Source organism: Poromitra crassiceps (genome assembly GCF_964638095.1).
Source record: "Poromitra crassiceps genome assembly, chromosome: 9".
NCBI classification, from domain to species: domain Eukaryota; kingdom Metazoa; phylum Chordata; class Actinopteri; order Beryciformes; family Melamphaidae; genus Poromitra; species Poromitra crassiceps.
The window spans coordinates 38,676,777-38,748,865 of NC_139630.1; the positions used below are offsets into that span (position 1 = coordinate 38,676,777).

Here is a 72,089-nt window from a genome sequence, read left to right on the forward strand (position 1 = left end):
GCTAGGTGTCTGTGCTTCTTCAGTGTGCAGAATACAGCTAATGACTGTAGGTGTCTGTGCTTCTTCAGTCTGTAGAATACAGGGGGAGAGAGAGTGGGGAAGGGAGGCTTTTAAAGAAGAAGATCAAATACAATCATGAAGAAAGAAGGAAGTTGTTGTGTTTCCCCCAGGTGAGGCCCAGGCAGTCATTATACACAAAGGAATAATACAGAGAGCTCTCCAAAAGTAAGATGTGTGTGTATGTTAAAGTGCGAGTTTGAATGTTGATGTGTATTTGTGTGTGTGTGTGTGTGTGTGTGTGTGTGTGTGTGTGTGTGTTACATGTATGAACCCTCCATAAAACTCCCTCTTCTGTACTGCAGTGCAGCGCTGCTTGTTACACCATAGCTTCATTTGAGAGAGAATTGGTCTGTTAATTCCCTTTTAAAATATGAGCAAATGTAAGCCAGGAGAAGGCGCAAGAAATGGAATGGCGGTGACAATATAGGAAAAAGAGGACATTTTGGCCGGTCCTCACTTTCTCTCACACCTTCAACGGGCTGTTTGAAGGTTAGACTTGGTTTTAATGGTTAGGTTAGAACTGGGTTTAGCTTTGGGGCTAGGCATTTGTGATGGTTTGGTTAGGGCAGGGGTACCCAACCTTTTTTTAGATTGAGAGCTACTTACAAAAAATAAAAGTAGCCATGAGCTACTTCTTGTCCCCTTTGCCCCCCTCCATACTGTACATATTTAGCACATTTTAACACGATTTATTTTACATGATTTACCGTAATCATGTTATAATGTGAGTTAGCTATATGAGTTATGTGTTATGCATTAAAATAAATAAATGCATTTTGGATTTCTTTGGCGAGCTACTTATTGATACCCCAGTAGATCACGATCTACCCATTGGGCCCTGGGTTAAGCTAGGGAATTATATGTCAATGAATGTCCTCACTAAGATAGTTGTACCAATGTGTGTGTGTGTGTGTGTGTGTGTGTGTGTGTGTGTGTGTGTGTGTGTGTGTGTGTGTGTGTGTGTGTGTGTGTGTTGTGTGTGTGTGTGTGCGCTCTGTGCATGTGTGTAGTGACACGGAGCCTTGTTTGTTGGTGTAGTTGCATTAGCAGGTTAGGGAAGTAGAGTAGACCTGATGAGGTGAGCTGAGCCAGGAACAACATCAATATGGGGAAGCAGCTTCTAGCACTTTCTAACACACACACACACACACACACACACACACATGCACACTCGTACAACATTATGTGAGGTTTAATACATGCAGGATGTACACACCTACCCTCTGATAGACATACTCTCATTGACCTATACAAGCACATACACACACACACACACACACACACACACACACACGCACACACACAACATATCTGCCTGGTCAATCCAATCCTTCTCTGATATGTGATTGGTCCTGGTCTCTCTGCCTGGTCAATCCAATCCTTCTCTGATATGTGATTGGTCCCGGTCTCTCTGCCCGGTCAATCCTTCTCTGATATGTGATTGGTCCCGGTCTCTCTGCCCGGTCAATCCTTCTCTGATATGTGATTGGTCCTGGTCTCTCTGCCTGGTCAATCCAATCCTTCTCTGATATGTGATAGGTCCCGGTCTCTCTGCCCGGTCAATCCTTCTCGCCTTACTGCCTCCGCAGTGTGCTGCTTCATTTACACTTGAAATATTGATGTGCTTAATTTAACCCCCAGGGTGCTCAGGTGTCCCCTTCCTATGCCCAGAGGAGGGGAGGCCTTTCACAGGGAACCCACAAGCCAGCCACAGACTGCACCCTAACCTCGCCCCTGCAACTACCCCCGTCTCCCTCTCTCTGTCCAGGGATTGGCCGACAGTCTTTAGTTTCGCCTCATTGGCTGGTTGACGTGTTGGGCGGCGGCACGGACGGACCTACCAGCGAAGTTGGGTCCCAGTCGGCTTGTCCTCCGCTCAGTCGCCCACCTGTCCACCATGTGTGCATGTGTCGTGTGTGTGTTTGTATGGGATAATGTGTGTATGTCAGAGTGCACCTTGCATGTGTTCAACCTTGCATAATGTGTATGTGTCTGTGTGTGTGTGTGTGTGTGTGTGTGTGTGTGTGTGTGTGTGTGTGTGTGTGTGTCTGTGTGTCTGTGTGTGTGTGTGTGTGTGTGTGTGTGTGTGTGTGTGTGTGTGTGTGTGTGTGTGTGTGTGTGTGTGTCTGTATGTGTTGATGCTGCAGTCGTGGGGTACAGTGCCACAGTCAGTGTTGTAGTCACATCTCGAGTCCGCAGTGTCCAGGTCCAAGTCACCAAAGAAGAGAGAGTCCAAGTCAAGTCCCCATTACCTGAGTCCGAGTCCAGAGTTACTGAACATGAACATGTAGGTGGAACACAAGTGCCTGCCCTTGTACGAAATTGAATGTCACTGTATCAATATAGGTATAAATAACTTACGCCAAATTATTAATTATATGAATTATATTTATTAGGGCCTATTATATAAAAATAAATCAATTAACGCCAAATGATTAATTATATGAATTATATTTATTAGGGCCTATTATATAAAAAAAAACAATTAACAAGCCGAAGTCCTCATCTCCAACCTCTGCGTCCAAATGCATGAATGCTCGAGTCCAAGTTATCAGTGCTCAAGTCCAAGTCGAGTGATAAGTCCTGAAAATGTGTCCAGGACACGGACTCAAGGACAACACTGGTCACAGTGATCTGATCTGGTGAGATCTGATCTGGTGAGAAGAGCTCAGACAGCATCCATTGGGGAGGGATTCGGGGGAAACTAACTTTTAAGGCCCATTCACACTTAGAATAACTATAAAGATAACTATAAGTTATAGTTATCTTTATAGTTCTAGTCTATTACTATTAATCATTATAAGTAAATAGAATGCCTCTCACAGTACAACTATTAACTTCAATCATGAGAGACCAGTGGGTAAGATTTTACAAGCAAGCTTTGTTCAGCAAATCGCATGGCAATTAGGTTTGGCGTATGACTCCATAATAAGATGACGCTCCTCTTGTGGTGAGAGAGGAGGGCATCGAAGCAGACTAGGAATTTTTCAGGAGTCAAGACGTTGGTGGTGGACTGGGGAGGTGGGTGAGGCGAAACAACGCTCCAGTGAAGACAAACAGCCCGAGATGCGACCAGCCACTGAGATGATCAATCCAGAAGAGGATGTGTGGTGACGTGTGGTAACCTCGGCTATATACAATATACTACTCCCGTCCTCTTCGGTGATTGGCTCGCAGACGGGGATGGACAGATGTCGTATCTGACAGATGTCATGGGCTGATTGGATATTGAGAATATGGAGGAGGGGGGGGGGCCGAGGACGTATGGGGGTGATATATCGTAGGGTGACATATCTGAATCTTCATGCTTGAACCCAGGGCCGGCCTGCCCTATATGCGAACCAAGCGGCTGCCTAGAGCCCCGGGAGTTGGGGGGGCCCCCAATTTTTTTTTTTTTTTTTTTTTTTTTAAATAAACATAGGCTATAATATTATAGGCTGTGTGTGGTAGTTAAAACATAGGTTGACGTTTATTTATGCTTGTAGTTTAAACAAAAACATAAATACTGTAGGCTACATACAACACAAAAGTTATTACCTTTTGTCGCCACCTGGTGAGTAAATATATATGTACCTAAAACCATTAAAATTGACAACCGGTCCTGCATGTATCTACCGGTCCTTGGCACAAAAAAGGTTGGGAACCCCTGGTTTAACTGACCTGGCAACCCCTATGGCTGCTGGGTTCTACACGCTTGCTTGACACTGATAGGGCTACAAACGAGCGTCATTGTCATGTTTGTTTGTTTTAAATATTCTTCTAAATATGGCTAAAAGTCCAAAAACGTCAAATTTTCTTCAGCGCTGCCCTAGCGGGCAGCACCGAGAGTCCCCTCCTTACAGCACCCCCTACTTAAAAGTATTTCCAGCGCGGATGCCCCCAAACCCCCGCCCCTGGGAGGGGGCCCCTGATCTATATCCTGCTTAGGGCCCCCAGATGGCTAGGGCCGGCCCTGCTTGAACCTCGGTCAGAAGGACCCCACTATACTGAAGAAAAGTATAAACGCAGCTCCCATTTTTCATTCGTACAACCTTCTCCTATGCACACATCTCTCAGATTTTGTTCACAAATGTATTGAAATCTGGGTTAATGAGCACTTCTCCTTCGCCAAAATAATTCATCCACCTGACAGGTGTAGCATATTAAACAGGTGTGGCAGATTAAACAGCATGATTTTTGCACAGACAGGTGTGTCTTGGGCTGGTCACAATAAAAGGCCACTCTAAAATGTGCAGTTTGATCACACAACACTGTGACACAGATGTCAACATGTTGTGAGTTGGCATGCTGACTGCAGGAATGTCCACCAGAGCTGTTGCCTGTGAATTGAATGTTCATTTCACTTCCATAAGCCGTCTCCAATGTGTTATGCTGCCTTCAAACGGAACGTGTGAGTGAGCCCGTGGTGACAACATGCTTATTATGACGTGGTTATTATAACACGGGAAGATGTGTACAACAATAGGTTCATTTCTGCAGGTGGGTGGATTATTTTGGCTCACAAATGCGGATTTCAACAAATTGTCAACAACATCTGAGAGAAGTAAGCCCTTTGTGTGCATAGAAGTCGGCTTAGATTTTTGTTCAACGCCTGAAAAATGGGAGCAAAAATAAAAGTGCTACGTTTATATATTTCTATAAACATCCAAAACGACAACTATGACAATTCTTGGTTCCATCTCAGAGTGATTTTTTTAAACAGTTATAGTTATCTTTATAGTTATCGTTCTAAGTGGGAACGGGCCTTCATTATTTGACAAGACAAATTGATTTCTGTAATGCCAAAGTTTTGTGACGGTTGACCCCAAAAACTTGCCACTACTATGACAGTAGTCATTTCCCACTCTGGTTGATCAGTTTAAAACGTTGTCCAGGCTCCTTCGACCGCAGCTAAAGGACATCATTCAGAACAGATCTACACAAAGTGTATCAGGAATGCAGATCACTTTCATGTACTTTCTCCTGGACAAAAAGTAGAATCCCCCATCTAGATTATGATGCTTCTAAATGATGTCCCTGTGTATGTGTAGGGGTGTGTGTATATGTATGTGTGTGTGTGTATGTGTAGGGGTGTGTGTATATGTATGTGTGTGTGTGTATGTGTAGGGGTGTGTGTATATGTATGTGTGTGTGTGTATGTGTAGGGGTGTGTGTGTATGTGTATGTGTGTGTGCAGGGCCGTCTCAGCCTATCTTTACTCCTTCCCCAAACATGGTCAAATCCCAGCCCAAATATGGTCAAACAATGTTACTTGACTTTTTGGACATTTAGGCACTCATCATGTCAGAGGCATGGCTGTGACCTGCCCGTCTGTCCTGTGGAAAGCTAACACTCCAGTTGTGGCCTGAGTCCTAGGCACCAGCAGGAGGGCTTATTCTAACTCCCACTTGCCTTAAAAAACACACACACACACACACACACACCCCAGCTACAGCATGTTCCTGTTGCTTAGCAACCAGCTGGGTCTTGAGAGAGAGGAGAGGCGTCATAGATGTGTATGTATATCCACGGCTGAGCGAGAGCAAACACTGCCTGCTCGGCTGCCTCTCCCCAGCCTCCCTGCCATGCAATGGAACACACAGTATTATATATAGACCGTTTCAACTTGACATCAACATTCTAAATGGACCCTCGCCTACTTCCTGTTTAGTGTTTGCTAATCACAGGAAATAAACTAGAGTCCAAGCTGTTCCCCAACAACACAATTCCACATAATAAAGACAGTCTACAGGCCCTACCTGTCTCAGCGTTTGTTTGCTAAACAATTACGCCATTGGCCCCACATCTTACATGCTATCTTTGTGGATCATCTCTAGAGACAATCGGGCCGTCCGACTCGAGTGACTCGGAATGACGACACGACACGAGACGCGGTAAAGTTCATGGTCTTTTTTATTTGAAAAACAAAATAAAATAAAGACTAGCATGTACAACTTGGAATGAATGTAAACTGAACTCAGATGAACAGTCGCAAAGACTGGTGTGCCGACACTCTGAACAACAGCATGCGCTGCGGACACAGTACACCCCTCACTATGCTCGTGTCTGAGTCGAGAAACAACAGAAGAAGAAAACAAAGTGAAGGCCAGTGACTCTCTCTCGCAGGAGAGAGGACACTCCATCTCAGCGAAAACAAAGAGAAAAGAAAAAGCTCACCGTAAGACTCTTATGTCCCCCCCTCTTTGAAAGGGGCGGGGGCGCACGACTAGTAAGATGGCCGTCCAAATAACATAACAAAAACAAAAAGAACATGCCAAACATTTGAAAATGTATATATTTTTTTTTTGTACATTGTTTTGTTTTTTTCTCTTTTTATCTAGCATACAATTAAGTCCCATTCCACTTTACGCTTGAGTTAGAACCTGGTATATTCTCTCATCTTAACAGAACAGAGGTTCCTCTCCAAATACAAAAAAACTGTACCAAACCAACAAGAGGACAGCTTATAGTGGACTCAGCACGCTCTGGTAGCCCGGAGGGAGGATGGGGAGGATGGGGGTTAGTGCTCCGGTCTCAAGCTGCATGCATGAAGAACAGAAAACAGAGAGAAAGAAGAGAAGAGATGGCCAGCCCAGACATTTACCACGAGCAAATGGAACTGGGAGGAGTTCGCCAAATGCTTTTGCTTTAAGTTTGAAGGTAGTAGTTACAGGGATGTTGTTATTCTTTTTCTTGTTAAGTACTGATGCTAAACTGATCTCCGGGGGGGGAGGGGACAGGATCACTAACCGTCATTTTCATGCAGATATTTTTTGTACATTTTTTTTATATTTTCCTGTGTGGACAGAAGGATATTTTATTTCAACATTCAATTATTTTCTATACAGAAACAGTATGAATAAATGAACATTTTTTTTCCCAAGAGGTAAGTAAAACATTTTTGATTTTTTGTGTTTTGTTTTTTGTTTTTGTTTTTCTTCTAAGAGGGGGCAGGGCGGGGCGGGGCAAGCTTCACTTTGCAGTCATCATCTGTACAAACTCTGCAGAGAGGGAAAGGAGGAGAGATGGAGAGAGAGAGAGGCGGGACAAAAAAAAAGACAAACAGGACATCAGGTTTAGGGCAGAGACTTTGGCCCGTCGCCAGGAGGGGCAGTCACCTGCTAAATTGTTAAATGCTTTATTAATTTTTTAATCAACTTGAGCAGGTTCAGGACACACATCCTAATTAGTGTCCCGTTTCCAAACGGCTTTCCATGTCCATCTCATTAAGCCCATTTGATTAAAAAGCTGTTGCCTTGTGGTTACAGTTGTTGGAGCAATGATGATGATAAACACACACACACACACACACACACATACTAAATGAATAAATAACAGGGCAGGCATCCATAAGAGTACATATTATTTTTGGCCAAGACTTATGGACTGTTCATAATATATCAACAGCTTTCTAGAAATTGAGCGCAGTCTCTCATGTAATGCCGAGGGGCCAACAGTAGGGGGAAGGGAGAAAGAGAGAGAGAGAGGCAGCAAGAAAGAAAAGTGAAAAGTGAAAAGTGATGATAATTAGGATGGCTTTGTCCCATCTCTATTTTACTAGGCTCCATCTATAGCCTCTATCTAATCACTAATATTACATCTATAGCCTCTATCTAATCACTAATATTACATCTATAGCCTCTATCTAATCACTAATATTACATCTATAGCCTCTATCTAATCACTAATATTACATCTATAGCCTCTATCTAATCACTAATATTACATCTATAGCCTCTATCTAATCACTAATATTACATCTATAGCCTCTATCTAATCACTAATATTACATCTATAGCCTCTATCTAATCACTATTACTAATATTACATCTATAGCCTCTATTCACTAATATTACATATATAGCCTCTAATCACTAATATTACATCTATAGCCTCTATCTAATCACTATTACATCTATATCCTCTATCTAATCACTATTACATCTATAGCCTCTACCTAATCACTATTAGATATATAGCCTCTATCTAATCACTAATATTACATCTATAGCCTCTATCTAATCACTAATATTATCAGAGAAAGACACAGCTTGGAAAATGAAGTGTCCTGTCCTCTCTGCTCATCATGGACTAGACACTAAAACTCTATGTGCATCATCAAAATGCTATTAGTTTCCTTTCCATAACCTTGTATTCAACAAAATATCTCCTACAAACACCCATCTTTTAGCTCCTCCTGCTTGTTTTTTTCCGTGTTTTTGTTGCTGTCGTCGTTTGTTGTTTTTACCTTCGTAGTTGACCTGTCCATCTCCGTCAATGTCTGCTTCTCTGATCATCTCGTCCACTTCCTCATCTGTTAGCTTCTCCCCCAGGTTCGTCATGACGTGACGGAGCTCTGCGGCGCTGATGTAGCCATTTCCGTCCTGGAAACGCACACACACACACACACACACACACACACACACACACACACACACACAACACGGCGTCAAATGGGAGAAATGCAACAATCCCACAGGTTGATGTAGCGAGGCAAAAATAAAAAATAAACAAATAAAATAAATCCCCACTGGATCCATTAATGAGTCGACATAGCAACAGGCACCAAGTGAGGGGGAAGTCAGGATCACTGGGGTATATCTGATGACGATGTTTCTGACGTCAGGTGAGGGGGAAGTCAGGATCACTGGGGTATATCTGATGACGATGTTTCTGACGTCAGGTGAGGGGGAAGTCAGGATCACTGGGGTATATCTGATGACGATGTTTCTGACGTCAGGTGAGGGGGAAGTCAGGATCACTAGGGTATATCTGATGACGATGTTTCTGACGTCAGCGCCACTTTATTTAGTATTGAACCGGCCTCTCAAGTGTGACATTTCCTTAGGGTCACAATGTTTATTTAAAGCATCCGCCATTAGCTGATACCAACGCAGGAACATAGACTTTCTGAGGTCTTAAGAATGGATTATACAAAGTTAAGTTAGACCTGTGACATTGCATCGAGCTTGCCAAGCATGGCCGTGCTACTGTGCTAAACTTCCTGTTTAGTTTAGTTTATTAGGATCCCCGTTCGCTATTCGCTATTCTTATTCCTGTGATGAGCATTCAAAAGTGCTTACCTTGTCAAATACCCGGAAGGCCTCGCGGATCTCCTCCTCGCTGTCTGTGTCCTTCATTTTTCTGGCCATCATGGTGAGGAATTCAGGGAAGTCAATGGTTCCATTACCTGGAAGGGGAGATCACACGGGCACATTTCATCAGCTTCAATTGCAACGACTTAAAAGCTGAGATACGGATATTAATAACCAAGCAGTTGATGAGAAGCACCTGGCTGATATATTCACTCGGTCCACCGGTCCTTATGTTCAGGTGACCACCCCCCTCCTCCCCTCCCCCTCCTCCATGTGTGAAACCTAATTCTACCATTTACATTCTAGTATATGGGACATCGTTTTTCCAGCCTCTTAAGTCATTCCTGCCAATGACAGTGCAGCATGAGCCAGAGAGGGAAACACCCGTCCAATCATTTCTGTATGTATATACACCTTCCTTCCTGGCGTAAACAGCTGCCGCTGCCGCAGTAGAGGAAGTCCATGTATGTGCGCGAGGGTGGTGTTTCAGTAGAGGGAAGTCCATGTATGTGCGTGAGGGTGGTGTTTCAGTAGAGGGAAGTCCATGTATGTGCGTGAGGGTGGTGTTTCAGTAGAGGGAGGTCCATGTATGTGCGTGAGGGTGGTGTTTCAGTAGAGGGAAGTCCATGTATGTGCGCGAGGGCGTGTTTCAGTAGAGGGAAGTCCATGTATGTGCGCGAGGGCGTGTTTCCCCCTCTTCCTCGGGGGAAGCCCTGGCTGCCAGGAGGAGGTTGCGTATGTTCTACACAGCACAGCAGGATTGCAGGGAGGCCAGTCATCCATAATGCAGACACATACAGCCTGGCCTTCTGCGGGCCGCCCATAAATCAAAGGCTCCTCTCTCTCTGCTGCCGCTGTCAGAAAGCCTGCCTGGAGAGCCGGGGGGGGGGGGGGGGAGGAGGAGACGGAGGGAGGTTGCAAGAATCCAGATGCTCCCTCCTCCCCTCCTTTCATCTATCTCTGCTTCTTCTGTCCATCCTCAGAGTCCCTCACTTCATCCCTCTTTCATTGCCTTCACGTGTCTGTGTGTGGGCCCAAAGTGAGAGCAGTGGGATAGACACCATTCGGAGGTGGTGATGCTGGTGGTGGTGGTGGTGGTGGTGATACTGGTGGTGGTGGTGGTGATACTGGTGGTGGGGGTGACACTGGTGGTGGTGGTGGTGACACTGGTGGTGGTGGTGGTGGTGGTGACACTGGTGGTGGTGGTGGTGACACTGGTGGTGGTGGTGACACTGGTGGTGGTGGTGGTGGTGGTGACACTGGTGGTGGTGACACTGGTGGTGGTGGTGGTGGTGACACTGGTGGTGGTGGTGGTGGTGACACTGGTGGTGGTGGTGGTGGTGGTGGTGGTGGTGGTGACACTGGTGGTGGTGGTGGTGGTGGTGACACTGGTGGTGGTGGTGGTGGTGGTGGTGGTGACACTGGTGGTGGTGGTGGTGGTGGTGACACTGGTGGTGGTGGTGGTGGTGACACTGGTGGTAAATGCCAGCCGCTGTGTCAGTGGTGTGTGTATGAGTGTGGCAGGATCGATATCCATGTTGCTGTTGTCAAGGCAGGATTACCCGGGGATCAGGGCCTCTTGACGGGGGGGAAGGATCTGTGATCTCACCCGCAGGAGGGAGGGAGGGAGGGAGGGCGGGGGTGAGCTGGATGATGGTGGTGAGCTGGATGATGGTGGTGAGCCTTGCTGGAGACGTTGTGAGTGGGTGGGATTGTTTGATAAAGGAATTAATCGTTGTAAGAGGCAGGTAGGCGTGTGTGTGTGTGGGGGGGGTCTGTATTATAATTAACTAAGGCTGCAACTAACGATTATTTTCATTATCGATTAATCTGTCGATTATTTCCTCGACTAATCGATTAGTCGTTTGGTTTATAAGATGTCACGAAATGGTGAAAAATGCAGATCACTAAACAGTCCCCAAAGCCCACGAGGACATCCTCAAATGTCTTCTTTTGTCCTGACCAACAGTCCACAACCCAAAGGTCATCAGTTTACTGTCACAGACAGAAGACTAAAGAAACAGAAAATAGAAGCTGGAATGAAAGACTTTTACTGTTCCTTCCTTAAAAAATTTGACGAAACAATTGATTTAAAAAATAGTTGGCGATGAATTTTCTGTCGATCAATTAATTGATTAATTGACTAATTGTTGCAACTGTACAATTAACAGCTGGGGGGGATGTGCAGGTGTCAGGCTTGAGGGGAAGGGACATTGAGGGCAAAGCACCCAGCAGGATTAGGGAATAGAGGGGTGGTGGGATTGCTACACTCGGATTAACCAAAGGAAGAGCCTCGGTGGGATGAGAGAGAGAGGGGACAAGAGCATGGGAGAATGAAGAGAGTGTGTGTGTGTGTGTGTGTGAACGAGCAGACAAGCGGTAATGTGATGGGGCAGATGGTGATCTAATGGCCCAGGGTAACAATCTAAGGAGGAGTTGTTATCTAACACAGAGAGACGCCCAGCAGCGCCGAGGGAGCACATGCTGCCACTGGGGGCTGGGAGGAAGGGAAGTCCCCAGTCTTCAAGGAGGACAGTACTACCGCTGGGAACCCATCACCGGAGGAACCATGACTAAGGGAAGGGGAGGGGAGGGGGGCTAGAGTGATATCTGCTGTGCTCAACTGAACCTGAGGCCAGCTGCTGCTACTGTGGAGGAGGGAGGGAGGGGAGTGACAGAAGTAAGGAGGGATGAAGAGGGAACGAGAGAGAAAGGGAGGGAGGGAGGGAGAGAGAGAGGGAGTGGGCGGTAGACAGAGATGGAGATGAGAGATGTGGAGAGGAGAGGATATAAGGAGTGAACCGAGTGGGAGATGGAAGAGGTGCTGACGCAAACTATAGAAGACAGAGGCATCTCGGTGCACTTGTGTGTGTGTGTGTGTGTGTGTGTGTGTGTGTGTGTGTGTGTGTGTGTGTGTGTGTATGTGTGTGTGTGTGTGGTCACGCGTTCGCCTGTGTTATAAGCAACCTTGTGTGCCTGAGGTTAGAATGGCAGGCTTGTATAATGATGACGAATGCTGTGGTTAGGCTGAAGGTAGTATTTTGTTCTGGACATGGACCTGCTGTGGTTAGGTTAAAGGTAGTGTTTTGTTCTGGACCTGGACCTGGACCTGGACCTGCTGTGGTTAGGCTAAAGGTAGTGTTTTGTTCTGGACCTGGACCTGCTGTGGTTAGGCTAAATGTAGTGTTTTGTTCTGGACCTGGACCTGGACCTGGACCTGCTGTGGTTAGGCTAAAGGTAGTATTTTGTTCTCGACCTGGACCTGCTGTGGTTAGGCTAAAGGTACTATTTTGTTCTGGACCTGGACCTGCTGTGGTTAGGCTAAAGGTAGTATTTTGTTCTGGACCTGGACCTGCTGTGGTTAGGCTAAAGGTAGTATTTTGTTCTCGACCTGGACCTGCTGTGGTTAGGCTAAAGGTACTATTTTGTTCTGGACCTGGACCTGCTGTGGTTAGGCTAAAGGTAGTATTTTGTTCTCGACCTGGACCTGCTGTGGTTAGGCTAAAGGTACTATTTTGTTCTGGACCTGGACCTGCTGTGGTTAGGCTAAAAGTACTATTTTGTTCTGGACCTGGACCTGCTGTGGTTAGGCTAAAGGTAGTATTTTAGTCTGGACCTGCTGTGGTTAGGCTAAAGGTAGTATTTTGGTCTGGACCTGGACCTGCTGTGGTTAGACTAAAGGTAGTATTTTGGTCTGGACTAAATAAATATTGAATCCGTAACTAAATCATTTAACTTGTCTTGCAAGTTATTCCTATTATGTTCATGCCTCGGGTGTTTTAATTGAAGGACATATTAACTTGAAACCATACTCAAATATACAGATCCTTTCCAAAAAATTAGAATATCATTAATTCCTTTCAAAAAGTGAAACTTTCATAGATTACAGCTTCATTACACAAAGTGAAATATTTCTAGCCTTTATTTGTTTCATTTTTCATAATTTTGGTCTACGGCTCCAGAAAACCCCCAAAACAGTATTTTAAGAAATTAGAATAGTGTGAAGAAAATCAGCAGTTACTTCTCAGTTATAACTGACTCCAGCCTCAGTCCACTCCCTCTGAATCTCCGCCAAATTTTTGAATGGTCTTTGCTCGACAATCCGCTGAAGCCCACGGTCATCCATGGTGTTTCCATGATATTCTAATGTTTTGGAAAGGATCTGTACTTTTGCCTGGTCTGTATGCGTGCCAAGCGGAATAAGCATGGCAGTCTTTTATAATTTGAAGCAGCTGACGCTTGCTAGTATCCACGTCTGTGTAATTGTAAGATAAACAGCAGCAATTTTGCCGATGATTTGAATCGCCCAGTATTAGCTCATTTGATAGCATCATTGATGCTGTTGATAAAGTGGTGTCTTGGCTTTAATCCCATTCCTTTTTAACAGCTCTCTTTATCTGGCTAAAGCAAACCATCCCATCGTTCATTGCTTGTCATTCATTGCCACAGCATCCTTGTTTGCTAGATAAAGCTGATTTTCAATGGGCCAGCTGACAGGCTCATGGCTGCCTCCTCTGTGGGTACTGGATGTGCAGAGCGCAGCGAGGCCTTATGTAACCACTTTTATTTTCCATTACTAGCTTCATTGCTGTCTGACCTAGATTGCATCAGCCAAGGGAGGCAGAGGCAGAACAAGGGGATGTTGGTGATGGTGTGTGTGCGTGCGTGCTGCGTGTGTGTGTGTGTGTGTGTGTTTGTGTAGGTTTGAGCGTGCATGCTTGTACTTGGGCGTAACAGGGAAAGTGGGGGGAGGTGTTTGTGTACGGGTGTGTGTGTGTGTATGGGTGTGTGTGTGTGTGTGTGTGTGTGTATGGGTGTGTGTGTGTGTGTGTGTGTGTGTGTGTGTGTGTGTGTGTGTGTGTGTGTGTGTGCGGGGAAGGGTGGAAGTGGGAGGACGTTTCAATAAAGGGGCTGCCAAGTTGCGATGCGATTGATTTCTGCTGATCAATGTGGCCCCATTTAGGAAATCCTATAAGCTGACAGCGCAGCACCGCGGGGTAGCGGCCCGCTGGCAGCCAACCTCCCCGACCCCCAAAGCCCAAGGACGGCCAGGTAGTGAGCTATACTCCTCCTCCTCCTCCTCTATCTGTCTCTCTACTATCTGTCTCTCTACTATCTGTCTCTCTCTCGGTCGTAAGCAGCGCAGTGGAGGAGAGAGACTGCGTGAAGAGAGGAGGACAGGGTGGGATAGGAGGACAGGGCGAGGAGGAGAAGTAGAATCTGCCTGTCTGTCTGAATCATGTTGATCTCAGCACACTGGTGCCAACACCGTGACAGCCTTTTGAAACTTAGGCCGCTCTCCTCAGCAGCATTGGCAGCAGCACCTCCTGCTCATATCTCTTGACATTGTCAACTATGATGGAGTGAAACGCACAGTGACTCAAGTGCTGACAGCACAGGGACAAGTCATCTGAAAAAGTCGCCGGCTGGACAGTCGGCACAGAGTTGAGCGAGGGAGGCAACGACGTCGTTGAAATCAGCTTCGAGATGGGCCGGTGATGGACGCTCGGCGTAATTCCCGGCGCGTTTGGAACAGAGGCTTTTATGATTTGAAATCCTGCGGAAAAATGCGAATGTGAAAATATGGTTTGATTCCCCAATAGGTTGTTTTCAGGTGATGTCACGGCGTCAAGATGGCGACCGGGGCGAGACCATTGACTTGTTTGCAAACCACGTGATCATGCTGGGGGCCAACCAGCAGCATGCTACATAGAAAGCATGAGCAAAATCTGACAAGTTGCTGGAAAATTCACTTCTCTTCATTGTCTATGGATCATATCCTATCCACCTTATTTCTACCTGCCATGATGCCTGATGGGTGCTTCTTCCGCTTCCGGTGTAATAGACTGTTTTAACTTGACAAAAAAAAAACGTCTATGAGGATTTTACAGCAGAGCCATTCTGCTCTACAGCCGTGTTGTTCGGGTGTGCAATATTTTTTCCCCCATGATGGCGAAGGCATGACCCGCCCCTCTCTGCCTCTGATTGGCTGACTGTACTCGGCTGCTCCCACCTTCTTTCCAGGTGAGCCAGAAGTATCTCAAACGTGAGCAGCAGGTGCAAAACAATCATTAAATCAACAAGCATGAGATACTTCATTATATGGAACGTTACAATAGCAAACCCTATATCTGAGTTATTTAGGCCTACTTAGCCTATTGCACAGACATGTAATTTTTTCTTGTCATTCCAATTTTAATGACATTGCTGCTCTGATTAAGTAGAAGTACAGTTATTTGTGTAAAAATGAATTACTCAAGTAAAAGGAAAAAAGTACAGGCTCTGAAATGTACTCAAGTATAAAAGTAAAAGGTGTTCTGTGCAAGGCGAATAGAAACTCACGTCATATTAATATAATTCAAATACTATTCAACTTAAAAGGTCCCTTCAAAACATATTTTAAGATGCATAAAGACTATACTTTAATCTTAGTCTTAATCACTATGACCCACTAGCTCAGAGAGTTGGATTGCGATCTAGCAGTTTGGAGCTTGTGGGTTTGAGCCTCAGTGACTTTTGAGGTTGTGGGTTCGATCCTCAGTCAGTTTTGAATGTCGACAGTCAGAGGAAAGAGTCATTTAAAGCCCTGAGAAAACCTTATTCAATCAGTCTGACTTGGTGGCACAGAGAGTAGGCTTGCTGCCTGGCAATATTGAGACCTCAGCCACTTTTGCAGTCGTGGGTTCGAGCCTCAGTGAGTTTTGACTGGTGACAGGCAGACGGAAGAGACAAGAGCGCCCGGAGAAGAGCTGTGAGTGTGAAGGGCAGCTGGTGGTGTGAAGGAATAATACACACAGAGACACTGGGGCCAGAGGTTGTGGGTTCTAATCCCGTTCAGCTGGCACTACCTGGATCTAAGGGGGGGGATGTTCTCCACCCCTGACCTCTGCAGAGACATGAGCTGAGGGTTATGAGACAGAAAACCACAGAGAGCTGACATTTTACTGACATCGGAAGTATGCTTTGTAGCTTTGAGCCATTGCTGCTGCTAGGTGTAAAGATAACATTTTGAAAAACTGCTCTAGACTCAGTATATGACATGTCTGGATCTCTTTGCAGTCTGTCCACAGTCTCCATTTCTGTGGATCTGTAGGAGGCGCTGTGTCGCTCTGTGTATCTGCCTGTAGGAGGTGCTACGCTGGTGATGTTAAAGACAGGGCAGTGCTGTAATATGTCTCCTCCATCGGGAATCGAACCAACAGTCTACCTGTCAGACAGAGACAGTGACACAGCCGCTCAGCCGACTGAGCTATGAGCTGTTGGGAGTAAACTTCTGATTTCTACACACTGTATTCACACTGACAATAACACAGCATAAAGAGTGAGACAGGTGAGATTTGTACCAGTGAGTTGAGCTAGAGTCAGGGACTGACTAGTCTCCTTCATCAGCTTATCTCTATCAGTGTTCAAATTACTGGTGATGATAAAGAAGGATCACTGCTACAGCTTATAATGTGAGTACTTTTTAAGAAATTGCCTGAGGCTGGGACTGAACCAACAACCTTTGCATCACACAACATTCACATGTTTATCTGAGTGAGCTATAATCCACTTTCTCTCAAACTCTTATTATATTTAGTCAACCTCATCCAGATTTTATTTTGTCAAGTTTTCGTCGACTAAGTGTCTAAGTATTTTCATCTCATCTTAGTCAAAGAAAACCATAACTATTCATTAGAATTTCCAAACTTATTATATATAGATATATTAGATATATTAATCTGTTATTCTGGAATTGTTTTAAGGTTTGAATGTGCAATACAGACAGATGTTTAACGTCTTCTTCTCTTCTGATTGGATCTCTTCCCAATTCGTCCCTCCCTAACATTTAGTCTAGTTTTCACCAGTGAAAATAGGTAGTCGACTAACATTTTTCCTCATAGTTTTCGTCTACGAAATCAACACTGCTATGGATGCATGTCTCCACCTAGTGGTGCACTCCTCTTCCAAACTCACACACTTTTCCACAACTACATCCAGAACATATCTGAAACGATATTTACTTACTGTCAATCTCATCAAAGTGTCTGAAGACCATCTCCACGTGATCCCACTCCATAAAGCTGCATTTCCCAATGAAGGGCTGGGCAAACACCACATACTGATACATAATTTCAATTCAAATACATGTCACTCTTGTGTCAGAATGAGTAAATGGGCATTGAGACTGTTTTTATATAACCCTTGATCAATTCTCATTAATCTTTCTTTAATCTTTTCTTTTTTATTTGTCTGTAGGCTACATACGTGCACTGCCAAGAGTAGCGGCAGCATTATAAACCAGAGACCAGACTATATCAAAAAACATAAACACACAGTGGCGTCTTTCATGCATGCTAGCAAGCGAAACTGCTGTCTGTCTGACCACAGACTGTAGAAAGAGACGCAGGATAGCCAAGTGAATGTGATTGGATGAACGTTTGACGCTAGGCCAATCACAGGCAGAGAGGGTGCCTCCAGCCTTCGCCATCATCTGAAAAAAAATATCGCTTCGGGCGCTGGGATAACGTAATGCATTGTGGGTAGTCGGCTACTGTGGCTAATGCTAGCGGCTAGCGTAATAGTTACTTTACATGGCAGTAAAACGCCACTGAATGACCAAATTGATTTAACTTTGAACCATTTCGAGTAACACTGTTTCCATACGGACCCCCAGCGTTGGTTAGTTGTTTATAACGTGATTATATTTATAACTTGTATAACGTACTCCAGTTTCCGGTTTATAATTCGGGTCTGCAGCAGATTATAACAAAAGAAATGGCAAGCTGCAACAATATGTCACGTTAAACCGGACCTTGTACCCACAATTATTTTTTTACAGTGGGGCGTTCAAAAATAAGGTGGGATATGTTTTGCGATCTTCTGGCGATACCTGCAGCGTGGAGCGCCATCCAACCCTCTTGCATACTCGCTTTCCTCCATGCTCCATAGTAGCTCTGGGAGTGCTGCCCCCCAGTGACATCATCGGTGTCACATGGTTGCAAACAAGCTGTAACGACCTCAACTGATCTCCCAAATTCTTGTCCTTGTCATCTTGTGTTTGACCTCGGTAGCAGAGATGAATGTGACCACTGCAAAGTGAAATGGCGTGACAGGTGTGTACGTTGTTAGCGTCCTCCAGTTAGGAGTGTCAGTTGTGTGTACGTTGTTAGCCTCCTCCAGTTAGGAGTGTCAGTTAGGAGTGTCAGTTGTAGTTCATTCAGTTGAAAGAAACAGGAAGTGTAAACAGGGATGGGTCAATTTGATCACCGGTGGCAAAGAGATGACATCGCCCTTGTTGACACAATGTTAAATACTTCCCTCTTGCTAACTATAGATTTAAGATGACAACTACCGCTAAGCAGGTTGGTAAGCCGTTACAATGACAATTTAACTGCTTTCCTTCCACTCTGTTGAGTTTAAACCCATTCCCCGGGGGAATAGAGAGATATGGACTTTCAAGACAAGTCGAGTGACATTTTGCACGCTTAAGAGTGAATAAGATCCAGCAGATTAGCTGAAAATCTTCACTGCCTATGTAACATAAGGACATTTCTAACACTCTATGATGGCTCAGTCCAGCCTTCAGCTTATCCCTTAGGATTGGGCACCATTTTGCAATGACTGAGTGGTTATGTCCTTAATTGTCCTATTAGCGATGCATTTGAGGTTCTATCTGTGCACCATGTGCAATAGACCTCTTGCACGGGGGCCATTTTGTGTCGAAAAGGCAGGGTAAACACAGGTGCAACCAAAACACTAATGAGGGTTTCCAACTTCCAATCGTGGAAGTAACAATAAAGGCACTTCTAATTCCGATTTGGATCCTATCTCTACTTCCTCATGTGCGACCATTCAAGAAGGATTGTATAGCTCCGTTTCCTTGTTCGGCCCCAACCTGACGTAACCTCTTTGACGCAACACTCGTATATTTCCGGCGTTACAGCTTCCTCATTTTTTGCATTTTTTGTGTGTATACTGACCGTCAGCATCCACCTCGTTGATCATGTCCTGCAGCTCGGCCTCTGTGGGGTTCTGGCCCAGCGACCTCATGACGGTGCCCAGCTCTTTGGTGGTGATGGTGCCGTCGCCATCCTTGTCGAATAAGGAGAAAGCCTCCTTGAACTCTGCATGGGGGTAGAGGTTAGATTAGCGTTACCGAAATGCGCCAGGTTCTGACCCGACGGTCAGCAGGCTAATCGACCCTTTTAGGGATGTGGTTACAGTGGCTGTGTGGTGACTTGAGTGGAGTGGATGGCTGCCTATAAATTGGCTCACGAGTGTGAAGAACTAAAACCGCAACTTGTAAAATGTGCTGAGCTCTAAAAAAAAAAAAAGCTTATCTCATGCTGTGACAAAAGTGAGCAAAGCAGCAAAAGATTGGCAGTTGAAGAAAAAAAAGCGAACCGATTTCACTCCGAGTACTTCAATGTGTGTATGAGAACTGCCTCTCGGTACCGACGGTATCTGAAGTGCGAGGCAATAGTGAGCGTTAGTCTTGGAGCTTTAGCATGAACTAATTAGCCGCAGAGGGGGTTTGACTAAGAAACAGAACAGCCTGCAGATTGAGTACAAAAGCCCACAGCGCATCACTTTATCAAGAATATCACAAGACGGACACAGACGCATGACCCCCCCTGGAACACTGCCTGTGCGCCGCATACGCTGCATGGGGGTTTTTGAGTTCTGACTCATGCTATGCTGTAAGTCTTTCTTGCTCCTCATTTCCTGAGTGCAGTCTGAAGAGCTAATGACCTACCGAGGGAAGACGGCCTACCTACAACCTCTCCCATATTCCCTTTTGTGATGTTCTCTGTCAGTCGACGTACAAGTGAACACAGGACATCTCACGAGAGAGGTGCCTCTATCACCTCTCTCGTGTGACGGAGAGACTTTGACAGAAGAACACGAGTGAGGTGGTCATCGATCCACCGGATGTCAGTAAACTTGTGGCTTGTGAGGGAAGTGGTGGGGGAGCACAAACGCTCTTGTTCGTACCTGCAATCTGCTCCTCTGTTAGTTGGTCAGCCTGTGGTTGGAAAAAAGGGGGAGGGAGGGAGGGAGGGAGGGAGGGAGGGAGGGAGGGAGGGAGACAAACAAACAAGTTACGCAATTATTCCAAATACCAAAGTGTTTGGTCATCACAGTCCACATCGTCCCCACCCACCAACCAAACATTTCAACACTGAGAGAACAGTGTTCAGGGGTCGCTCGACCTCAGGGCTGCTGACACGTCACCAGAGAACAGTGTTCAGGGGTCGCTCCACCTCAGGGCTGACACGTCACCAGAGAGGACTCAGCCAGAATCTCCTCGAGATGTTTTCAATTAGGATGATGAAATCCTTTTCCCTCCTCCCCCAAATATTTGGATGGACTTATGCAGCCATTTATTTTTTTGTGTGCATCATTTACGCAGAATTATAGAGAGAGCACGCTCAAATGTTTTTTTGTTTTTGTCCCTGGAAAATAGTTAAAGACCCCGAACGCCCGTCTTGGAAGCTAAATGAGATATCTCACACATAATGGAAACGGCCTTGCGACGACGACGACGACGACGCGGCGCTGCTAACACTTTCAGTCATTCACCTGAGGAGAGTGGCTTCTACAGAATGACTCACACACAATGTGCTGCTGCACAAAGAGTAGAATGAGTGAATATTATGGCTGCCTTCTTAAGTGGTCCAGTCATAAAGCCAGACTGCCAGGCAACCAGACAATGTGCTGCCTCGTCTCCAGGCAGGCAGAGGTTGTTTCAGGACATATCAGCAGCACGGGGAGCCTTTTCCACGGGCCTGTTGCAGCCGAGCGGCAGGGAGAAGAAGGCCCTGCTGGGTTTGGGCCGGTTTTGGTTCCCCTCCCCAGCCTTCTTCCCTCCACTAGCTGGTCTCTCTAATGGCTGCCAGTGACTCACACACACACACACACACACACACAGGCTTTTAAATGGCTGGGAAGTCTGCATCCACTGCCAGGCGTTGAACGTAGACACATCGCGCTTTGTCAAGGAGCCACTGAATTCAAACAGTGGTACCGTGTGGATGCGAGGCTCGTGGTACACATGGCACCTCCCCTCACATGGCACATCCCCTCACATGGCACCTGCCCTCAGGTGCCCTCCCTTCGCCGTTTGAGAACAGAGAGGCTTATTATTATTATGATTATTGTTAACAGACCACTGACGTCATTCTGCTAGGCAGCAAAACGGGAACACACGCATACATACAGTACGCACACGTACTCGTCTTGTGCATCTCGTACGCACGCGCACACGCGCACGCGCACACACACACACACACACACACACACACACACACGCACACACACACAAACACACACACACACACACACACACACACACACACACAGTCGCTATTAAACTTTGCTATTCTTCCTCAACACACCAATATTTTCCGTCCATTCCATCATTTCCTGTGAATTAGTCAGAGGAGCCAGTTCTGCCTGAAAGCAGGTTCCTGCAGCCCATCGGTGTGTTGATGTGTTTGCACAGAAGCAGTCTGGCTTTTGATACAGCCGAGCCGATCACATGATGATATGGCTTTTGATACAGCTGATCACATGATGATATGGGGTTGGATACAGCTGATCACATGATGATATGGCTTTTGATACAGCCGAGCACATGATGCCACATAACAAAGCCATCTTTATATCACATGGCATTGCTGCCAAGTCTCTGTGCGGAGGAGAGGGTTTTCCTAGTCTATAAATCAACAGTGAGACAGAAAATGTAATTTCGTTTCGTAACGACTCGATTGCGTTGGACGACCGGATAGAATTGATCAGATCACCTGCATGACACGTGGGTAGATGCCCTTTAACTTGGGCCTTGGCAGAAGAATAGGCCGGTGCTCTTGGCTTGAGTAGTGGATCGATCCAGCCAGCGCGGGCTCATGGATAACCTCATACGATTAGCTGACATGATTCAATAACCTGTCCGGCACACAATAGCCTGTGCTTGTCTTCTCTCTCTCTCTCCCTGCCCCCCTCTCCTCTCCCCTCTCGCCCATCTCCAGCTCTCTCTCTCTCCCCCCTCTCCAGCTCTCTCTCTCTCTCCCCTCTCGCCCGTCTCCAGCTCTCTCTCTCACTCCCCTCTCGCCCGTCTCCATCTCTCTCTCTCTCTCTCTCCCCTCTCGCCCGTCTCCATCTCTCTCTCCCCTCTCGCCCGTCTCCATCTCTCTCTCTCTCTCCCCTCTCACCCGTCTCCATCTCTCTCTCTCTCCCCCCTCTCACCCATCTCCATCTCTCTCTCTCTCTCCCCTCTCAAGCTCTCTCTCTCTCTCCCCTCTCGCCCGTCTCCAGCTCTCTCTCCCTCCCCCCTCTCACCCGTTTCCATCTCTCTCTCTCCCCTCGCCCATCTCCATCTCTCTCCCCCCATCTCACCCGTTTCCATCTCTCTCTCCCTCCCCCCTCTCGCCCATCTCCATCTCTCTCCCCCCATCTCACCTGTCTCCATCTCTCTCTCTCTCTCTCTCTCCCTTGTCGATCTCTCTCTCTCTCCCCCCTCTCGCCCGTCTCCATCTCTCTCTCTCTCCCCCCTCTCGCCCGTCTCCATCTCTCTCTCTCTCTCTCTCTCCCCCCTCTCGCCCGTCTCCATCTCTCTCTCTCCCCCCATCTCGCCCGTCTCCATCTCTCTCTCTCTCTCTCTCCCCTCTCTCGCCCATCTCCATCTCTCTCTCTCTCTCTCTCCCCCCATCTCGCCCGTCTCCATCTCTCTCTCTCTCTCTCTCCCCCCTCTCGCCCGTCTCCATCTCTCTCTCTCTCTCCCCTCTCTCGCCCATCTCCATCTCCATCTGTGAGATTTGTGAAATGTCAAGAGACAAAATGACTGTGCTGTTGTTGAAGGGCGGGGCTGGAGAGGCCGAGCGGGGAATCCACATTGCTCACATGCTTCTCTGACCAATATTATTCTCTCTCTCTCTCTTCCTCCTCCTCCTCCTTCTCTCTCTCTCTCTCTCTCCCTCTGTCTTGGTGTGCATCTCTCTCTGTGTCTCTCCTCCTTGGCCTTGCTGTCTCCTGCTGTCTCTCTTAAGACAGTGGTTCTCAAAGTGGGGTCCTTGAGGGGGTTTCAGGGGGGGCTCCAGCAAAAAGGGGAATCATTTATTTTCACTATAAATCCAGCCATAAGTAACACAATGACAGAATGCATGACTATTTGGTTGTGGGTTTCATACGCTTTCTGTAATAACACAAACATCTCTTATCAGATGGGGGACCCTGGGACAAAATCGTATCAAATGGGGGTCCACCCCGTGCTCTAATTGGTGTCCGTTTCGGGGTGGTTGATGTGAGAAAGTTTTCAGAAGCACTGCTCTAAGAGGGGACGAGGCGGTGTGGGTGACTCAGTGCTATGAATCCTCCCCTGGCTACGACCCAGGGCTGCTGGGCCTCACAGCGCTGCTGCGCCACCAGGCCCACTACCGGCCCATCCCTTCCTCCTGTCCCTTTCCCTCCTCCTTCCCCAGGCTCTTGGAACTCAGCCTGTACCAACTCCTCCTCGAGGCCTTTCCCCTCTGTGTGTCTTTCTATTTCCATATCTCTCTCTCTCTGTGTCCCTAACACACACACACTAACACACACACACACACACACACACACACACACACACACACACACACACACACACACACACACACACACACACACACACACACACACACACACACACTAACATACACAGTAACACACACACTAACACACACACACACACACTAACACACACACTGCTCAGAGGAAACTCCCTCTGAGTCACGGTTCACGCTGTCCTATGGAGAGGGGCTGTACATCGCCGGGCTCGCAGCCTAAACGACAGCTTGTAGAGGGACCGGTGGGGGGATCCTGGCAGCTTGTAGAGGGACCGGTGGGGGGATCCTGGCAGTGGCTTGCTGGCACGAGTGGGTCAACCACTCCCACTGTTGCCCGGCAGCCGGCCCCAGCAGAGCTCCGAGCGGAGCGGAGCTGAGCAAGGCCAGGCCAACTGAGCTGTTATCTGTTACTCTTACTGGACATCATGGTGCCCTTCTACAAACAAACACACGGCTTCCTTCCAAAAGCAAGCGCCCGGTTCAATTTGGTTGGGGATGCAAAATGGTGCCGACCGATATCTTTCGTCCTTTTAACAACTCTGAGCCGTTGCTTTATTACAGTATGTGCCTGTGTGACTTGTGCCAGTCTGTTATTGTTGTTGTGAGTTGTAGAGACAAATAGTGAAGTAGCTACTAGCTACTCAGCAGTACTACTCCATCCATATTCACCAACGCAAAAGGTGCAAAGCCAGCTGTCACGCTGACAGATGGGTGTGACACACACACACACACACACTCCCACACACACACACACACACACACTCCCACACATGGACAAAGAGTCCGTGTGACAAACACAGGCAGCACACACTCCCTCTCTATAGGGGCATTGAGCTGGACAGAGTGGAAGGCCTCTTCTCTTTGAGCCCGGGACAAAAGACAGAGGAGGCTCCGGGCCGGGCGGCGCCACGCCTGCAGGGCGAGGAGGGAGACGAGATGGGTGTAAACAACACCAGCCTCCCGTGCATGCACCCTGCGGGCGAGGACAGTCCGCCATATGGCCCTGGTGGCGGGCTGGGCAGCACTCCTCCTCCCTCCACGCCACAGGGAGCACTTTTACCTCTACTCCTACACACCGGGGGAACATGGGACATGGCTAGGTGGCCACCGGGCCACCGAGCCCATCAATTATTCATGGCCGGTGGATCCGATGTCCTCCGAGTTACTAAACATGCATCAGCAAACGAGCGTAACAGGAACAGGATCCGGGCCGGAGCACGGTCCCGCTACTTACTCGATACTTCCCCCTCAATGGGCGAGGCTGTTTCCACTTCAATAGGTGTATTGATGCGGACAAGGGGCTTTGCGTCTGCGGATTAAACTTTTCAGCGATGCTGATACGCAGGCTAACTCCATGACAATCCCCGCTTTACACTCCAATTACTGTGTGTGTGTGGCGTTGCAACGTGAAACGGCGTCGTCGCGGCTCGATACCATATATGGGATATTTGATCACAGCGGGGGGGGAGGGAGGGGAGGGGCTTCTCGACTGCCTCGGGGGGCATTAATGATCCATCAAGGTTGATAATCAATGGATTTGGATTAACTTAAAGGCCTCATTACCACTTCCAGATCATTTCCATTGGGTAACTTCTCCTCGTGTGACGTCGCTAGCGGAAAGACTCAGTTTCATTAGGTGGATGCAGATGTCAGCACAGAAGTGTGTGCGTGTGCGTGTGCGTGTGCGTGTGTGTGTGTGTGTGTGTGTGTGTAGAGAGAGAGAGAGAGAGAGAAACATCTGGTGAAATTGGTTAATTCACCACCTTGGTTTTATTTCGCAAAGTCTCTGCGGCCGATGGGCCAGGAAACCATCTGCCTATCGGTGGTAGCACCACTACAGTGTAATATAGACTTACAAACAAATATAAGGTCTGGAGATGTGGAGCATGATCCTGTAAGAAGATATATATCCACATATATTTGGCGTTCGGGTTGGTTTGGAAAAAGTCGAGCAAACTTGACAGCTGTTGATGTTTTGTGGTAGCCAGAGTCATAAAGAGCTTCTTAGACAACTCGCACTGGCACAGCATTTGCATACCATCGAAAATTTTGCAAAGCGCCAACCAAATCAGCCAGCATAACATGGAGATAAAGCTTCAGCGCCTGCAGTAAAGGCGGAACTGCGTCTGATATCTTTTTTTAGGCAGCACCACTGGGGGGGTGGTGGGGGGTGGGGATACAACACTATACATACACTTTAACCAATATAGTCGATTTCTCTTGCGCAATAATTCTTCCCCATCCTGTTACAGCTCAGCTCGGCTCGACAGGCAGCAAGATGGTGCAACCTCGAAAAGGGGAAACCTAATGGAGCCAGCTCGCTTCCTCAACGCGAGAGAGGAGAGGAGAGCCCTCGCCTCAACTCGAGTGGCCGGTCAGACAGAGAGAGACACACACAGACCAGCAGCAGACAGACAGACAGACAGACAGACAGACAGACAGACAGGACATAAAGCGGGCCATCTTTCAAACACATACAATATAACATGCTCGCTCTGTCAAGAAGAAATGTCAGCACGGGGCTCTCGTCCGAACACGCCTGCTGCTCCTAAAGCGGATTGTAAAATGTAGCCTAAACGCACGGTATGGCTGGAGAATGATGCTGTAATAACCCGGAATAGCTTGCTAGTTTATTCCTGATAGTATTATTACATCTAGTCCAAGATCATGAATTCGATCTGCAGCACCATGCAGCTATGGCGGGCCAGCAACATGACCTGATATAACGTTAGCCATAACGTTATAGCCCATAAGAATTGCGCAGTTATATGGAAATACTGTCCCATTTTGAAGAGGGGCATCGTCCCAGAAATAAATCCGCTAAATCCAAATAAAAGACCGCCCATACGATGGCTTCACTTGATCCCACGCGGTAACCAAATAAGCAGAGAATATGAGCTTTCCGGGCGTTTTCTGTCTCCTCTGCGTAAAATAATAGCCTAGTATGTTACAAGAGATCAATGAATGAGTCTCAAATATACAGGGAAAGAAAGGCATTAAGCTACACCAGGTTTACACTTCTACCGTCACATCTCTTCTGCAATTAAAATGCATTCTCCTATCTATTGAGAATGAATGAGGATACATACCATGTCTGATGGGTTGTGTGCTTGTTGGTCTATGGAGGCGGACTGGGAGTGTGGTCGTTCCTTAGATGGAGTTCCACTAGCGGGTTAGGAGTGTGTATATTGGCCGTGGCCAGAATGGGGATTGCCTTGTGTATCCCTCCGCCACACTGGCACTGATCACTCACTTCCTTATTTCAATTCAGCGCAGGAGCAGGCCTCCAGCCGGAGACATGACATGCCAATCACGCTGCAGGCTAAAACGCCTGGATGTTGAGCAGCAAGAAACCCTTACTTTACTATAGGAGTATGCAGACTCAGTGTGCAGTAAACACACCAAAATCTCAGTTCACACACTTTTAGGCTGACTGTGATGTAGGCTAAATTCAGAATCATTTCAGTGGACATGATATTTATGCAAACCAGAGTAGGCTACATTTTTCCATGGGGAATCAAAACCCCTAACCCAGTAGTGTTATATTTCAGGGGGAAAATGAATGCATCATGATTTTAAAAATGTAACTCAATCAATCAATCAATCATTTTTATCCTCCTTATATAAAAGTGAGCAAGTGGGCAATATCTGTCTATTTCAATTTTTGTCCCACTGATGTCACAATGTCTATGACATCATCAGTGATATCATTATTGACCAAAATCATCTTATGACATCACTGATTATATCATAGGCACTGATGATGTCATAGGCATTGTGACATCATCAGTGATGTCATAGGCATTGTGACATCATCAGTGACAGTGATGTCAGGCGAGGTCACGCAGCAGCCGAGCTGAGCCCGCACAGCGGGCGAGCTTATGGGCCCGATACCTTATAATGCCAAATCATAACAAGATATCTCAAGGCGCTTTACAAATAGAGAAGGTAGAAGAGCAGGCTAACTGATTTGGTTTATGGTGTGTGTTTTCCCTTTGATGATCACAGACTGAAGGTCATAGTTTCCCCCATTACTATTTACCAGTAGCCTACAACACTGCAGGTCTGTTTTGTGTAAACTGCAAGTTGACTTGCAAGTTGAGAGTTTGTATAGGCGTTTAGTATCTTTAGGCTATACCAATTTAACATAGATAGCACTGAGGGGCCAAATTTAACTTGAGCCCAAATATTTAGTTATGCAAAATGGTTTTAACAAACACCCTAATTAACCTCACAGACTAAAACAATTGCCTGTAGTTGTCCTCATCATCATAGTCAAAAGGATAGGTATAGGCTAGATTGACAAAGCATACACAAACTCATTTTTCCAGGTTTTGTTATTGTCACTCGCCTATAAGACTTGAATATGGTGCAGGCTGGTCTGCTAACTTCCTACCCATCTACCACTCATCATAACCAATCACCATCTGTGATCAGTAAGAAGGCTATCATCCTTATCTTAGCCCTCTCCTCTCATCCTGATCATAGCAATGAGAATCAAAACCCAAATTATACTGTATTGTAAGAGGCAGAAGCATCATGCCCATTGAAACTGAGGGGGCAGTTGATAAATCAATCAATCATGAGTGGATTCAGCACACTTTATCTGGGCAGATTGATTGAATCATTGCAGATCTATTCAGACTTTAGGTCGCCCCCTGAGAATTTTGGCTTGCATGATGCCCTGGTAAGAGGGTTATGTTGCACATGGTTTTATATAAGTTAAGGCACATTAAAGACCACAAACAAACAACAGCATAGATAAATAAACATTGCATTCACAGCTCCATAGTCCATACCACAGTTAAGACATTTAAAACTACAATCAGTCCAGATTATTCAATCAAGGCCAACTCCTCGGACAATAATTAATTATTATGTAATTTTTTCCGTTGATTTTATATAGCCTATTATGAAACTACAGTATTTTGAAAATCATAGCATTGACATTGTTTAAAATTCATAGACTTGGGGAAAAATGCAGACTGCACCTAAGTGGGAACAGATAATTGACCTCACAACTTAACATCTGATGTTTTTGATAATAAAAACATTAATATTAATATTAATTAATATAAAATATTCATACGAAGCTCCCATCTACAACATCTGGCCTTTTTTTTTATATTCAGAATAGAGTTGGAGTCTCCCAACACAGCGCACTAGTTTACCGCCGCGGAAGGATACTAAGTGTAGGAAGCTGGCTGGTTGACACTGGAGAATTTGCTGTGCCGGGTATGTGATGGCGTTTCTGATTGGTCGCTGCAGACCCGCAATATTATACTCCATGTATCGGCAGCAGCGATTGGCTACGTGGGACCTGCATTGCACCAGGCAGTGGCACTTGATGGAAATATAATAAATATAAATACAAGGAACTTTAAAACGAGCAGACCTTTATCAGTCGTTTCTCTACTGCCTGGTTAATTATTTCATAGCTTCAAATTTACTTGGCTGAGGGTTACAAAATGTGACAGGGTTTTATTAGTGCAGGGTAGTTGTTTGATAGGCTCGATATGGGAAGTGCGAGACTTGCCATTGGCTACCAGAAAGTCTTCTAGTTAGGTCTACATGAAGTTTAAGAATGAAGCATGTGCAGGGTTGTTGTGCTTATACATTTTATTTAGGTTGCATACAGTTGGGGTAGTAAAGGATAAATGAGCTTATTTCACGGCTTTCACTCTCAGGGCACAGCTGCGCCGCGAGAATACAACTCAAAAATGAAATTCGGTAGATAGGATGACGACGCAAAAATGTGGTAAAGCAGATAGTATCACAGTGCTGTCATAATTAGAATAAACAGTCTGCTATCTACACACAAGTCCTCAAGCGCATGTGAGAGTGAGGTGTATCTGACAACAGCACCACCCAGTGGGAAAAGGGTGGAATCGAACAACTAGGCCTACTCGCATATCAGTCAGGCAGAATGTTGATTGAAGTATTAACTAAAATACAGTGAAGTCTTTAGAAGTTAGTGGCCAGAAGACAACTTTTTCCACTTTTAAACGGACTCATTGAGCCTTTTAATGCTAGCATTGACAATGCACACAAAGCTTGAGTTTTACCTGTAGGTGTGTAGGCCTATTTTAGCCTACAGGTAAAAGGTTTGTTTGCATTGCTGTTGTTTGTGAACATTGAAGTAAAACAAACTTGTATTTAAAGTTGTGATAGTTTATGAAAGTTTAAACAATTCTAAATGTTTACATTTTTTAAGTCTTCAAGAATATGTAAGATAAGATAAGATACCTAATAGGCCTACTTATGTGGTCAAATCAAGGCCAAGTTTTAGCACAATGCAGCGAATCTCTGCAGTTCACTTAGAGGTCACGCTATGTGCTTGATGTCTTCTCACCAGGTCAAGTTACTCACACCAACTCATTTTAACATATTAAATAATTAATCACATTATGCATTATTGAATTTGTCTCAATCACACTTTCTTTTGTTTCACAGGCGGAAATGACTATCAGCTGAAGTACAAAGTTACAAGGTTTTCCTTTAGTGCTAAGCTTACAGTATCTCTCCCTCACACACACACACACACACACGCCTACATTTTTAATCTTTATTTATCCAGGGAACTCAAGATAGTGCCCTCTTTGTAGCAACGGCCAATCACAGCCTTACACATTCAAGCTGCCCAGTTTATTCAGTGAAGGAGGTCAGGGCATGATCATCTTCACTTCCTCCTGCCTGCATCTTCAAGAGAACCTGGGGATTTGAACTTGCGACACTTTGGTCACAAGCTTACTTCTCTAACCTTTAGGCCGATTGCTGCCCCAGGATAAATTAAGCTGAAACAGCCATGCTGAGGCAGACGGCACAACTCTTGTTTTGAAATGTGTCTATTCAATTTAAAGTCCCCATACAAGATCTTGAGCACATCAGTTTCTAGTCTATACAGAGAGATTGTTGGATACTAGGTTTTGCATGGTGTGTATTGTGGCTCATTTCTCTCTTAAAAGCTGTACATTTGACAACTATTTACAACCGATGCAAATGAAAACAACACTCATACCGTTGTATTTTAAAATTCTGTATGGTTGTCACATATCCTATCGAGGGTTTGGAGCCAAAGGGGCATGCGTCATGTTGGGCAAATCATATCGCTTTAAAGGTCTCAGTGAGATATTTTAAGTGCAAAAAGGACACAACTGAAATCATGACCCATAATTTGTAATTAAACCAAAATTTAAAGCTGTAACAGTAGAAGTAGGGTTTTGCTTGCTACCAAAAGGGCGTAACTGCACGTACCGTATGCCCTTTTGACACCAAGCAAAACCCCACTTTTGACACTGAAAAAGCATTGGTTGGTTAGGATTCTAACAGGTCAACTCAAAATACATGCTGACAATATTACATGCTGATAATATTAGGAGTGTGAACTGGTCAAGACAACCTCTGATAGTAGCTGCTGGTAACACACAAATGTATTAACACACTAGTAGTTTAGAGTTAAAAGTCATTTCTAAGGGTTCCTACACATTTTCCATTTGAAAATTCCATACTTCCAGACTTCTCTGACTATATTACACAAGGGTCCCACTTTGTGTTGAAAAGTGATGGGGACATGTCCCCATTGTAAATGACACCTATGGCCACCCCACAATTTGGAGGTTTTGGGTTTGAGCCTCAGTAGTGTCTCAAGCCAGACTGTCTCGTCTACACTCTTCGAATGCGCCAGAGAGACAGTCTGTACTTCACGCCCACAGAGTCTGGCCAAAGGAAGTTGGGAATAAATAAAATGCTTCAGACCGGAGGAAGTTTGAACCGATGCAGGTGATTGGAGAAATACGAGCGGATGTCCCACCTTGGACATCCAGATTGATAGCGGTTACAGCCATCAATCTATTCCATGTAGCCTACAATTTTAAAGGCCTTGATGAAAGTTGCTGAGCAATACTTCCAAGATCGCTTCAGTGTTGATTGAAGTGTAATTACTAGATTTGTATTAAAATGAATGTATTTTGCAATTGTTTAATTACATATTCTGCATGGCTGTATTAGTGGCATGTTTAAAGGCATATTTCACTCTTTTGCCATTTTTTAAAGTTAATAAATATAATTCAACTTAAACTGTACCAGTATTGTTTTTATAGTAATGCTCAATATGACAGCACAAAAAGTTAAAGTATTGTGCAAACTAACTTTGCTCCAAGCCCTCAATATTTCAAGCTTTGTTTGTTTAGATTGAGGAGTGGCTTTTTAGCTAGTAATGCCATAATACCATTGCCATCAAAACAGTATTTTTCTTTGGTTTCATTTTGGATTTCTTCTGTTAGATTATTGATGATCTCGATACGATAATAAATACCGGTAACATTATTCACTTTTAAGCAGGGCGCCGTTTATTAAAAGCACAATCTGTACACACACACACACACAACATGAATGAATAGTAATGTGAATGTGACATTTCAGAGAATGCCAACAACACGGTCAGCCCTGCCTTATCATCCCCCCATCAGCGTCTCTGTGTTTGCGGGGGCGGCGTAGAAATAGCCAACCACGAGTTGCCTGGAGCTGACAGGGCAAATGCCTCACTAGAACACCCGGCCCCCTCTCCTCGTCACCCACCCAGTCTCCCTGGCCCAGCAACACGGCACGCTTGATTTAAATGTTTGTTTTCCTTCCGACCGTTTCCTGAATGTGCTGCGATGTGCGCGTCGACGTTGAAATGCGTGACTGATTTAATAAGGGGAGAGTGTTTCCGAGGAGGGGGGTTGCTGCTGCAGCAGCAGCGGCGGCATCATTCTCACTCAAGCCCCAACAGGATGCTGTAAGTGGCTGGAATAGATGCTTGCTGCATGGGGGCCACTTTCTGCTGAGCACCGAGTTACACATGGCTCCACATCAAGAGGAATTAAATCACTGTGGCTGTTCCCCACATGTCAAACTGTAGACCGACTGCGAGGGCGGCTTAGCGGGATTACGCTCGCCACACTGGAATAACTAAGGGCCCTTGTTGAAAAGGCCCAAATCAAGTCATAGATGTATTGTAATGTGCTTTCCCCATACAGAATCTCAAACAGGGGCTAAAAAAAATCACTTTAAGACCATCTATTCCCTAGTTCCATTCCCCCTTACACACTGAACACTAATGCGATAAGTGCACTGACATTATGCAGCTCCTGGAAGCGACGTCCGGGGTAAATGCTAGAGTGCGCGAGTTTTTTCTCGTTCTGTAACCCCGAGATTTAATTACCGGTATGTGCTTCTGCGCCGTTGTCAAAGTGTGTGGGAGTCATGTGGAATATTCTAGTAATTAGGAGGAGAACATTTGCTTTTAAGAGGGAGAGAGGAATTAATTTCAGCATCAGGACAGGGAGTTCCCTCAGGCCTTCTCCTTTCTCTCGTTTCCGGGCTCTCGCATTTTGTGTGTGAGACTGAGAAATCAAAGTTGAGTAATACAGAGGTAAGCAAAACCACACGACTTTTGCATTCTGACTTATGCCACAATTAATTCTGTTTGCGACACCAAGGGCGACAACAGCGAGATTGAACTGATTGAATAATTCATGTGATGTGATTAATTATCTCAAGTTATTAAAATACAGAGATGAACTCAATATGCAGTAATCTAATAAGGAGCAGACATCAACAGATGCCTCCTCTATACAAACGAGATTTGAGAGGGTTCTGTGAGCCAAATTGCTTCGGTAAACAAAATGGATGAAAGGAAGGACTAATAAACTATGACCAGATTCCTTTCAAAGTGTTGTGTTTTTTGTGTCCTTTTTATTTATTGTCATATCACATAACGGTAACAAGAGAGCCGGGGAAGCCAGACATAACATGCACAAAATATATCAAAACTCTCTCTGGGAAGACAGACAATACAACTGCTGCCTCCTCTCTTTCACACGGTGATGGCAGATAGGGGGGTGGGAGGGGGTGAGAGAAAGGTCAAAGTTTAAAGGTTAGAGGTATAGCCCCTCCGGTGTGCCCTCCTGCTTCTTGTACAGGACGTTCTCCTTGGACTTCTTGAAGTCCTCGTTGGTGACCTTCATACGGCGCTCTCGCAAAGCCATGAGGCCTGCTTCTGTGCAGATGGCCTGAAGGACAGCGGGAGAGGAGATGGAGAAATGGGGGAGAGAGACAGTGTTCAAGTTTAATCTTTCGATCTCACAGTGCATAAATACCTTGAAGTGAACGAGAGAGACACTGCGAGGACACAAAAAAAAAGTGTTTTCATTTGGTTCAAGTTTTCAGGTTCACTGCAAAATCTCATCTGGTAAGTCAACATCAGCAGTGAGGGAAACTAATGAAAACATGCCGAGAAATAGTCAGCAAATCCCTCAGTACTTCCTGCAATTATGTGAAAATGATGGATTTAGAGTATCTACATCGGGGGTTTTCCAACTCGTGGTCCGCAGCCCCCTGGTGGTCCCTGACTGACTATGCATTCAATAATGTAGTTCCCATAGAATCTTAACCACTTTCCACACACCAGTGGTCCTCAGTGGTTGCTTCTTAGCCAGAATGGTGGTCCATGGGTCACAATCATTTGAAAACCCCTGTTCTACATCTTTAGTTCACAGACAGTTAAGTTCTATTAAAAAAAAAAGGCGGGGGGGGGGAGAAAAGAAAAAATACAAAATTGTCATCTTTCTTTTTCTTAATTTTCTTCATAAGCCTTTTACCAGCTTATGTAATGTAAAGAACCAACCACTTGATAGTAATCTGCTCAAAGTGTCAGCCTGGAAGATTCCACAAGAGGGCAGCACAGTTGCACTGGCGAGAGGTACACTTAAATGCAAACCCTCTGGAGCAGATTTCCCAGAGTCATCCAGTGGCTTGCAATTACTTGCAATCACTTTCTAGAGGAAAACAAATCTTAACACTGGAACACTGGAATACTGGAGAAAACCTTGCCCTGGTGTTTCTCCTTCAGACAGCTTCATGTTGTAATGGAATAAATGTCCACCCCCTTCTGTTTCAGCCACCGTGTGGACTGGCTCTTTGCCAAGACCTTTTGAACATAATCAATAAATGGCCGTAGTCACAGAGCTAAGCTGGAGCTAATTAAGAACACAGACAGAATGCATCTCCATCGCCAGGATGCAGTTAAATTGTGCAAGCCCTCTTAAAACTTAACCCACTGTTGTGTCCTCCAGAGAGTGTACGGTACTCCTACAAATACCATTAGATCTAGAAAGGTGTGGAAACCATGGGCACAAAGAAAGGGAATAATCCCCCCAACCCCAAAAAAGTAGATTTTGGCTTATAGTTAGTAAATGATTATCCTCTACCAGCCTCTTGGGAACGTGATCAACCTAACCTAATGTTTGTAGGTTCCTCTCCAGTCCATTCTAAAGAACAACATGGCTGGCAAAACAGTGAAAATGGCAAGTGAATTTTGAAATCCACCGGCCACTGTGACCAGAGCGAGAAGCAGTTTTCAGCCGTGCCTCGGAAGGTCCCGCCCATACCTTAATGTCTGCTCCTGATAGGCCCATACCTTAATGTCTGCTCCTGATAGGTCGTCCTTGGCCAGGATGAGATCATCAAGGGTGACATCGTCTGCTACTGTCATACGGCTGGTGTGAATCTGGAAGATCCTCCTCTTGGTCTTCTCATCCGGCAGAGGGAACTCAATCTTACGGTCGATTCTCCCTGAGGAGCAGGACAGGACGAAACACATGATAGAGGGAAACCAAATCATGATGATGATAATAATGATCATAACAATAACAATAATAATAATTAGTAATAACTCTCAGAATTATATATACCGTATATATATATATATATATATATATATATATATATATATATCTGACATGTACTGTATGTAAGGGATAATCAACTCCTAGGTGTGCGTTAAACGGTTTTAATGGATGACATGGAGGCGAAGTGCATTAAAAGCGTTTAACGCACACCTCGGTGTTGATTATCCTGCTTATACCATGGTCATTTGATAACAATATAAAATAAAAGCAATTCGCTAATTTTGGTCCAAATTTAGCTATCAAAATCTAAAGTTTTTCCACAAGCCATAAACTGTTTACCTAGCAACACTTGGGAAATCTACTAATACCTGGAACAATTATTACCATCCCGTCAGCTTCTCATGCAATGGAAACGTTGTTCGCTGTTCCAGTAAATTAGGACGAACCTTGGGTACGAGCTGGTATGGCGGAGGGAATCTATTCGGCTCAGCTCATAGAAGAGACCCTTTAATTGGCTCAGCTGATCCAAAAAGCCATTGCCAGAAAGCTAATGTTTTATGCTAGCAATTTTCAAAATCAATAACATTGCATACGGTTGACAAAAAGTAAATATAACAGTAGTGTATGTTTAACAACAAGACAAGCTAGCTATCCAACTGTGTTATTGTCCCAAAATCAGTATGAACATTTTCACAAACGATGGGCTCTGTCAGCCTGAAGTAGCAAGTTGAATAACGTTAGCTGTACTGTTTGCTTAAACAGCTGTGCAGGGGCTGGGTAGAGGATGGATTTACAACATGTGATTAAACTTGAGCCAGACTGCATGTGCGTTAAACTGTTTTAACACACACCTGCTGTCCAATCAGAAAAGACTATTCACCCAGACCATGGTATAAATATCATAAATATCAGTATCTGTCCCAGACAACCTGATTGGAGCTTCTCAAACATTCCATACATTTCTGTTAAGAACATGTCTTAAAATGAACTCGATAATTAACTTCTGAAATTACAAGGTTTTCCAAGCAAGCAAAAATGTAATACCATCTTAATACAATTCTGGAATATAAGTATGAAAGCCAAAATATGAAAAGCCATTTATTTCATTTCACTAACGTAACCAGAGAGATACAGTCCTAGATAGATATTAGATACACAGGTAGACACCCAGACAGATTCAGACGAAGACCACTAAATAGAGAGCAGTCAGCCACTGACCAGGTCTGATGAGGGCTGGATCCAGGGTTTCTATCCGATTGGTGGCCATGATAACCTTGACGTCTCCCCGCGAGTCGAAGCCGTCCAGCTGGTTGAGCAGCTCCAGCATGGTCCTCTGGATCTCCCTCTCACCGCCTGAGTTGGAGTCGTACCTACAGGACATGGACAAGAAGCATTAACCTGGTTTCAACATTCTCAACCTGATCCATCACATATCATTACTTAATGTTATTTTTCAGCCTTGTCCATCTCATATATTAATAAATGTTATTTTTCAGTCTGATCCATCACATATTATTACTAAATGTTATTTTTCAGCCGTGTCCATAAGGCTGATGTAAAAAAAGTCCACAAGCTCATTTATTATTTAAGCCCGTCAATATCCCGCCTACGTCATCTACAAGCTCATTCATTTAAGTCAGCCAATATCCTGCCTAACAACATCACGGTTTATTTCTGTCTCGTTACCTACAGGGATGAGAAACTGACAAATTGAGCTTTTGATATTGGCTTGCCTTCGACACACTTTCAGTTACCTACGGCAGCTCCTCCCACCTGTGTTGCCATGGGAGGGAAAAGGCTACTGCTACAGTCACTGTACTAGGCTATTGTGTCAACTTGACTTAATGAAACAAGGTTAAGCAGAAAGTTCTTCTGGGTAATGTGAATGCTGAAATTTGATTAATGTACACGCACTGGGATTCGCTACGTTTGCATCAGATGTGTTACATTTTCACAACATAATCACTTTGAACTGGATGAAGGAATAAGCCTGCCCTGCAGCAATACATCTACCTCATCTGCTGTGCTATTACAGGATGCAGCAAACCATTATACACGAAGGAAAATTATACTGATATAAAGCATGTCAAAAACAAATGGTGCGATCACACTAAAACCTTTTGTGTGCTGTCTTGTTGTTTATATGTGAAAAAGATTAAGGAATGCGCACACTGTCAATGTCAAAACAAATTCCTATGTGTTTTACACAATGGCAAATAAAGATATCTGAATCTGAATCTGAATCTGAATCTGAAAAAACCTCCACTTGTGACTCAACAGCGCATGGTGTGATACATTATCACTCTGTTCCGGTGCTCTCACTCCCTCTCACTCCGTCTCACACTTCCACACACCAACGCCCTTCTACCTCTTAGTCCCGATGGCATCGATCTCGTCGATGAAGACGATGGAGGGGGCGTGCTCCTCTGCCACCCTGAAGAGCTCTCGGACCAGCTTGGGCCCGTCTCCCAGGTACTTCTGGATCAGCTCCGAGCCCACCACGCGCAGAAAAGTGGCCGACGTCTGATTGGCTACCGCCTTGGCTAGCAGGGTCTTACCTGGAGCGCACATAATGCAAGCTAAGGTTATTATCACTCATGACATTTCCAGGACATGACGCATTAATTGATGTACATCTTTGGGGCAGCATTAGCTCAGGGGTTAGAGCTGTCGCCTGGGAATCGGAAGGTTCCCGGTTCGAGGCTGGCTCCTCCTCCTGGTAGTGTTGAATGCTTCAGCGGTTCCCAACTCGTCGTGACGACCCCCTAGTGCTGCTGGTTTTCATTCTAGCCTGATTCAGACTGATTGATTTAGACCTGGGACACCAGCTCATTGCTCAATCTAATTAACTTGCTGCTAAGAAGCCTGCAGGCGAAATATCAAACACTGCCCATCCACACTTACAAACAGTTAGTTAAAAGGTCACACATCACATCTCTCATCTTATTGCTACCATTACACTGATGAGTGGGGGAAAGTGTGCTTCTTTCCAACAAACAACAAAACTATTTAAGTGTAATTGTTGTACTTTTATGCTTTTGACATTAAAGATCTTCCATCCCATTTGATGAGATTGATGAAGATCACACTCATATTTTATATATGATATATGATTAGATATATGCCGTATAGGGCTGCCACAATTATCACATTACCGCGGTTATACAAAAAGTCACGCCTACCGCAGGGTCAAGCTAATTATCGCATAATCATCTTTTTATCTTTTTATTTTGCTTGTAAAAAGTATGTGATCTGAAATAAATGCAATATTAGTTTTTAAATAATCGTTATGTGTGGCATCTTTTTTTCCACGTCGTGGCGGAAATTTCCACTCACCAATTGGCAGTTTTCTGATGGAGAAAGTGCTTTGATGTGCTGGGTACGGAGAAAGTGAATGTTTCTTCTCTTCTTTGGGAGCATTTAGGCTTTATCCCCTAACCCTAAGCCAAAGAATTATAGGATGATGCGGTGTGTCCTGTTTGTGGAAAGAAAATCAATTCCACGCGAGGAAAGACGACAAACCTCGCATCGCATCTGCTCAGGAAGGAGTGCTTTTAATCATCAGAACTGTGTAATAGTGACTCTGAAACTACACAGCGCTCTTATCTACAACAGCACCTAGAGGCTGCAGCAGGTCGGTGACAATTCCTCACCTTCCCTGTTGTAGTGCCCTTTTAAAAAGGTCCCTAATGACCAAATGGAATTTGCCAATGCTGTCAAACCCGCATGACTAAACCTTTTTCTAGGGTTCATTTGAAAAAGATTTGATACTAATGTGACAGAACTGGAAAATTAAAGGTTAGGCTATGTATAATTCTGATACGTACATATTCATAAAATACGATATTTGCATTTCCGAAGCAGTAGTGGATGCATTACAGCACACACGTAATATTTGATGATTGATTGTCTATGAATACTAATGAATTTTTGATGACTGATTATTGAAAATAATCTATTGATTGCCTCAGTCACCATGAAATTGCTTGGGCAATCCTAATTCTTGAATCCATTATAATGTGGTCACATTTCAGTCCCTGCAACATCAGGTAGGTGTATGTAAAAACTGTTGTCTGGAGGGGGGGATGCAATGCCCTGGCGGGCCAGCAGGCAGAGCCCTGAGGAGTACCAGTGGTCCGCGGATGACAGTTTGGGAACCAATGAGTTAGACTAATACCTTTTGAAAGTTTGAAAGTGCCTGCCCTTTGAAAGGGTTTCCCAAGCGACTCCTTGCCAGATGTGAAAACAAACCATCTGGCTACGTCAGGTTAACTCACCTGTGCCAGGTGGTCCATATAGGATGACCCCTTTGGGGGGCTTAATGCCCATCTCCTCATAATACTCTGGATGTGTTAGGGGCAACTCCACTGACTCCTGTGAAGAACAACAGAAAACGGCAGTCAGCCTCAGTGTCTCAGGAAAGCACAGTGAACCTGTACAATCACATGCAATCATAATCAGCATGGGGATAATGGCCAGATATTGTTTGACATCAAAAAAGGGAGAAAAAAACTCAATATCAATGTCAGAAACAAGGTTGATATCCAAACAGTTGATATCCAAACATGCCAACTGACAATCCTGCACTACTAACTTGCTTCATGAGCTCAACACATATAGTGAACAACAGTATATGGACTGCCAGGGGTTCTTGGTGGGGGTCCAACGGGTCCCAATAGTTTACTTTCACTCTAATTTAACACTACAAATGATCCTAATTAGAGAATAGAATGACTACTGTGGTCATAGGTTTGACTCTTAACACTGTTATCATCCATCGTTCAATATGTCGAAGAACCAAATTGGTCCTCATTGGGCCATATTTGTTTGGGTTGGACAATTAAGTTCATTTCTCATGTAACTGCTTGGGTTTTTAGTGTGGCTTGAGTTTGAAATGAAACGTGAAATCTTGTGTTTTAGCTTTGCATTCTCAAAAGCTATTAAACCCTTGTGTTCGGTTTGGGTTTGGGTTTATAAAGCACTGACTTGGGCAAGTCTCACACTTTCAGACGTGTGTGTGTGTGTGTGTGCACGCGTGCGTGTTGTACCTTGATCTCCTGAATCTGGAGGTCCAGTCCTCCGATGTCAGCATAAGTTTCTTGTGGGGCCTTCTCCACCTTCATCACCGTCACCAGGGGATCAGTGTCGTCCATCAGCACCCCGATCACAGCATGCACCTATGGGTTACACACAGACAATCACTATGACAAAATGAACACAATCATTAATAGACAGATGGATATGCTTCGGAAAAGTTCAGTTCATGCGTCTGACAGCATTGTGCGATAGCATTTGGCTACTATTGAGACACATGGTGGTTTCAGCTTGCAAAACCAAATCTTTTCCAGAATAAGTAGTTGAGTGAGAAACACACCATTTAACAGCTTCGTGGCTGTGTTAATTTCCATTTTATTTTCTTAAATCAGTGGTAGTTACATGAACCTGAACACAGAGGTTACAGCAAGAAACGTTTTGGGGGCATGAAAAGTTGTCCAGTAGGAAATGTATATGTGTTTTTGTTTTTTGTTGTTGTGTGTGAGTTGTTAACCGGTGTGGATTATGAGTGGATTATCTGTGAAATTCAGGGCAGGAATTATACCAAGGCCAAAAGGCCAGTGCCGTGGATGCCCTGGAGATTGCCCGTAATACCCTTCTAAAATTAACTACCCACAAGGCCACTTTGGCATGCCCTGTTTTGAACTGGCTGTTGTGCCCTTCAAACAAAGTTGCAGATGTCCTCCTTTAAAACGACATGTGACACAGCAAATAAACAAAAACACTAGCGGTAGCAGTAGCCTGCATATATGAGGCGTTTAGGGAACCTCTGTAAATTGTAGCTACAGAAAATAACCTGGGTTACATTTACGTTATCGTGTGTTACTGGACATGTAACTAACTTTCCATGTGCTGTATCACACTGCAGCACTTAATTTCTCTATTAGGACATTTATTTTGTTGAGGAAAACTGCCTGAAAAAAGCATTTTAATAACCATTGGCTTTGGCATTGATGCCCTACATTACATTCCCCCCTATCAATTTGTATTTATCAAAGGCCAAAGTGGCCGTGTCCTAAAAATGACTTAATTCTACGCCTGGAGATTACCGTGATTTTAAATAACTTTTTGGGTCTATGGTTGTTTGTTTTGAGTCTGGTGTAGAGGATCTATATCCTATACCAGAAGTTTCATTAAAAAAAATTATATAATTTAAAACCACACTATGCCTGAAATCAGGCATGGTGCCTGAGAACTTTAAGCCCTGTGAACATATTTTTAAAAAGTCATCCCTAGCCAAGCCAGAAACCTCAAATAAGCAACACCCCCCGAACTATCACCTTGTGGTTGAGCAGCACAGAGCAGCCTGGCTCCAGGAGGTCCTTGTCCACGAAGGACAGGATGCTGACGTAATGCTCTGAGCCCACTGAGGTGGAGACGATGGCGTGATTGTCATCAATGATCTCCTCCAGGGTGCCCACTGACATGGGGGTCCCCCGCAGGTCGTCCACCTTTGACCTCTCCTCCTGGAAAACAGAATATGCGGGAAGATATTAACTGCTTGAAGGAATGGGTGCATTATGTCGCCTGGGAAATCAATTGTGCATTTCAGCCGTCGGCAAGTTTTGTTACAAATCTTTGGTAAAAATATAAGACTGACAGACGGCGTTATGTGGTTCATTTGAAATTCAAGGACTTTTTAATCACCTTGTTAAAAAAGGGGCTATTTTCAAGGTATTCTAGGACTTGACCCCCCCCCCCCCTCCTCAAAATTCAAGCACTGCAAGGACCTTGTGCAAACCCTGATCATAATGTTGGCATTGGGGAAACATCAGCTAGACACAGGAAATGTGTCCATAACCAACAATAAACAATACTGGACCATGGACACACAGGGGGAAATGTGTGAGCAAAGAGCTTGGTGGCCCCGTCCCTTAGACAGGCTGAAAAGCAGAGACAATGCCTGCAGGACTAGTCAAGAGCTCATTTACCCCCCCCCCCCCCCCCCCCCATAACTATTACAAATGGATTTGGCCTCTCTTTCGCCCAGATGTGCAGAGAGAGAAAAGCCTAGTGTGCTAGTGAGGTTGCAGAAGCTGACCTCCTGTTTCTCCTCCAAGGGCTTCATCTGCTCCTGGTTCCTGATGAACTCCTCCTCCATCAGCAGGTAGTCCTTGATCCGGTCCTGCTTCAGCAGCTTCAGACGGCACTGGGTGTGAGGGGTGACTGAAAGACACACACACACACGCACGCACGCACGCACACGCACACACACACACACACACACACACACACATTAAGAATGTTGGATAACACAAATTGGATCCAATCACAGCCATTCTATACTGTATATCATAACTTTTATTGCTTGCTTTCTCAGACCGTGTTTGTTCATAAAGGAATTATGAACATGAGCACTTGTCTTGTTAAAGCTACCTCAACCTGTAACATATAAGATAGCTAATTGTGATGTTCACATCATTTGTTGTTCAATCTGTACAAGTTTACAAAAGGAGGCTATTGTGGTCAGAGCCATCCAATGAGCTACTCTACACCACCATGGAAACAAAGTGACAATACAAGTCAAAGCCTGAGACAAACTTCAGTAGAAAAGAAAGATGGAAGCAGAAAATTGGTATGAGAACCTAACAGAGGCTAATGCCTGATTACACACCAATTGTCAAATGGTTTGACATCTCCACCCATAGTCAGCCCATGCATATCGCTGTGTGTTTGTCCTCTTCTCGTTTTAATGCCAGTGATAGTATTATGGATCCTACCAGAGTTGGATTTGTCCTCTCACTGTACTCCTCATTTGTACTCCTAACTGATAACGTAATCATAGATTCACCGGTCACCCATACCCCCCATAAAATAAAATAAAATAGAAAATAAATAAAAAAATTCCTCAGATCTGAATGAATCACAGAAGTCACCCTGTCTGTCTGTCTGTCAAAAAGCACCAAAAAGCGCCATGTTTGCATCCCTGGTTACAAATGAAGCAACATTGTGTGGCAACTACAAAAAAGAGGGAGAAAGAGACATAATACATCTCCAGGATGCATTGCCTTTTTCAGTTCCTCACCTAAGGGGAGCTTGCTGGCAGCATCCGGTCCCTTGGTCTTCTTCTTCTTCTTGCCAACTCTGGTGGGGATTGGAGGCTCATACTTCTTTTTCTTGTCCTGTCGTGAGCATAATGGGATGACACGGGTCAGAGTAGACAAAATAGCACCAGGTACAGCGAGGCTTTACCTTGCTACCAAAACAAACAGGCCTAGAGATAGCTCTAACACTGTTGAGGCTTTACCTTGCTACCAAAACAAACAGGACTAGAGATAGCTCTAACACTGTTGAGGCTTTACCTTGCTACCAAAACAAACAGGCCTAGAGATAGCTCTAACACTGTTGAGGCTTTACCTTGCTACCAAAACAAACAGGACTAGAGATAGCTCTAACACTGTTGAGGCTTTACCTTGCTACCAAAACAAACGGGACTAGAGATAGCTCTAACACTGTTGAGGCTTTACCTTGCTACCAAAACAAACAGGACTAGAGATAGCTCTAACACTGGCTAGCAGAAGCTATGTCATTCTCACCTTGTCATCCTTCTTGCCTCCTCCTGGACCGTGGCCTCCACTCTGGCTTTGACCCTGAGAAAACACACATCAACATTCATGAGACACATACAGGCTAAGTCCTAAGTACTAGTAGCGTTAGCTACATCATGTATTAAACTGTTATTCCATGCCAGATATTTAGCGCTGGCTAACGTTAACGTCGTTAGCTAGCGGTTACACTGACAGAGCTGTAGTCAGCTCATGGCGTCTCGCTGTCAAGTCATAGCCTGGCAGTTAGCTCGTTTATAATGCTATCGGCATGGCATACTTTCCCATTAGCAGCATGGATAACGGCGTCCAAGTATAAACATTTTACAAAAGAGGGAAAAAGTTGTCACAGCAACGAATGGATGATTTAGCTTAGCAACGAGATGGGGCATTGATTGCTGCCAACCGGGGGAAAAGCTAACGTAAGCGTTAGCTAGCGATCACCTAGCAAGCTATAATACACTTTTATGTCTGCCCTTCACCCCCATCCAAGACACCAATCACTTGAAACAATGTAACAGTATGGAACGTAACGTTTTAAGTGCAATATTGAACGTATTATTGGCGAAGGATACATTTTATTGTCATGAAAATATAAGCGCAACAGAAAATTGCTTGCTCACTTACCATTGTTGGTTGTCGCTCTGGAATGACGTCAAGGCGTACGGCAAATCTGTAGGACAAAATTCACACGGGAAGATGCTCACACTGTTGTCGTGCCAGTAAAGCGGTCCGTGAAGCCAAAACTCCAGTGTCATTACATTTCAGATCAACTATTAATTTGGCTGATAATTAATTGGTAAAAGGTTTTCAGTGAGTATGTCAACAATGAAACTGCCAACTGATGTCCTGCAATGTCAACAAAACAAAAGGTGAGTTCGACTGTAAATCATAAAGGTAACACCTCAAGTTGTCACATGTGGCGCCTGCTCACTCCCATTAATGATGACTGAATAATTAGACAAATAAGCACGTTTCACCCATTCACTTAATAATAGTTCATAATTAAATAATTAGGCAGACCTTGTCTGTGTAGTTAATCCTCCTGGTTAGATGTCTGTATGTGGAGAGGCATAGCTGCATTCAGGGTCTTTCAGCCACTGAGTTTTGAACTGCAAAAGCTAATATCATTTTGCTTACCATCTCTGTAGCTTATGTAGGCCTACTGATAGGCCTACATTTGTTGATGATTTGTTCAGTTTAACAAGGGGGTGACGCAGATGAAAAGCACTGCTCATTTTCCACCAAACAGGAATAGTGCTATCTGCTATGTCATATTTGTGGTAAGCAGAACCAGTTTAAAATCTTTCATAATTTCTCAACATTTTATGGTTTGGTCACACAACCACTCAGGACAAGACTCGACTGGAAAGAGTAGTACGCCGAGCATCTAAAATCATCGGCTGCAGACAGTCTCCCCTCACTTACATCACTCTTTTCCACAAGAATAATCAGGAAGGCTAAAAAAATCATAGCAGACAACTCTCATCCGACCGGCACACTACCTCTTTAATCTCCTCCCTTCAGGCAGGAGATACAGAAGCATCAAGAGCAAAACATCTCGCTTCAGAGATAGCACCTACCTCCTTGCCATTAGACATATGAACTTGCACTGATTCATTGATTATGTCTGACCTATAGCACTTTATTTTTTTTATTTTTTTTTTTTATTTACAGTTTTTCTTTTATTACACACAGACCACAAAACAATAAACAAAAACGTGCAACATGCACATACAAGGGAGAGGGAAGTGAAGGTGAGAAAACAAAAATAACCAACAACAACAAAACATCCCCCACAACAGCAATGCAACACAGAGGCAAGCAATCGTTTGTATTGTTAAGTATTACAGTATAGAATGTTATGGCAAACAACGATGCCGATGTCAACAGGAATCCGGATAGAGTGGGCAGCATCCACAATGAATAAAGAAAAGAAAACATCCACTTTATGTTGTATAGGAAACTATATAGGCTGTAAGGCTAGCGATTGATATGCTAAAGAGTTTCTCACCAAGTCCCACAGCTCAGTAGGACCGATATCAAGGTCCCCCAGCCTCCCGGTAACTCTTTCCATACTTAACAGGTCTAAAAAACCACTCACCCAGTCCTCAATTAAAAAGCATCTGGGTTTGCGGAACTTCCAATTTAATAAAATTATTCTCTTAGTGGCCAGAAAGGCCAGACCAACGATCCTCTGAACATGCTTGCTTTGTGTTTGTGTGACCCTAGTTCCTAGCAGACATTCAACAGGGCCAGCAGTAACGTTTACATTCAACAGTCTTGAGAGTGTGTCAATAACCTCTTCCCAAAATATTTTTACTGCTGGGCAGTGCCACAGCATATGAAATAAAGTACCAACTTCTCCACAATGCCAGCATTGATCTGAGGAGTTGGGGTCCATTTTCTTAATTATTGAGGGAGTTATATATGCCCTATGTAAAATTTTAAACTGGAGTATTCTGTATCGGACTGCATTAGCTATAGTTATTGAATCTCTCCATATTAAGTCCCATTCTACAGGGTCTATTGACACACCTAAATTCTGTTCCCATCGAGTTTGAGTCAATACCAGACAATCAGTAGGGGAATGGGTCAGCAGCCTATACAGGCCTGAAACCGTTCCTCTATTAGAAGCAAGCACTCTCATTTTCATGTCTACTGCTAAGTTACAGCCAATAAATACATCTGTGTATTTAGAGAAAATAGATTTCAACTGTACATATTGCAAAAAAGCATGATCGTTTAGGTTATATTTCTCTTTTATTTCTATAAACGGTATAATTTTTCCATTTTTTATAATTTGTGAAGTTTCTATGATGTTATGATGCTGCCACACCAGATTGTTCACCGGGTTTCCTCCTGCCTTAAAAAGTGGGTTCTTCCAAATTGGACATGAAGCTAACGAGACCCCTTTGATACCAAGCCTTTTATAAACAATTTTAGCAATGTCACATGAAAAATTAATGATAGCGTTATCTAACTTTAAGGGAGGGTGAGGATGATACCACAATGATGATAATGAAGTTAGTTTGTTGTTCTCCCTGACTATGCATTCCTCAAGCCAGTCCCAGCTACCCTTGCACCTAGCCTGCTTATAGCCCCAGGTCAAAGGGTATCTGGCGTTGTATGCCAAGTAATACAGGTAAATATCTGGAACCCCCAAACCACCTTTACCTCTTGGCAATGATAGCTTTTTATGACTGATCCTGGGTTTCTTTTCCTTCCATAAAAAGGAAGAGAAAAGCTTATTTATGTCATTAAACCAGGATTTTGGGATATAGGAGGGCACAGCAGAGATTAAAAAAGTTATTCTAGGAAGAATGTTCATCTTTAGAACCTCCGCTCTACCCCACAGGGATAGAGGAAGAATTGACCACCTCTTAATGTCGTCCTTAATAGAACGCAATAGAGGTGGAGCATTCAGATCGAGAATCTTGTTAATAGGGGTTTTAATCAATATTCCCAAGTATTTCATCCCTTCTGGTTTCCAGATAAAGGGGGCTGTGCCGAGGTCTGAGTTAAATGTTCGGCAATTAAGTGGTATAGCTTCACTTTTAGACCAATTTATCCTATATCCTGAGAATTGACTAAATGTTTGGATAGTTTCTAGGACCTGGGGTATAGAATGTGCAGGCTCGGACAGAGTTAGCAGGATATCATCTGCGTACATGTTAAGCTTAAAATCATGATCCTCCACTGAAACACCTGTAATGTCCTTGTTCCTTCGGATGGCGCATGCCAACGGTTCTAAGGCTAACACGAACAACAATGGGGACAAAGGACAACCTTGTCTCGTAGACCGATACAGTTGGAAAGGAACTGAAATTAAACCGTTAGTCTTAACTGATGAAACAGGCTCATGATACATTGCTTTTATCCATTGCATACATTTTGGACCAAAACCAAATCTAGAAAGTGTGTAAAACAAAAAAGGCCATTCTACTCGGTCAAATGCTTTCTCTGCATCCAGTGATATTGCTACCACTGGATGAAGAGAAGAGCTAGCTTTAAGCATTATCTGTAACAGTCTCCTCATATTGTTAGAGGAAAGCCTTCCTGGGATAAATCCCACCTGGTCTAAATGGACCAAGTTGGCAATGACTTTCTCTAAACGTTTAGCAAGTATTTTGGCCAACAATTTATAATCAGTATTAAGCAAGCTTAAAGGTCTATAGTTATTTACATCCATATGATCCTTCCCAGGTTTAGGCAATAATGTTATAATAGCAGTACGCATCGTTACTGGCATAGATTGTTTCTCTATAATATCATTATATAAATAAACCAGTAGGGGAGTCAGTTCTTTTGCAAAACATTTGTAAAACTCTGTAGTGTATCCATCTCCTCCAGGGGCCTTACAGTTTGCAAGACATTTTATAGCATCTTTAATATCTTTTTCTAAAATAGAAGCCTCTAGCTTATCCTTATCCTGTACATTCAATTCTGGCAAGGGCAAGTCCTTAAAGAAATTCTCTAAATGGTCCTCTTGTATTTGACATTCAGATTTATACAGTGATGCCAGTGATTCCCTAAATGTAGTGTTTATAATTTCAGGGTCTCTTATAATACAACCACTGCTATCTTTAATTGCTGCTATTGAGTGTTTATGTTCAAGTTGCTTGAGTTGATATGCAAGCATCTTCCCTGCCTTCTCCCCATTCTCATAGTATTTTCTCTTCAATTTATATAAAGCAAATGCTGTTTCTTCATGGGTAATGGCTTGAACATCAGCTCTAACTAATAGGAGTTCTTTTCTTAACATGTTATTTTTTGGGTCCATCATATGTCTCCGTTCAAAATCTTTCAGCTTAACAAACAATGCATCTTTCCTTTGTTTCCTGGTTTTATTCTTGTAGGATGCATAGCTAATAACCCAGCCCCTACAAGTAGCCTTAAGGGCTTCCCAAACAGTCTGAATGGGGGTGTCCTGATTCATATTTAAAACAATAAACTCATCAATCCTTTGTTTTATTAGAGATACAAATGTCTCATCACACAGTAAAGAGTTGTTGAATTTCCACTGTTTAGATTTATGCTTGTTGTTTGCCAAGCGAAAAGTAATTGATACTGGTGCATGGTCAGAAATAATGAGACTATGAATGGATGTATCAATAACAGAACAAACTAATGAATTTGAAAGTAGGAGATAATCAATTCTGGAATATGAGTTATGCACCATAGAATAAAATGAGTATTCTCTGGAATAGGGGTTAATTAAACGCCAGACATCTGTCAAAGATTGCGTCTCCACTAGCTCTTTAAATGCTAGGGAAAGTGCTCTGTCTGCTGGTAAGGGACGACCTGAACGGTCCACAGATGCATTGTTAACTAAGTTAAAGTCTCCCCCCAATAAGAGTGGTACATCAGAGTATTGAGCAAGCAGGATGTTCAATGAAGATATAAATGTAGCTTGTGCTGAGTTTGGTGCGTATATATTAGCTAAGATTATTTTTTCATTCTGCAGTTCTCCTGAAAGTATCACATATCGACCCTCGTTGTCCATTTTCACATCTAAGGCTGTGAATGATAATTTCTTTGAGATTAAGATGCAAACTCCTCTGGAGGCCGCTGTACCGGAGGAGACAAACACTTGCCCCACCCATTGCTGTTTTAATTTTAATGATTCTTCTTTAGTAAGATGTGTTTCTTGAAGCATTGCTATATCACAGTTCAGCGCCTTCAGATGAGTCAATATCCTATATCTTTTTACAGGGTTTTGGACTCCCTTTACATTCCAAGATATAACCTTAATTACATTGTGCACCATATTTACCATAACCATCAACTATTCTGAACGTTGCCATATCTTTAATTATTAAATTTTTGTGCTGTCGTGTGGGGTAATACAAAAACGAAAAACAAACAGAAAATAACCACGTAAAAAACATACCAGAAACCCCGCTTTTTTGCGGGTATACAATTACCAATCCCGGGATGAAAGCTAACTTCATCCCCTGTCCGTGATAGTCGAGTGTACAGGCGCCAGATGATTTCTACACACCAAGACCAATTCCCAAATAATGTAGCTCATTAGTAGTGAAAACCGATAGAATAGCACACTGATAGCCTATATGAAATACAAAGGAGATCACTACCTTAGCACAACCATAAACCAAAACCGTCATTCCCATCACCCCCAAAACAATGAAAGGATATGTAGCCTATAATCCCAAAAAATAAAAATAAATAAAATAAAACGAGGGAGGGAAAAAAGACATTAGGCAATGAAGGCATACATTTTTTTTTTTTTTTTCCCTTTTCTCTTATTTTTCCCTCCTGATAGGCTATCATATTTATTTCATAACGGCCGTCATAACTCACAGGCTATATAAGATCAAAATGTAGGCTAAACTAAAATGAAACATTTGCTTTTCACATAATTAGGATCTCTTAATGTTTCATTCTGCTGCTATAGCCTACATTTTTATGCCTCCAAGAGTTCCAGTGGCCTTCTGCACTTTTACCAGTAGGCTACTGTATAATATGATCATTTGAATGATTGTAGCCTATTAGAAGAAGAAAACAAACCAAAATACATTCGTGACCCAGTCAAAGTCATTTCATTTAAAGAAGAAAAAAAAAAACCTATAGCACTTTAAACTGTATGCACTTCTGCTGAATACGATGCTGCTGGATACTGTTCCTGAATGTTATTTCTTTCTTGCGTTATTCTTTGTATATGGTGTGCTGCTGCTGCACTGTCTTGTCTTTTTTGTCTGAGAGTGAAGCAAGACAAATTGCTATCAACCACCTCCTCAGCAGTGTAGAATTACCCACATTGTCAAATCCCACATCACACACTGTTCCCTCAGAGTGTACTTGGTATTGTATCTAATGCACTGTACATGATGGCAGTGTGTCCGTATAATCTCTGGGGGTTGTTGTGTCTCAGTGAGGGGCTTCAAAGAGTCTTTGTATGGCTGCATGTACTGTATCTGAGGCTTCACAATAACACATGCAGACACGCACGCACGCACACACGCACGCACACGCACACACACACACACACACACACACACACACACACATATGCTTTCATACATGCAAATACACACATGCATGCACACACACACACAGACATACATGGCTGGGTAGCATCTGTTAAAAGCTATTATTATTATCTATATACATATTCTCAATCTCAGATACTCCATCAGGCTATGTGTGTGTGTGTGCGTGTGCGTGTGCATGTCCTGGTGTGTCTGTGTTACAGTGAAAAGAGAGTGCATAGGCGAGCTACTCTCATGCAGTCCGTGCATCATATATTTCTGTTTGAAGGTGTGATTTTCTATATAGTAACCACATGTATTCCTTAATGGCGGGTATAGTGCTTCATTTCTATTATAGTATTCAAGGATTAATTTCAGTGTTATTTGTCAAGTCAAGTTTATTCGTATCGCTCTAATTCACAAGCATGTCTCAGAGGGCTTTACAGAGAATAATATGTCTAGCTGAATCTAGCTAAGCACTATAAACAGGATTGGATTGAACAATCTTATTAGAGAGAGGAGTGGGGGGAGAGAGGAAAAGGTTGTTTGAAATTTGGTTGTTTGAAATGGATGACTTAAACTTTAAGTCTTAAAGGTAAGGCTTCAGCAATCATATTTTTATTTTTCCAAAGCCGTATGTTTTGCGAACATAAATTTGTGAGTCATCTGTATCCCAACATCATGTTCTCAGTTTGTATTTTGAACTGTGAACTATTGCCACATTCAGATGACCCACAGATATAGCATTCTAACCATTAGAAATGATCATAGCAAATTACACGCAATAATTGCTGGTTATTTATGTTCATAGAATGATGGGAGGATTGCACACAGGGAGAATGTACAATTCACTGATTTTAATTGTTCATTTCAGCAACATATGAACAACACAAAACATCTTTGGCCTTCATCAGTATGTCTGGGTAAACGATCAACGTGAACGCTGATATAGGGTCGATGGTACAGCCTAGTGCAGGTGTATCTGCTCAGGGGGGCAGCTTCTCGCATCATATGGGTTATAAAAATAAAGAAATAACATCAATACAATTCTAGTCTATAGGATTTTGTTTACCATCTGAAAACATTACGTTCTGTGTTGTTCCTATTGGTGCTTGTCTACAATCTGTATGATAGTGCTGTCATCATTAGTGATTGGATAAAATGCAAAGTGAACTTGCTTGATTAACCAATACTGTGTGGAGGGCCACATATACTATGTTTTTGAGAGATAAGCTGAGGGCCACTTAAAATCTGGGCTGCACAAAACACCCTTAAATCTTGTGCTTATGTTTTCTTTAAAATGTTTAACCTTATGGAGAATATTTAAGGCTGTTTTTTTGTGCAGCCGATTCTATTTTATGGACACCTTAACTCTGACTCTAAGGGAAATATTAACATAAGGTGCTTTGTGCAACTGGGCCCTGGCCTATAGTGATGATGACAGAGCTGTACAGGGCCTGAAATTACAGGGTGAGACTACCCTGTAATTTCATCAGCTTCTCAGACACGTCTAAAGAGCATCTCCAACCATGTATAATAGTGTCCCCACCTCTTTCTCCCTCTGTGCCCATTCAGTAGCCTACTAGTGCAACCTGCTTCAGTGCATTCGTATTAGATACAGTATCAGCTGCAGACAGGCCTGGAATGATAGTCTACCAGGGTGTGAACATGTCCATGGTTGCACCCTCGCTGCAGTACCTTGTGTTGCTTGAACAATGTGCATGGAAGAAAAGAGCAGTCTCACATAAGAGCTTTCTGTTGTGAAACAGAATACTACCTCTTCAACCAGTCGAGTTGGTTTGTAATCAGCTTCTTTGTGAGGTTTTGTCTGGTGTGATAAAGAATACAAGTAGTATTCTGTATTGACTTGAAGTTGGACGTTCAACAATACCTAAATACTAGTCTTGGTCTGTGCGATAGAAAATTGATTGGTTCATTTTCTAAATGATGATCTGCTTTATATAAAGACTAACTGTTCAGCACAGAAGTGAGAAACCCCATCTCAGCTTATTAGTGAAGCTATTTTTTTCTTAACGTGTTTTTTGTGTGTGACAAGTATGAAAGCTGAGGGTTTGGTCAGGTGGGAAGTCCTATGTGCGGCATCAGGTCTTTTAGATACACCATGATATTTTCTGTCACCATGGAAACTAAACATCTGATGTCGAACATACCAGCACATCGGGCCTGATCCAGAGGTTAGACTCTAGCGCACGATCATGTATCATTCATGTACATGTGTTCTTCTCAAGAAAGCATGCTGCGATGGTTTCATTCTAATCGATGGGGGGAGCAAGCCTGCCTGTCAATATCAGGTGATGGAAAAGTTATATTTTCCTATACAGTATTCAGTCTTATGTTATGTGTGACCGAGCTCCAAAGAAGCTAGTCCTCAGTCTTGATAACCTTTATAGTTTTGTTTGTCCATATACTAGTATTTCCCTCTTGGCTTTTGCATCCCTGGATTAAGTCTGATTCCTCTATCTGTCCACGATGGTTTCCACCTGCCGGTTATTCATGATGCCGGGATGCTGCCCGGCATCCCTCCAGAGAAACCATTCTGGCGTGAACTGGTTTGGCGTGGGTGTTTGTTGGCCATCTCCGATAGCTGCTCCTGCACTACGGCCATATTCACCCTGTAGGAAATAAATCAGACAAGTCAATATTTGCTGTCTGCTTTTGGTAGTGAATCCACAAAACAATGATTTACACAGTCCGTTGGTTAGGCACGCCCCCATTTATCAGATGTGATACAAAGATACCAGATGGCCATTTTGGTTAAGTGAACAAACTGGACAAGCATTGAAGAATTGTTAACAATAGGAATCAGACATCTCCCACACACACTCCTTTCTAACATTGTCATGCGGAATCATCCCATTTTCTCTCTCAAAATATGATTGCGCTGACAAAGAGATCGTGAGTGGGCTCTTTTATTTCGAATGATCATCAAGTGGAAAAATGCAGCTTTTGTATTGTGGTCTGGTTTTGAAGAGATGCCTGAGAGAGATCATGATTTTGGCGCTCAACAACAAGCCACAGCTCATTCCTCTTGTTGGTAGCAGTTATGTATGGACAAGTGGATAGAAGGACTATTGAAGGGGTGATAGCAAGGGAGTAAGAACATTGGTATTCTGACTAATTTGACAGATAACATGTAACTATGCAGCCAACTAAAAGGGGAGCAAAAATAGATACCTGTGCTTGTATAGGCAAGACAACTTCAACCATCATACCTTTAACTTCTGTTTATCCTCTCTCTCACTGAATATTATGTCTACTCATTTTTGAATCACACTGATTCTCATTTAAACGATCACTGACCACATCAGAGTTAAGTTGGTACTCCGCAATCTTTCCTTGTATAATAGATTTAAAAGAGAGCATTTTTAAAACTGTCCCCGCCCCCCATTTTGACCAATTAACACCTATATGAACACCTAATGATCTATAAACATCCATTCAGATCAAACTTATGGCTGCCATAACCAATGAACTTCACAAAGAGTGTGACCTAATCGACCCCTCATCATCACCAAACCTGCTAGATATATTCACTAGAGGGAAACCCCTTCATCTGATGTGTCAAGACAGTGCACAGGGGACTTGCACTTTGGCCTAATTGCATTATGCATTCGTGGGCTGAGGTGCAAAATAAAGGAAAGTGGTTATATAAGCAGCAGACTTATGTAAAGCATGTCATTACTTTGCACACAGGCTGGCTCCACCGAGGCCCTGGATCCCTCTCTGGAACCCGGCTCCAAGATCAAGGTGACACAGTCATCTACAGAACATAACACGTACCCTAGACCAGGGATACTCGACTTGCTTTGCCCGGGGGCCACTTTCGTGAAATGATAGAAGGCCAGGGGCCAGTTAATAAACAAACAATATACATTTTTCTGTAGCGGATTGTAGGTTTTTGGGGTGTCAGCCAGAGTTTAGTCTGACAATGTTGTGCACGCAGCACACCGGATAGTTAGTTAGGTTCAGTTAGCACATACATAAGTGCCTGGGTAGCAAGCAGACGGCGGTATTTGACAATTTAGCAGCTAAATCATAGATTATTGAAAGATATTCCATATTCCAGACTGAAATGCTATAACAGAAGTGGAGTATTGACCAGAATGACATGAACATTTGGACACTTATTCAGAGGGTATCTTGCATGTTGCGTTCAGGTGCACTGTAAAAAAAAATATATATATATATATTTTTTTTAATTTTTTGTGTGCAATTCCATCACGGGGCGCCTGCGGGGCGCATGTGGCCCGCGGGGCGCCAGTTGAGTATCACTGCCCTAGACTCTACACTGCATCTCTATTATACTGATGCTGCATGATATCTTCTCACTCACTAGACCTACTGTAAATAAAAAGGAAAAGTTGCGTGCAGACATATGAAGCAATGTCTCAGCCACATGGCAACACAATGAACACAATGCAGCTGAGCTGAAATAATGTATGCTTACTGCTTAGTCATTGTCATGAGAATGGAGAGGTGTGTGCGACTTCTCCAGCTATATTTAGCCATACCTTCACAAGTGTCCAGAGTATATCCATACCACCCACACCCGTCACCTGCTGCGGCTCAGTGTCTTCACACTTGCTTCTCTGAGGGAGTTAGTTCTTCAGGGAGGCCACCACCAACAGCTCGCACAGAGGCCATATTTGTTGTGGCAAGCTTGGCTTTGGGTTGCCTCCTCATATCATAATCATACTATCTTTCTTTCTTTTTTTTCTTTCCCTATTTTTGTTATTATTATTATTATTTTTTTGTTTTACCTCAAATCACGCCAAATCGCCAAATCATGTTTCTGGTGCCCAACTGCATTCACTAGAATTTGTTATGTGATGCCAGACTGCCTTTTTGCATCTGTTCTTTGCAGCTTTTTTGCTCTTCTTTTGTCTATCAGTTGCAGCCCACAGGGGAAATTGCAGCAGTCAGGCAGGCTGTGTATTGTATGTTTGGCCCCTATATTTACACTGTTGTAATCTTAAACTCCCTACAGCTCTGTAAATACACACGGACATCTATCTACTAAAGCAAGGAGTGTGTGTGTGTGTGTGTGTGTGTGTGTGTGTGTGTGTGTGTGTGTGTGTGTACGTACAGTATGTGAATGTGTGTGTCCTTCGCATATTTTGAGAACCATTCATCCAATCTACTTCGCACTAGGCGGGTGTATTTCTGGTGACCCAAGGATGTGCAGTGTCAAATCTGGTGCAATTTGGACATGCGACACATTCAATAATAATAAACTTTGACTAAATAAACAAGTGAGCAGCAGCAGCAGGGCGAACGGGCACTGCACTATAAACTACCTTCTAATTAGTGGATTCGGCTATTTCAGCCACGCCCATTGCTGACAGGTATATCAAATCTAGCACGCAGCCATGCGATCTCCTAGGCAATCATTGGCAGGTGTGCTGAACACCCCCCCCCCCCAATAATACCCCTATCAGCCAGATGGGGGCACTATAATTAAAGTTCAAATTTGTAAATTTTGAAAGGCCATAAGTCGATTGGATTTTTTGGATTAAATTTGCTTTAAAGACTTAAGGACGATGTACTAGTCAACATTGAACGTTTTGTCATGATGTGTGGTCTAGCTCTTAAGAATCTTGGACTGCATAAAACAGCTTGCAGATCAAAGTGCGGTGGCAAAATCATTATCTTAACTTGGCAGCCTTGTCTATTTGTATGTCTGTTTGATAACTGCACCATGGCCTCTACTGAGAGGATTATAGAAGCGTGGCAGGGGGAACTTGACATTGATTTATCTGACATTATATGGTGTAGGAGTCTGTCTGTGATACAATTGTGCTCGGATAATAGTAGACACCAGCTGATCCAATTTAAAGTCGCTCATCATCTTCACTATTCTAAGCATAAGTTACACAAGATCTTCCCCTCTGTCTCACCACTGTATGTGACAGGTGTCAGGCATCAGAGGACACTGTCTCGTGCCTTCTGGTTCTGCCCTTCACTGATTGGATTCTGGGCCAAAATATTTGACTCTTACTCTAAGGCCTATAAAATAACCCTTGAGCCAGAACTCACCATCTTCAGCTGCTCGGAGACCTCTCTGGACTTCCCTACAGCTGTGCAACAGTCTCTGACACTGGGAACAACTGTTGCCAAAAACTCATTCTGAAGGGATGGAAGTCTCCCTCTTCACCTTCTTTTCAATTGTGGTTGATGGACATGATCTCTGTTATAAGGATAGAGAAACTCAGATGCCTGAGGACCAGCTCACTTAAAAAGTTTCGAACTATTTGGGACCCGTTTCTAGCCTACCTCGATGAGGTTGGGGGCAGCGGGTGACTTGCCCGGCTGGTTCCTCATGTGTCCCTTGCATGGAGGGACCCCATACACAACATATCTTACAAGCACATAAGCACCCTATGTGGCTGGTAACACCACATTGTAATATTGAGTGTCGATATTATATGTATGCTTTTCTTTCTTTTCATGTCCTGTGTCAGAGCTTGTTCATTTGTTTTGTTCGTGTATTGTTCAAAGTAAAATTCAAAATAATATATATATATAAAAAAAACTTGGCAGCCTTTCTGAGAAGGCTTTTCAAACATAACACATTTCATTATATTTGTCGAAAAGGAGACACTGCAGTGACATTTAAAATTTAAAGTCGTATGTCATAAAGATTATGCTTGTATGACAAGCATTGTTTCATTGTTCATTCATTGTGGCATGAGATCAAGGAAATAACCATAATAAGTTAATAGTGGGTATGGACATTAGTATTAACATTTCCTGTATGCTAGGTTAATAGCATTCAGAAAATGTCAGTTATGTTACAAACACACAAACTCAACAAGACAAACTGGAGTTTGATTTATTTGGACAATGTTTGCATTACTCTACAAACTTGTTGTTGAAATGGGTTCTCAACAGTAGAATATTTAAATACAGTCACATAGAGCTGCAGGAATCACACTTTGTTTGTTTTTCTTTTTACAAACTAATACACACTTTGCTCAGCATTATGTTTTGTTAACATTGTGAGCCATCTGGATCCCACCACCATTTTCTCATTTTGTATTGTGAACTGACAAGGTTATTGCAACATTTAGATGACTCTAGTATTGGAAGTATTGTATGGAAATGATCATAGCAAATCATACAAAAATATTGTAGCACATTTTTCTTTTGCTGGTTGTTGTTACCATTTTAGAGTAACGGAGATAACAGGGAAGAAGGTTGGCTTTCTGCTACTATTCTCTGGAAACCGGAGACACTGAAGTGAAATCCGCGGCTAAAGCCTAGCTACGTCAGCTGGGGCCTGAAGGAGTCTCGCCCTGTATTTTTAGCATCTTCCCAGACGCTTCTACAAAGACCATGAAGAAGTCTATCATCTCCAACCATGCATAATAGTATCCCCAAATCTCCATCTGTGCTGCTTGCAGCTTTCACATAAGTCACCACCACCACCACATAAGCCCACATGCTTTCCCCCCACATACTTGTCTTTCTGCCTATATTGTCAATTTCATGTTTTGCACTTGCTATGGATCCAGAACAGAACAAAAACATAAGCCTAACACCTCCATTGAAACACTGAGCTAAAAATCCCATCAAATGGCCTAGTCTAGTGCAACTTGTTTCACTGCTGTGTGTATACTGTAGATATCAGCTGCAGGCCTGGAATGATAGTCTGGACAAGGTCAGGGTGTGAAAATGTCCATCGTTGGTTGCATCGGTGCTACTGTGTCTTGAATGATGTGCAGCGCACCAAATAGCAAACGGCAGTCTCACATAATAGGTGTCTGTTCTGAAACGGAGAGCCAGCCCAGAGATACTGTATGTCCGTTTGGTTTGAAATGAGTTTCTTTGTGGATTTGTGTCTGGTGTGAGTGATAAAGAATCAAAGTAGTACCATAGATAGAGATATAATTATTCAGTATGGGATATAATATAGATGTGTGCCTCTACTCATTCATTTGGAGAGGACAATACTCACAGACTGACACATTCAGCTAACTCCTGCACTGTGTGAATGAGTATCATTGGTACTCTGCTTGTACATTGGTGTATTCTCTATTGACTTGAATGTGAACATGTAACAATGCATGAATTCTACTTCTCTTGATCTCTTCTTGCCAGTTTAATTTTTTAATGACCTGTTGTATATAATGACTTGTCCGCCTATTATTAGAGGCTGTTTTTCTTACAGTATGTCCTCTTAATTAGGGATGAGGATCCGAGATCTGGTATCGATCGTTAATTTCTCAACACCAGAAAATCAATAAGGTCAGAGCTTATCGATACTGCTATCGTCAAAGACTAGCGGGTCCTATAACGTAACGTTATGTCTTGAGAGACGATACTCATCTCATTTGCCTCAAATCACTGGTGCACAAGCATACATCGATTACAGTTTTTAAATTCAATTTAATTGCCTGCCAACTGCCCTTAATTAAACAAAGAAGAATTGAGTTGCCTCACCAGGCAAATTTCATTCTGTTCAGAAATCAAACAGTCACAGACTCACAGTTGCCTGCGCTCAAATGACACCCCCCTAAGGTCAGTCTCCAAGGTTCGCACTGAACTTGGCAAGCAGGCCTTTATGTTCTCTGCCCCTGCAGCCTGGAACCAAGCAGGCCTTTATGTTCTCTGCCCCTGCAGCCTGGAACCAAGCAGGCCTTTATGTTCTCTGCCCCTGCAGCCTGGAACCAAGCAGGCCTTTATGTTCTCTGCCCCTGCAGCCTGGAACCAAGCAGGCCTTTATGTTCTCTGCCCCTGCAGCCTGGAACCAAGCAGGCCTTTATGTTCTCTGCCCCTGCAGCCTGGAACCAAGCAGGCCTTTATGTTCTCTGCCCCTGCAGCCTGGAACCAAGCAGGCCTTTATGTTCTCTGCCCCTGCAGCCTGGAACCAAGCAGGCCTTTATGTTCTCTGCCCCTGCAGCCTGGAACCAAGCAGGCCTTTATGTTCTCTGCCCCTGCAGCCTGGAACCAAGCAGGCCTTTATGTTCTCTGCCCCTGCAGCCTGGAACCACTTGCAGACAGACTTGCAGCGAGCTGAGCTCATCCCCATTAGCACATTTAAAAATATAGTGAAGGGCTTGGAGGCAGATTCAATTGGAGGTTGTGAGTGCTTCCGTAGCTAGGCCCGTTTCCTCCTGTCTCTCTTTTAGTCATAGTACATGTCTTTGTTTTATATGTGCTCTTAATGTTTGCTTTCATACATGTTGTTATACATGTTTTGCTTTTATGTTTTAATGTTTCCTTATGTGCTGCTTTGCGTTTCTGTCTGTCTTTTTGGCTTTTGATTCTGTGATCTGTTTGCAACTGTATGCTTTGACATAATGTGCTTTTTCACATCAGATTGTGTGTCTGGTTGAAACTGTATTGCTGCTATCTTGGCCAGGGCTCCCTCGAAAAAGAGATCTTGTCATCTCAATGGGACTCACCCGGTTAAATAAAGGTTTAATAATAAAAATAAAAAAAACGTTTAAGCAATAAAAGCAATACCAGTTTTGTTAAGAATTTATTGTCGTCTCATCTTGACTTTCCACCAAATAATAGAAAAGTATATCGATAGTGGTATCACTAAAGACTCTGATCGTTAAGCAGTCTCTAAGATGGTATCAATATCAATAAAAATTAACGATCCCCATCCCTACTCTTAATGACAGGTATGCAACGCAGGAAGGGACAGAGTGAGAATGAATAACGACCTTAGATGAGCTGAAGGTTTGGTCAGGTGTGAAGTACTACAGTATGTATGTGCTGCATCAGGTCTTAGGTCTTCAAGCAGGCTTTTCTGTCACCATGGAAACTGAATTCCTAATGGGGCACATGGCAGATGTTAGATGTTTATCTATCGTGTTCTTCTCAAGACGCTGCGATGGTTTGATTGTAACATGGGGGTCAGCCTGCTTGTCAATATTATCAAGTGATGGAAAAGGCATGTACTCATATCATATATCACCCAGATCTCATTTCCAAGGAAGGTAGGATAGTTCTTAGCCTCAATAGCCTGTTATGGTTTTGTTTGTCCATACTAGTCTTTCCCTCGTGGCCTTTGCATCCTTTAAAATGGTTTCCTCTATCTGTCCACGCTAGTTTCTGCCAGACGATTATTCATGATGCCAAGAGCGCCCACCCCTCCAGAGAAACCATTCTGGCGTGAACTGGATTGGCGTGGGTGTCCGTTGGCCATCTCCGATAGCTGCTTCTGCATTATGGCCAGATTCACCTGTAGGAGGGCAGAGAGAAAGAAATCAGTGGAAAACTTCATAATTTAAACTAGTCTGTTTTTAGTAGTGCTGCTAACTGATCCTGTGAATCCACCAGAGACGAGGATTTCTACAGTGCGTTGGCGGTAGGCACACCTGCCGTTACCAGATGAGATGCAAAAGTACCAGATGGCATTTTGGCTCTTTTCTTTGTCTGTTTTAAGTGAACAAACAAGACAAACATTGAACAATTGTTAACAACATGAACCAGCATGTACTCTCCCACACACAATCACCGGCTTTTCAAGAGTGAAAGAGATTCATATTTTAATGCTTTTGAATGAATCAATGCTACCCTGCCGTGCCGTGGCCCAAATAAGTCTGGTCTCTGGAGTGGTTGCTACAAACTTGTGGGATAAGCTTGTACAAGCTTCTTAATGTTTTTTTTTTTTTTTTTTTTTACCAGAGCCTTAACCCATGTGCCACGGCCCTTGGGCAAAAGGTTGCTTGCTGTGCCACATAGGCCGCAATGCATTTTAAAACAGTCATATAATTTTTTTAATAATTACTATGTAAACACTGAACACGCACAAATAACGATGAGACTCTCTTCTATCACCTGCAAAAAAAAGTTTATTGATCCCATTTTCCGTTCTTTAGTTATGAGCCGGAGAAGATAGCTTGATTGAACGAAAAACATACCTTTTTTTCTACGAGCTGAGATAATGAGCCTTTTGTGAAATTAAACATTTCAAGCACATCTCTGACTCTGAAGCTAATTTTCTGATGTCTGGGTCTGTCTGGGTGAAGTGTATGCTGCTCTGCTGCTCTCCGTGCTCCCCCCCCCCCCCCCCCCCCTCAACTGCACACGCCTCCTGGGTGTGTCTTATGTGTCTGGTGGCTCTCAGTCTCTGCTGAGTTTGCTGCGCACACACAGTGAATGGTGCGCGACATTCAGCTTTTTGGTTCCGCGTGTGTTTGTCACGGGCTGGCATGCTTCCAGTTCGGAATAATAATGCTGATTATGTGAATGTGCTGTTGCAGCGTACATGGAAGTGCTCAGTTGTGACAGCGGATGCTGCTGCTGGGGGCACAGCTGGCGTTGTGCTCGTTTATGGAGGCACGTCGATGCATACGGACGGATGCAATGCGATTTCCTCATTTTCACCAGTGACTATTTCTGTGTGTTTGGCTCCTTTTTCTCTGATCAGGAGAGTGCTGTCGCCACCTAATGGGTTTGTAAAATAGGTTATCGACCTCCAATAGCTACAATATTGTTAGAGGCGACGTAAGAAGCTTAGATCGACACCCCCCCCGTCAAAAAAACAATTTGGAGTTATGACGCCATTTGGCGTCGCTGGCACTGTACGGTAAATTTCTAATGACACCATATGGCGTCGCTGGCACTGAACGTGTTAATGACTAACAACTACAGGGTTTCTCCTGGCTTAAAATGAGGCGGAGGTGGTACTAGAACCCGAACAATATGGGATTTTTGAGACCCATACTGATTTTAGTGTGTGTGTGTGTTTTCTCTGTTGATTGTGCACCGATTTGACTATGCAAAGGTACTCAGAACTGGCTGCTTTTAAAAATAACAAAATAACTTTATTAAAGAATATTTAACATATTTAACATTAAATTGTCAACACATTGGTGTAATGCCGCAATTACAAATGACAGAAATCCACTGAGTGCAACGCTTGTTAGGAAATGGTGTTCTCAAAAGAAGACGCCTGTCAGAGTTTTGTCGAGAGCTGGAGGTGGCACGAAGTTTGACGGAGGAGGCGACCATCTCTTAATTCTCTGTGCAGGAAAAATGCTGAACTATATTTAGTATGTTAAGGGAAGAAAGGCCCCACAGAATTATTTTCTGTTACAGATGGAAACACAACATTTGCTGTGGAAACTGATATGGCCACACATGACAGAATCACATTTGTTTGATGTTACATAGGCTATTTATCATGCCTTAATAATTAATTGATAGATTTTCTTAAGACCGCACACAGACGCTTTAGGTACACTGGGTTAATTTCAAGTTCTCAGTGCGTGTCCTCCCGCCCCCGCCAGAGCAAGAAATGCCGCAAAATGTCACAGCAGAACCCAGAACACACCAGCTGACAGAGACAGACCCAAGCTTACTTACAGCCCTGGAAGTGACATTTTTTCTGTGTCCCACTCTCATGCTAAATATCAGATTTACACTGCACATATTGAAATTTAAGTTGTTTTGAATTCAATGGTACCCCGCATTTGCTATAACTCCTTGTAGTTTTTGAAATACAGCCATTTCTGTATCGTCCTATCATTATCATTATTCATTCAAGTGGTCTCTGATTTTAGCAGTTTTCACACACACACACACACACACACACACACACACACACACACGCACACATAGTGTGAACATACTGTAGGATCCCATAGTAACATGTTCAAAAATGATTTTTCACTTAGGGGCCAGATAGATCAATTCTAAATGATTCTCCAATGTCTTCATATTTTCTCCTACACACATGATATAATCTTGGCTCTGGCAATACGTTAGATTCACACACACAAAGTGGTAGAGATGTTGAGTTGGGGTCACAAATGGATATTTAAATTAAAAGGTGTGTAGAAATTATCACACCATTGTGTCACTCTGACACTGAGGAGTTTCAACATTGACAAACGTGCAGAATAGATGGAGAGTGGAGCAGTCAATATTCTGCATGAGAAATTTGACTGCAGCTTATATAGAGGGAGATGACTGACATGTAGCTTATATACAAGAGAGGGTGAATGACATGACTTCAATCAATGATTGCAATATGTGCTATTACATGAAAATAGAATTATTGACAGAACATTCTCTTTCCACTACTCATGAGAAATTTTTATCCAATTATTCTCAGCCAGGGAAATTAATGAATAATTAATTAGTCAATCACACTTCAGATGTTTCCTGCAAACACAACTAATTAATAAAAAGTAGAAAGGACTACAGAGAACGATAGCACAGAGACATGGAATGTCACACAAGCTGCAGATTACATTGTGCTCTCAGCCTGCAGCACTCAGGGCTGTCAGTTAGGACTGAAATTAGAATATTGATGGTAGAATTTACATAATGTTGATGAATGAACGCAGGATGCAATGAATGGACAATGCACACTTCTAAACCGATGGAGAGTCTACCGGGAGTTGAGTCACAGGATTGAGTCGGTGTTCTGCAGAATCTTGCTGAGGGGACTCCAAATATCTTAAGTGTCAACAAAAGAATCAAGAATCCTCACACTTGGTCCCAGTCAGTTTTATTTATTTATATTATTTATTCTAACGTTTCAGATGAAGATCCTTTGATCGAAACGTTAAAATACAATAAAACTGACTGGGACCAAGTCAACGCAGTGTGCGGATTCTGTTTGATTCTTTTCTTTATTGATTTTTTCCCTGCACCTGTTCAACGGAGTGGACGTGTCGTGCATGTTCTTTCTTCTTTTTCATTCATCTCTTTCAAGCATCGCTTGAAGAAGTAATCAGGAGTTTTCTGCCTTCATGCTGCTAGTAAGTAGGTGGGAATCACCAGATGCCCACGATACGATACTAAAACGATACTTGAGATACGATACGATAGTATTGCGATATTTCGATATTTCGATATATTGCGATTTCTTACTTTTTCAACTGCAAATGATGTCACCAAAGGAATACTTTGTCAACATCTGGTTTATATAAGAACAATTTTTCAGTCTGTACATCTGACTTCAACCATTTTATTGCAGCAACATTGTCAAGTAGACAGACCAACAACTTTCATAAAGTCATGTCATAGTTGCATGCACCTGACAAACTGAACTGTTTGTTACAGTCTACTTACAGTCCACCTTAACTGGATGTGTGTGTGGACTACTGTATTTAGGTAGTTTTTGAACAATGCAACTTCACTTACACAAAACATCTTGTGCAGCCCATTCAGTAACTGGGGAATTTGTAAATTACTGTTATGACAAAACTGTTACTGTTAAAACAAAATGAAAATATGCTACCGTTTGTTTACTGCTGGCCTTGGAACTAAAGTTTATAGTAGCCCGGTGGCCTTGCAATATCGATACAATATCGTCAGGCAAAATATCGCGATACTATGGTGTATCGATTTTTCCCCCCACCCCTAGTAAGCATGTCTGTGCTGAATACCAACTAACCGCCTACTAGATGAAATTGCTAGAGTGGCAGAGAATGAGTGTATGGAATGAAGTTATGAGGAGCAGTGATGCGTTCAGTTCAATCACTTACTAAATCAGTAACTAATTAGATGAAAATGTGATTTTTGATTTTCAATGGGCAGGTTGGGGTTCGAATTTATGATTTGACTGAAATTCAAACATTGAGATCCATGTTGACAGCCCATAGCATCACTCACCTTGTTGGCTGCCAAGAAGTCCCTCATGGAGATCATCTCCCCGGACATCCTGCGCCCGGTGTCAGTCTCGCTGTCGTTGATGGCGTCCGTCTCGATGGAAGGATCCCGGCGACCACGCAGGTGGCCTGGTGCTACTACATTCCGTCGGGGATGTCGGTGCTGATGGTGACAACAGCGGCAGTGGGTGTCCAGTCTCCTCAGCAGCCAGTTGAGGACCTGCTTGATGACGATGGAGATGACGTTGAAGAGGGAGTAGATGCAACAGACGCCGGTCAGGATGAAAAAGAAGTTGCCCAGCCGATAGGCGGCTGTGGCGTGGCCCTCATAGGCAGCCCGCTGGCTGCTCACCATATCTCCGAAGCCAATGGTGCTGAAGGCCACAAAGCAGAAGTAGAGCGAATCCAGGTAGCCCCAGCCCTCAGCTGCCGAGTACATGAGCGAGGCACAACAGGACACCAGGATGGCCGCCACACCGAGGATCAGCATGACGCAGTAGACGGAGGGTTTCCAGCCAGCCAGACCCTCGCCTCTGCCACCTGCACCTCCCCCGGGTCCACCTCCTCCGGAGATACGGCAGCCATTTTGTGGGAGTCCGGCCTTGTTTTGGCGACGCTCATGGCAGAACTTGAGCACGACGGCGATGATGGTGATGACTCGCTCCAGGAAGAGGTTGAAGAAGAGGATGGTGGCGGCACAGCCCAGGAGGCCGTAGAACATCAGGAAGACTTTCCCTCCGATGGTGGCAGGAGTGGTCATCCCAAACCCTGCAGGAGGAGACACACAGGAAGATCAAGCAAAGTGGGCAAATCTCCTGGATCTCTTGATGCATATGATTGACTATTACTTGAATGTATTCACTGGACAGCACGCTGGTACAAGTCGGCCGAGGCTCGGGGAGACAGCGAGGGTCCCCAGCTGTTTAGTCGGCCGAGTAGCTGCGAGTCTCCCCCCCGGTCTCCCCCAAGCTGCAGGTCGCTGCTTGGAGCTCGGAGGGGTCTCTTGGTGCACCACATTTTCTGGTTGTGCTTAGGCCATTTAATAAAAACAACTTGGTTGGCTTTAGCAAGTATTTTCTTTCTTTCTTTTTCTTTCTTTCATTCGTTCTTTCTTTCCTTCTTTCTTTCTTTGTCTCTCGCTCGCTCGCTCTCACACACACACACACACACACACACACACACACACACACACACACACACACACAGAGACCAACAAAACATCCCGTTAAAACAAGTGTGAATGAATGGATTGTTTGGAGAAGTGGGGGTTTGTATGTTGGAGGAGGGAGCACAGTCATCGGCTCCATCTGATTTGATCTACCCCTACAAGAACTGAGCTCACATGTCTGCCACACTCCACCAGCAAAAGGTTGCTATTGGTGACAAGCTTGATCTCTCTCTCTCTCTCTCTCTCTCTCTCTCTCTCTCTCTCTCTCCCCCTCCCCCCCCACACAATCACTCCAAAGAGATGTGTTTTCAGTCCAATCAAATCAGTATAATCAGTCCCAAAGTATTGATTTTTTTTGTTTTGTTTTGAATTGAATCCTCCCCAATTGTTTTGCAGGTCAATGGGTTTATACGACACATCTTAAAACAAGTGGAGAATGGTAGCTACCCATCTCATCAAGGAATGTACAACGTGGCATGGCCCACGTCCGACCCTGCAATGGCTGCTGGGTGATAGTTTGAATGTCAATTTGTGCAGCTGTGGAGTGACTCTCTTGATCCAAATAACAACAAATTGATATCCATTCTCCTAGCCGATGGTCTCATTTGCCCATGTAGGTCATATAGAGGCACCAGTATTTCATAAGCAGTTTAAAAGTTCCGTGTATGGATTTAATTTTAACGTTATTCGTTATAGCCTACTTCCTGGTGTGGTCGCAGTGACTACTGACTGAGCACCAAAGTCACACCGGCTAAAGTCACGTCCTCTCCTGCATTCAACATGATACAACCAAGGGATTTCATCCGCCATTCATTTTCCATCTACAGTTTGTTAACATTTCCATGTGTTCATTTAACCTTATACAAATGGAGGGCGGAGGGCAGATATGCGGTCGCTATGACGACCAGTTGTGGGCGGAGGCAAGTGAACTTGCGGTGGAAGCAGCCAGTCTATCAGGTCAAGATGACTCGAGTAAGGCCAAGTAAGAGTAGAGCCGTACTGTGCTGTTGCTGCTTATGGTGGAAATGAGCCATTTTGCCATCAACCGCACCAATCCATCCAAGCAATGTTTCCCTCTCACCCCTCATTTTACACTGATTGGTGAATCAATGTTCAATGTCTCTCTCTCCCTTTCTCTCTCTCTCTCTCTCTCTCTCTCTCTCTGTTTATCTCTTTCTTTTGCCCTCATGCTACATTCATTACGTTCTTGATACCTTCTAAAACCTGCAGTGATTTGTGTACATGTTTGCTGACATGGCATGTATATAGCTACCTTTTAGTTCCCATTTCAGAATCAGACTCATGAGATGGGTTTGGACAAAGAGCAGATAATGTTGCAGCTGTAAATTCTTGCAGCATTGTGTTGTGTGCTGCTGAGATACAGAACAGTCAAAATAAGAAGTGTTATTAAGTGTCATCAAAAAGATACTCTGCTATATGACTCATTGCCACTAAACAAAAAGCTGGCTTCTTGGTGGGGATAGATGCTGATTGCTTCTCAACTAATTTAGGCTAATTTAGGTGGATGTTTCTTCCAAAGAACCGTTTCCTCACATAAAGCCTAATGGACTAGATTTGACAGTTATTACTTTTATTCTTGTCATATACGCCTGGTTGTGAGATGCTGATATGTCATTTGGCCAATTGAAAAAAACAAAAACATGGCTATCATCAAGTTGGGAAAAGAAATTATACGGCTGTTTCATCATTTAGAATCAGAATCAGAATCACTTTTATTGCCACAGTATGCAAGTTACATACGAGGAATTTGTCTTAGTGTCTGTATGCAGCGTAGCGGTCACATCAATATACAGAGATAAGAAGTAGGAAGATAACTAAAACGACAATCACAAAGTTGCAAGTGCAATCAAATCGAGTAAATATATACAATATGTACATGAGTGGTGAAGTGTTCCTAGGATAATAAATATGAATTTACTTTGAATTTACATGAGATTTACAGACTTTTACAGAATTAAATAGACGTTAAATAGATAGATAGAATAAATGTTACTCTTGTTAGCCTACTCTTAATTTGCCTGGGTCCAGACCTTCGAATCCGCCCACTGAGTTGAGCTTTGGCTCTGGAAATGGAGTGTAACGAGTTGACAATTCAGTCTGTTCATCTGTAAAAACTGACTTTCACAACATGGAAGTTTGATTGGCACTCGTATTGTCCCAGTCTACAGTATAGGCTACACAGAATGAATGAACTGGAAAGGGAAAGGTAGCCATGTCAGTGGGACATCCATGTCAGGGTGATTTTCTGGGGCGAAAGATGCATTTTCTGACTCAGATCATCTATAACAGTGGTTCTCAAGGTGGGGTTCGGGGACCACCAGGGGTCCTTGAGTGGGTGCAGAAAATTGGTTAAGTGTTAAATGTCACCTTACTTCATTTACAAGAAGTTGGAGAATGTAGATTATAGAAAAGGGAAGAAGGTTAGGAGAATCACTAGGGATCCTTATAAAAAAGGTTAGAGGATGCAGTGATATATAGCTACTAGTTTGAATATAAATCGAAAATAATTTGAAGCATGTGGAAAATTCTATCAATCCCAAAATCAACAATTTAATTATTTTCTGCTTATTTTTGCTTTGGTGGTCCACAATGGATTGTGATTTGTGATTGATTGTAAACAACACGAAATTGCTATTGCACTCTGCGACTTGTTTTTATGCCTCTGTCTCACCAATGGTCGAAACCACAGTTCCCACGAAGTAGAAGGCGCCGGTGAAGTCCCATCTAGGTCTGATGGTGTCCACGCGGATCCCCGCCACGTTCGCCTCCTCGTAGCTCCTGAGGAAGTTGTTCAGGTCTTTCTTACTCAGGTTAAACTTTTGGCTGAAATGCTCAAAGCGCTGCGCCCAGCGCTCCTTCGCCTCCCGCTCCTTGGGCTGCTCCAGTGCTGAAAAGACAGCGGCTCCGCACAGCAGATACAGGACGATGAACAGAGCCAGCAGCAGGAACCGCGCATTATCCTCGTTTAGTGGACCCGAGCCGCAGCAGCAGCCCCTACATGCCATTATGTTGCCGTTGTCACCGTGGCGCAGCAGGTGCGGTGAAGGTCCTGTGGCATGGTGATCTCAAATCAAACAATAATAGCATAATAATCATAAAAAGATTGAATAAAAACAAGAAATGTTAACAAGCTCACGACCAAAACAGAAAACAACTTCTGCGCAAATAGCCTAGTTAAGTCGCTGGAGAGGCAGCCTGATTGAGTCGTACAACAATTGGAGCAAGTTGACCTGCGCTGGTCCAAGGCATGATTGTTCCCAAAATGAGAATCCAAATCCACACAATTCATCCAAACGCGCTTCTCCTCTAACAACGTCACCAACCTCTGCTGAACTTATTACCGGATAACCAGATCCATCACAAAATGCTTTGACAGAGAGCACTGCAGGTAGCCGCGCAACCTGTGGATGCAGAGTCGTACTGTGCTGTGATACTCCTCTTGCCTCTGAGCCCCCACCCCAGAGCCAGAGCGCACGTTTTACGCACCGCGAATGTACCACCGAGCCAGAGCTTAATTTGTGCGCGGTTTCGGACTACCTAGACCTGCATTCCGGTAGGACTTGTTTGCATTTGGTGGCATGAAACTTTTTTCCCTGCCGTTCACTCTTCTTTCCTTTCCCCTCCCTTCCAAAAACCTACATTGTCCATAGCCTATATGTAGACTGATTACCCAATTAAAGTATACAAGCGCATAATCAGTAATCACTTCATATGAGTGAGCTGGGGGATATTAAACCTCAGCCTTCATGGCTAAAAGTTGAATTTGCTGTCCATATGTCCGCTGACAGTGGACAATTAGACAAGATCTGATCGCGTTAGCATTCTATTATTATTAGGTATTTATAATTATAATATTTGTATCTATATGGCTGTGAACCAGAACTTTTTTCGAGTGCAACTCTCAAATAAATATGCGGGAAATTGCACACAATTACCAATTATTTCTGCACACTCAAATAACATGCAGACAGAACAGAATCTGACAAGACAAAACTCGCCCAAATATGCTCGACATGACTCCAACTTGGGAGATCTGACTTTGACAATATAGAACGCGTTTGCATAGTGTGATCAATATTACTTGACCTTTCAAAGCAGGGATGAGGGATTCATGCTTCTGCTCATGCTTACCCTGGGACGATTTCAGCAAATGTCACCATGGAACAAGGGTTCAAAATAAATTATTCAGAATCACACGGACAACAAAAGAGCTATTTTTGAAAATTTGGGAAGGAAACGAAGAATGACGTGTCCAAGGCCACTTCAGGACCATGGAGAGAAGCAGAGACTCTTTTCATATCGGTGAAATAGGGGATAGAATGTTTATAAGGCACTTTGCCGGAATGTCTTCTTTTAAGCTGCAACCAGCAGCTCCAAGTCACTCTGTCTGTCGGTTGGTCCACAAAAAGTTCACCCTTTAGTCAGTGGGCACTGGGCACAGTAGGAGGCTGAAATTTGGCCTGGAGGTCAAGCGTGTGTGTGTGTGTGTGTGTGTGTGTGTGTGTGTGTGTGTGTGTGTGTGTGTGTGTGTGTGTGTGTGTGTGTGTGTGTGTGTGTGTGTGTGTGTGTGTAACTAACTAACTTAACTTAAGTGTGTGAAGGTGTGTGTTGTGTTCATGTGTGTGAAGGTGTGTGTTGTTTTTCATGCCAAAAGGGGGTGATCGGAATGCAGGGGGGCAGAGTATAGTGGGCTGCCCCTGCCATCCTGCATTTAGGAAATTTGCATATGCGGTCGCAGTTATTGCAAATTCATGCTTGTTTTACTATAACCCATATTAGAAAAGCATGCCAAAAACTATGCTCATCATGTTACACTGTAAATATGTAAATTCATGAAATATCATACAATATCTTTGAGAAAAGCAAATTGATTCAACATTGCTATAGAACCCTGAAGGAGCTGAATGTTTAACATAATGGTAGGGCAGAACGAGCTGCCACTTTCAGGTAATATAGACTCACTAGATTTGTTTGAAGGTCAAATGAGTTCATGTCTCCTCTCCAAATATAATGACACCATTAGTGAAGCATGCATACATGTATCTATTAATGTGAGTTATAAAGAGGACTGGTGGGTGTGCATCAATGAAACCCTTTTTCACACTCTTTATATAACATGTGTGACGACCCTCCCACTCCCCTGCTGTCCTGGCTGGTGCTGTGCATGTTGGCCCTGTCTTGCAGCAGCCTGGTGGTTGGGGTCGTTCGTTACGGCGTAGACACACTGGAAACGGAAGCGACGCGAGGCGAACACCGGTCACACCAGCCTCTGCGCGAGCAGCCAGGCATGAAGTCAGTACAAGTTGTGAGCGGTGCTTCT

The 72,089-nt window shown here is 43.7% G+C and overlaps 3 protein-coding genes across 3 annotated transcripts; all 3 read right to left on the reverse strand.

The window, feature by feature from the left end:
* Positions 1–5,934: 5,934 nt before the first annotated feature.
* LOC310782513 (calmodulin-1) lies at positions 5,935–26,933 on the reverse strand. Its single transcript, XM_083643189.1, has 6 exons — positions 26,806–26,933; positions 20,112–20,142; positions 19,097–19,240; positions 9,123–9,229; positions 8,288–8,423; positions 5,935–7,040 (listed from the first exon to the last, which is right to left on the reverse strand). The coding sequence occupies exons 1-6, from the start codon at positions 26,806–26,808 to the stop codon at positions 7,012–7,014; spliced, it is 450 nt and encodes a 149-aa protein (XP_083499315.1). The 5' UTR covers positions 26,809–26,933; the 3' UTR covers positions 5,935–7,011.
* Positions 26,934–32,142: 5,209 nt separating this feature from the next.
* Positions 32,143–44,637, reverse strand: LOC310782697 (26S proteasome regulatory subunit 4). The gene is made up of 11 exons (XM_083643422.1): positions 44,616–44,637; positions 43,980–44,033; positions 43,469–43,565; positions 42,485–42,609; positions 41,724–41,909; positions 40,437–40,565; positions 39,666–39,762; positions 37,757–37,946; positions 36,607–36,758; positions 35,178–35,332; positions 32,143–33,771 (listed from the first exon to the last, which is right to left on the reverse strand). The coding sequence occupies exons 1-11, from the start codon at positions 44,616–44,618 to the stop codon at positions 33,637–33,639; spliced, it is 1,323 nt and encodes a 440-aa protein (XP_083499548.1). The 5' UTR covers positions 44,619–44,637; the 3' UTR covers positions 32,143–33,636.
* A 16,409-nt stretch (positions 44,638–61,046) lies between these two features.
* Positions 61,047–69,774, reverse strand: kcnk13b (potassium channel, subfamily K, member 13b; the record flags this gene model as incomplete). Its single annotated transcript, XM_083643554.1, has 3 exons — positions 61,047–61,196; positions 65,585–66,348; positions 69,441–69,774. The coding sequence occupies 3 exons, from the start codon at positions 69,772–69,774 to the stop codon at positions 61,047–61,049; spliced, it is 1,248 nt and encodes a 415-aa protein (XP_083499680.1).
* Between the last annotated feature and the right edge of the window lie 2,315 nt (positions 69,775–72,089).

What these genes read in the sequence shown, in the direction of transcription:
- LOC310782513 (XM_083643189.1), bottom strand. An exon ending in CAACGAGGTGGATGCTGACG is followed by an intron (nt 9,230 to 19,096) that starts GTCAGTATACAC and finishes CTCCCCTTCCAG; the next exon opens with GTAATGGAACCATTGACTTC. An exon ending in CCTTCCGGGTATTTGACAAG is followed by an intron (nt 8,424 to 9,122) that starts GTAAGCACTTTT and finishes GTGCGTTTCCAG; the next exon opens with GACGGAAATGGCTACATCAG.
- LOC310782697 (XM_083643422.1), bottom strand. An exon ending in GATGCCATCGGGACTAAGAG is followed by an intron (nt 36,759 to 37,756) that starts GTAGAAGGGCGT and finishes CATGTCCTGTAG; the next exon opens with GTACGACTCCAACTCAGGCG. An exon ending in TCCAGCCCTCATCAGACCTG is followed by an intron (nt 35,333 to 36,606) that starts GTCAGTGGCTGA and finishes CCTGCTCCTCAG; the next exon opens with GGAGAATCGACCGTAAGATT.